We start from the raw sequence: 72,089 nt of genomic DNA on the forward strand, positions 1-72,089 counted from the left end.
TGGAAACTAGAAATTTTTTTCAGAGAAGATACCCCATTTAATGCCCCTACAAAAGATAAGGACATCAAAGAAGGGTCACCTACCCCAGGACGGTCAATTAATACCCTTGCTCTGGATAAATCACATAGTGAGGAAATCACTGATGAATCTGATCCTGATGATGACACTGTTAAATCCGGTGAAGAAACTGCTGACTGGTTCGAAGAAGACTATGAGGCAGACCTTTCAGCAATAGCCATGGTCAACCCTGTAGAAGAAGAAGAAGAGGAAGTAATCTCTGAAAGGGATGAACCAGCAACTTCAACTAATCCTGCTTATGCAGGATCCTTTGAAGTAAAAACACCCAACAAGTAGTTCACCTTTAATGATATCCCACCTGCAAGATACAGAGAAAGGTTAAATGAATTTAGTGCTTGGATTGAAACTACCATGGCCAATCCAAATCTTTCAAGCAGACAAGTTCTTGCAGATTTCATAAATCGAATGACTGACAATCTCAGAGAATGGGCTAACAACCTTTCTGAGTATGAGAGACTCCAGCATATTAATGGTACTCCTTCTCAGTTTTTGGGAATAATACATCAAGAATTCTTGGGAGATATTACAATTATCCAGAAAAGAAATTCTCAAGAATATTTTGAAATGAAGTGTTGTTCACTCAACAGAAAAGACTTGGGGAGACATTACAAGAAGATGGCTGCTAAATATTATCCTCTTGGAGGAAATAATAACCCGCCACTCAAACAAGTCTTCATGGCATCCTTGCCAGATGAACTTCAGCCAGAGTTACAGCGGATGATGATGACTCTTCATAAAGAAGTGGCTACCAGTACCATTGGAGAAATATACCAGTTGGCTCTAGCTACTCTAGACAAATTGTGTGAACAACAACAAATGTTCAAATAGCTCAACAAAAATTCAGGCAAATTCAAAGGAGCATGCAATAAATCCTACTTGAAGGTCAAATGCAAAGAGCCAAGCATCTGTGAATGTAAGCCAAAGAAGAAGACACATTGGCAACCACCAATTAGAACATTCCACCAGAAAGCATTCAGAAGGGGAAGGAAGAAGAAAAAATAACGTTATTTCAAAAGAAGAACACCCCATACTAAGTCAAATAAATGCTTCATTTGTGGAAAGCAAGGCCACTTTGCTAAATCATGTCCTCATAAGACAAAGAAGGAGATAAATATGCTTCAGTCTTTAATGGATGCAGCTTCCGTCGAAGATGAAGAAGAACTTGAATCAGTACTTGAGGAACAAGAAAGCAAAAATGGTGAAACTGAATATGTCTTCTAAGATTCTGATTCAGAAGAAGACCTCCCACAAAAGAGGTCAATATTTTCCATATCCTCCATTGCTTCTATCACCACAAGAATTCCTAAAGGATCAAGCTTCCCAGAAGAAGAACTTGGATACCTTGGATCCTTGGGAATAAAACAGATTGATGGTACTCCTCATCCTCATTTCGATTTAAAAGTCAAGACATCCGTCTATGACAAACCAATAAAGGCTGTTGCACTAATGGATACTGGATCTTGTGCCACTGTCCTAAAACCTCATGTCTTACCAAAAGAAATGCGGGCACCTTTTTCCAAGAGGTTCGCAGTAGCTAATAGTGAAATCTTCACCATCAATCTCATTTCTAAAAAACCATTGGATTAGAGATATTTGCAAGCCAGACCACTTGGCTTAGGGTACTGGGAAGTTATCTCCCAGACAAAGATGTTCTGTTCGATTTTGATGCATTCTTCCGAACTCATGGACTACATATCAAACCCACTGGCCTAAGTTACAAAGGGTAATTTTTGCCTTTTACAGGAATACAAAGCATCCTTGAAATCTAAGAAGCTCCAGAAGAATATAAGGAGATCTAGCAACTACTCCTCAGTGCCTGTTGTGACAGTCACGATCAATTCAACCACCCTGCACCTTTGTGGAAGAATTCAGAATTTTATGTTCGTCTCCCTTTTAGAAAGAATGAGGACATCAACCTGACAAAAGCCACACACTCAGGGATGAATCCTGAAGATCTCAAGTTGGCAAGAGCTGAATGTGCAGCCCTTCTTGTTCAAGGACTCATTGAACCAACCAACTCTAACTGGGCGTGTCAAGCATTCTATGTTGAAAAAAGGGCCGAACAAAATAGAGGAAAAAAAAAGCTTGTTATTAATTATAAGCCACTTAATGTCTTTTTACAAGATGATAAGTTTCCTCTACCAAGGATCTCAGTTATTACACAGAGGTTAAGTGGAGCAAAAATATTCAGCAAGTTTGACCTAAAGGCTGGCTTTTGGCAAATTGGACTCCATCCTGCAGATAAGTACAAAACAGCATTCTGTATCCCTGAATCCCAATATCAATGGACAGTAATGCCGTTTGGACTCAAAGTAGCCCCATCTCTTTTTCAAAAAGTCATGACCAAAATCTTTGAGCCCATACTATATTTTACACTTATTTACATTGATGATATATTACTGTTCTCAAAAGACAATAAAACCCACAAGGCATTTCTGGCCCAGTTCACTCAAATTGTCAAAAAACAGGGAATCATGCTATCATAAAAAAAGAGCTCTCTTGCTAAAACAAAAATTGAGTTCCTCGGGATGGTCTTCGAAGATGGATTTTTTCAACCAGGAGATCATATTGCCAAAGAATTAATCCACTTCCGTGATGAAAATATGACGGTCAAACAAGTCCAACAATTCTTGGGATTTGTAAACTACATCAGAGACTTTATCCCAGATGTGACCAGACACACCAGCCAGCTGTCAAGACTCCTCAAAAAGAAGCCCTCCCATGGGGACTTGAACAAACCACAGTTGTCAGAACCCTGAAGAAGATAGCACAAGACCCCCCTCCTTTAAAGATTCCCAGCACAGGGAAAAGGATACTACAGATAGATGCTAGTGATGAATTCTGGGGAGCTGTGCTACTTGAAAAAATTGATGGGATAAGACACTACTGTGCGCATGCTAGTGGACAATTCAAAGAATCTGAAAAACATTACCATGCCACTTACAAAAAGATTCTTGCTGTTAAAAAAGGGATAGAAAAATTCAATTTTCACCTCAGTTCTTATCATTTCACTGTGGAAATAGATAACACCTCTTTTCCATCAATGCTGGAAATCAAGAAAAAAATCCTGCCAGATTCTCAATTGCTACGATGGAAAGACTGGTTTTCTCGCTATAAATTCGAAGTGAGACACATAAAAGGACACCAAAACACACTTGTTGGTTTTCTCTCCAGACCTACCAAAGAACCAATTCCAAAACCAATCCATTATATCTGCACTATGAGTTCCTACAATCCTTCATACACCATTCTATTCCCTGATTGTCCGCTCCATAGAAGCCCATACAGAAGAAAGATTGGTCCTTTTTCACTCAAAGCAAAACCCCAGACAGAATTTCAAATAAATTGTCTAGCCAGACAAACCTTGTTTTACTCGTTACACCAGCTCCTTATCATAACCCAAATCCATCCAAACCCAAGGTACTTCAACATGGATACCCCTTTTTGCACTATACCAATAATTCAAGGACCTATACCAGAGGAAATGATGTGGTATATTTGGGCTCTGTCTTCCTTATATACATGTGCCATCATAGTGCCAATTTTCTCTGTATACCATATCCTGTGTAACCGCACTCAATCACAATCTCATCTAGTCCAGTTATTCTCTATGTATGCTCCACTTGATGCATGGAGAGGAATGTTATATAACATGCTTGACCGGCACCAACTGTGGGATAAATCCTCTCAGGAAAAATGAAAATTTTGTTGTTTTATCACTTTACAGAGGAATTATTTTACCGAGAGAGACTCACACACTATGAACAGGGTTGATATTGTTGGATACTCTACTATATGGCCCACATATAAAAAGACAGTCCTAAATGCCTTAGCCAAATACTCTTTTTATGCTCCAAGAGACCAGCCCAGCACGTCTAGACATGTCCCACAGAAATTCTGATGAAGATCTGAATTCTGAAGATCTAAATGGAAGAGTATATGCTTTACCACCAAGCCCAACCAGAGTTGATGCAGGGATACCTAATGACGCTGAAGGCCCATACTCAGATCTATATGACCCGTATCTACAGGATGCCCAAGATCCTAATGAAGGAAACACTGAAGACCCGTTTACCTATCTACAAGACCCGGACATGGATCTTAGAGCTGTCAATTTGGCTTCTGATGAGACATCATCCTTCTCAGATGGTGATGGGACCCTTCCAGAAGACTATTTCAAACCATCCCTTTATTAGGACAATGTCCCCACTATGTATAATTATTGAGTGCACTAAAATAAAGTGACCTCTGTCACATAACTTAGAAAGACCAGAACGAGATAAGGCTTATCCTTATCCTCAAGCTGGCATTGTATGATAGGTTTGTTTAGATTCTGTAAGATATTATTGCTATCTAGAGACCTCTATAAAATGAGGAGCTCACCTCAATTGTAGTCAGATCTCAATGAACATTGTAATATATCCACTTTTTCTATCTTACAAAATGTTCTAAATTTTCCTTCTCTCTCTGAAAGCTTAGCTAGTGTTATTTCCTTCTCCCTCAATCCAGTGCCATAAAGTATGCTCTGAGCTTGCCTCTGCAGAGGATCCAGATCATCAGAAAATGGCATGGATAGGATCCACAGAAATTTCTCATAGTGAAAAAGGGACTCAATGTTATAATACTAAGTTTTGCTCGGACCCTTTAATCTCACTCATAAAAATGGTTGTAAAGAGTGACTGGGATAAGCATACAATGTATTGTATCATTGTCCTCCTGAAGTACTGGAGATCCACCCCTGTTTATTTGCTCTTTTTATCCATTTTTAATCTCAATAATAATTAATAATTAAATTTTGGTTTATTTTCATGTATTTCAAGCACGAATGTTAGTTTTGTGATTCTACAAAATAAAATGAAACATTGTACTATTAAGTAAGGTAGTATTTGGTATGGAATATTAGGATTGAGATTGAAAAACTGAAATTTAGTATTGTGTTTTGGTTATTAGAGACTGAAATTAAAATTTTAGTCTCAAAACATAAAATTTTATTAATATTTTTTTAAATATTTTCGTTAAAAATTTCATATTTTAAGTCTATTATCTATCTTTAATTTCACCCCACTTCTCACCCTATCACTACACTTCTGTCATCATCGAATTCTACCACCACCAATAATAATAATAATAATAATAATAATAATAATAATAATAATAATAATAATAATAATAATAATAATATTATTATTATTATTATTATTATTATTAAAAATAACAACAATCTCATAAATATATGTCAAAATTAGATTCAACAATCTCATAACACAAGAAGAGGACTTCAAAATCAAAATAGAAAATAAAAAAAAGTAAAAAAGAAGACAGTACATAAAAAGATAGAAGAAAGGAAAAAAGGAAGAGGAAACAATGATGATAGAGAGAGAAGCAACCACCGTCGCTGCCAATAAGAGAGGAGACGGTGAGGATCTTTAGTTTTTTGGAGTTCCTCAAGAGGAGGGAGAGCACAGATCAAGAACTCGAATAGAGGTAGCGGCACAGCGCAGAATTGGAACAGAGGCGGGGCGGTAGTCCATTGGTGACACGACTAAACATAGGACGCAACAAACACAGTGCCGTTGTTGCTATGGAGGGACGAAAACTGTCGTCGCTGGTTTGCCAGAAAAAGAGAAAGACAGAGAGAAGAAGAAAGAGAGAAAGAGGATGACTGATGTAGGGTTTTGTTTTTATTCTTTTTAAATAGTTATAAATATTTTTGTAATTTTATTTATTTAAATTTTTATTTTTATTTTAAATTAAATAAGATATTGAGGCATAATTTAATTTTATACGAATTATAATATAAAAACTTAATTCAATTTCTATTTTTCAATTTATGTTTCTGTCTCATAAGTTTTATTTCTTCGGTCTCTCTACTAACTACTACAAAAAAGAATAATGTTTTTCTTTCCTCTCTGATAATTATTAGTAACAAACAACATAATCTTTTAAACTAGTAAACTAGGAAGAGCTCAAGCTGACATGAAATTTTTCTATAATTTAGATTTTTTGTAAAATTATTTTTAACAACATGCACAAGTTTCATCTCAGTTATATATCTATGTATGTAATTATGTATCTATTTGTAGTGTAGGACTTAGGTTTCAATCATTACCAATTGTATTTATAGGTTTTAGTAGGGTTGATAATTTTTTAGGCTTTTATGTATAGTCAATAGTAGGGGTATGACTTTTCATTATACTTGGCTCACACTTTATGTTTTTGTGCTTGTGTATACAGATAAAAAAGGTTAGAGGCCCTCATTTCAGAAAAGTATGGTTACAAGTTTTTGAAAAAGAGACTAAATTAAGTTTAAAAAAATCAAAATAAAAATAAAAACATTATAAAGGTGAAGTAATAAAAGTGAATATCTATACCAAAAGATAAAGTTGTATTGAAAAAGAGTGGATAGGGTAAATATTAGGAATGATAAGGGTTACATAGGTGTGTTCTTTGATGCAGAGATCTAAAGATTTAGAAGTTCAATTCATCGATTGTTTACTTATATTTTTCTCTTTGATATATTTTCGTTTATTCCATTAGAAGATTATTCATGGTTTTGTTTCTAGGATGTGATTTGTAGCATTTAGATATTTTTTTTTTGCATCATGTAGAAGTGGTTTTGGTGATTGGTGGTTGTTTGGTTTTCCCCCAAAATCTGGATTTGTATTCTGACAAGGGATAAGGTTTGTGATTGTAAATCTGATGTCATTGATTCTGTAGATTTCTTCTTTTGTTTTCTTTTTATTTTTAAATTCAAATTTTTTTGTTTATTTCATTAGAAGATTATTCATGGTTTTGTTTTTAGGATGTGGTTTGTAGCATTCAGATATTTGTGATGTATGACGTAGAAGTGGTTTTGGTAATTGGTGGTTGTTTGGTTTTCTCCCAAAATCTGGATTTGGATTCTGACAAGTGATAAGGTTTGTGATTGTAGATCTGATGTCATTGATTCTGTAGATTTCTTCTGTTGTTTTCTTTTTATTTTTAAATTCGCATTTTTTTTATTATACATCATGTAAATGCTTTATGCTTTTCGTTTCATCTTTATTTGCATGTGTCTACTCTATAGAATGAAGGCTTACTTGATTTGATGTTTGATAGAGATCTTTTATGGAGATGTGAGATGTGTGAATGTGGAGTAGTTGGTGGTTGTCAGTATAAACTTCCGTGGTATTAAAAATGGTAGTTTCCTTATCATATCATTTCTTTTCCTAAGAAAACCCTAAATTAGTGTATGAGAAACCTCAGTTCTTTCTGGATTTGCAAGGTGAACAATCTTTATTTCCCTCCATTTTGCTAAAAAAATTGAATTCAAATTTGAAGCTATTCATATGACGTTTTCTATAAAAGAGGGTTGAAGTGATAAGAGTAGTGCAGATCATTGGCTTTGTTCATCTTTCATGTATCTTCATATTGTTGTTGTTTTCTTTTCTACAAGTGTTTTAGTGCGTTCAAATGAGTCCATCTTTTGATGCTATTAGCAAGATTGTTCCTGCAAGAGAGGCTTGGAGGCTTAAGGTGAGGTTAATTAGAGCTTAGATTGTTCCAAGCTTTGGAAATCCAAATTCTCCAAATTCAATGGAGCTCATTTTGGTGGATGAAAATGTTAGTGATTTTATTGATAGTATATTTTGAGTTAGCATATTGATATTTCTTTTGTTGCTGACTAACATGTATTCTGGTTTTTTATTGTTTATAGTCAAACAAAATTCAGGCCACTATAAGGAGGCAACTTATCAACAAGTTTAAAGATAATATTCTTGAAGGAAATTGCTACAAGATGTGTTATTTCTCTGTTGTTCCAAATCATGGCTCTTATAGAGCTACAAAACATGAGTTTAAGCTTATATTTCTCTTCCGAACAACAGTAACAACTATACCAGATGATATCATACCTAGAGTCTGTTTTACTCTATATCCTTTTGAGGAGATATTGCAAATGAGCCAAGATCATGATTATTTAGTTGGTGAGTGGTTTTGTATTATTCTTTTCATTATTGAGATTATGTGTTGTTAATCCTATTATGTATTATTTCATTTTTTTACGTTTTTTAAATGTGCTTGCAGATATTATTGGGTTGCTGACTTTAGTTGGGGAGGAAAAGACTTATGATAAAGGTGGAAAAACAATCAAAATAGTTGTTGTGGAGCTTTCTTCCCAGAAGTCTGTTGCTTCATTACTTTCTTATTTTAGCATATGGTTTTCTTTTAGTTTTTTGTTTTCTTTATTTTCTATGTTACAATTTGTTGTGTTTTATTTGTAGGATGGTGCTTAGCTGCGCCCTATTTGGAGAATATGTGGATCAATTAAATCCTTTTCTTTCTTCTGGTTATGTTGAACAACCAGTAGTGATTCTTCAACTTGCCAAAGTTAAGCTTTTTCGAGGTACTGTTGTTGAATGTTGCGCTATCATGATTTTTTTAAACTCTTTCTTTACATTGTTGATATAAGATTTCTTCAAAAAGGTTGCTGATATTTTTTTTCTCCTTTTTAGGTTAACCTAGGTTGTAAAATGTCATGAAAGCAACAAAAATATATTTTAATCCTGACTTGGCAAAGGTTGTTGATTTCAGGAAGAGGTTTGTGTAGTACTATTTTCGATATATTTAGTTTTATTTATTTTTATGTATGTTTGAATATGTCGAAAAAAACATTAAGATTGTTCCCTCATTGTCATTTTGTTAGCATGGTAAAGCAAGGGATAAATGGGACTCAGCCGTTGTTCATTGCTAATGAAGGAAAAACTATCTCATTGGAGGATGACTTCATGAGGTTGACTAAGAAATCTACAATAGATGAGTTGCAAGAAAACAAAGAGGTTAAAAAAAACTCTTTTATCTGATTTGTAGCAATTTGTTTTCGTTCTTGATTATTAAATCCTCTAAAATTTTGATTCTTTAATTTTTATGGTTTTTTTTAATGGCTTTGGTTTTTATTTTTTATGCTTTGTAGGATGGGACCTTTGTCATTCTAAGTACTATTACTGATGTCGTAGAAGAGGGGTGTTAGTGGTATTCTACCTGTGTTTGTGGGAAGGAAGTACATCCTAAGTCTGGTGTTTACTTTTGTGATATGTGCATGCATCATTTGACAAATGTGATCCCAAGATTTCTGTCATGTGACATTCTTGCTTTTTTCATTTACTATGTGGTTTTTATTTATGAGTAATCTGGTCTTTTAATGTGTTGAATAAACTATTGAGATATGATGACTATTATTTTTATGATCGTATTTCTTTTTTTTATAGGTATAGGCTCAAGGTAGTTGTATTAGATGAAACTGGACAGGGTATATTTGTCCTCTTTGATCGTGAAACAACCTATTTGGTTAAAAAAACATGTGCTGACCTATTTAATGATGTACAGAAAGATTCAAAGGTGTGTCAGATTTGTTTTTCTCTGTTTTCATGAAAGAAAAACAGAAAGTGGTTTATTGGTTTTATTCAAAATGGTTGTAATATTGATGGTAGCATTTATTTCTTTCTTTGTAGGTCCTCTGTGGGGATGAATACCCTATCATTTTTAGAAATTTAGAGGGCAAAAAAGTCTTGCTAAAAGTGGATACTAAGTCTCTTGGTGTTGATAGATATTTTGGAACTTTTCGTGTGAAGAGGATTTGTGATGATGCTGCAATTCTTTCAATGTTTGAGCTTGCTCAGACTGAAATAACACCTTTGAAGGTACTTAATCTATTTATAGGTGGCATGTTTCATTTTTTTTGTCTTGGTCCTTTGATATCTATTTTTTCCTCTTTTATGTCTTTTGTTTTATTATTTAAAGGATGCACCTATTCCTGTATTTGGCCCTGAGCTGGGTGAAACTTCTAATACAAAATGTGTAGAGAATACTGTTATGTCATCTTTTCTTCAGAAAGGAGCAAATGTTGCTAGACTTGATGATATACACTTAGATATGGATGGTGTTAAGGAGGTTGATATTCAGGACCATTCTATTGATAGTGATGAGAATGTGGTGTTGTCGGATGATATTGCCTCACTTATTCGGTCTGATGTTGAGGAGACTCAGGTGATACTCGATTTATTGCTTGATTTTGAATAATTCTTATTCATCATTATAATCAGTTTTCTGTGGAGTTTCAGTAGGTTTTTATCTTACTAGGTGATCCTCTTTTTTTGGATGCTTTCCTTTTTCTATTTTGTTTTCTTGTGTAGGATTTGCTCTCACACCTTTTAGATGACTCAAGGAAAGTTAATGTGTCTAATGTTGTTCAGAAAGATGTAGTATGTTTAAAAGTGAAGAGAAATCATGAGGCTGACTTTGAGAAGGATCTTGAGGATACTGTTGCTCATTGCTCTAAGATAATCAAGATTGAATATATTTAAGATGGGTGTTTATGGATGAAAAGCTAGTTGCTGTCTTAGGTCTATGAAGTTAGATTCACGTAATATGTTTTATCTTTGTTATGGTGGATTACATGTGAGGTTTATTAATCTTCCTCTTTTTTGAGGTGTGTCCAGCTGCTAGGAGAGCCATCTTTGTTCCTCTTTCTTTTTTGGAAGAGCTTTTGCGTTTTGAAGTGCTAGGATATTCAAGCAAATTAGTGGTTCTTTTGTTCTAGGTGTTATCTTTATCTTTTTTGTTTCAAAGAGAATATGTGCTACATTCAAATATGCTTTGCTAGATATTGGACACAGTGTCATATAGTTGGAGGAGTGTAGGTCAAGTCATAGTGTAGATGTATATGTCCACTGTTGTGAATTTAAGTAATGAATGTAGTTCTTATGATATTAATTATAATATGCAGCAGGTTTATTAATTTGCATTGTATGATGATGATTATTTACTTTTAAAATCTATTTTACCGATAATTGGCATTAAATATCAAATATGATAATCATTACTTTAGAGTTCGCTAATGTTTAACTATACAATGATTTTCAATTAAATATTTTTTGCCAAATACAAATAGCAATGTGGCAATTATTTTAAATAATCAATTTTTTTTTTCAAATAAGAAACAAAGATATGAAGGAGACGTCTAGCTCTTATAGATATACAGATATATATCGATACATGCGTAGGGAGAGATATCGATACATGCGTAAGGAGAGACATATAGAGAGTTATTTTCATTGTTCATGAGTGCTTTTTTTTAGAGAAAAATAGAAAATATATAAATAAGTATATTAGATTGCTGCTGCTAAATAGTTATATCATCCTTTGGAACTTATTTTTTTCGTGGAGGTCACTATTGTATTTTTCCTATTCATCATGCCTATTGATTTTGCTTTGGCAAGGTTGAATAGGATAAATATTTTGAAGAGAAAAAAAGCATTCAAGTTACAGCAAACAAGTGGTGTGTTATTGCATGTTTTTTCTTTTTGATTTTTTATGTAGTATTATTAGTAATAAAAATTTTATATCGTTAATGTTGGGGTTCATAAATTTTTTCGTTCAATTTATTGTTGGTTTCTTATGCAGTTACTAAGGCAAGAATTGTAACTCAAGCAACTCAATTTAATTATTGTAAGTGTTTGTAATTTGATTAAATATATTGTTTTAAATGTGCATGATCCAACATTTTTTCTTTTTGTATATTTTCTCTAATTTATTTATAATCTTTTTCAATATTTCTAGCTAGCTGTCTTCCAACAAGTTCATCTATTACTATGTCAGGTAGGATTATAATGAAATTTAAAAAATAAAAACATATATTATATTTATTTATTTTCATTAAATATAGTAATTTATAATTGTCTTTCTGGTTAGGATTTTTTTTAAATTGTCATTTTATTAACAGATGTAATTGATCTTTCCATAAATATTAGACCTATAGAAGATGATATTGCTGATCATCCGTTATTTGTACAGAGTGAAATATAAGGTTATATTATTTATTTATTAAATTGAAGTTTTAAAATAATGTATTCATATTTTTTTCTTTTAGAATGTCTTGATATCGGTGATCCTGATTGTGCATGTGTTTGGTGTGGAGCTCTTTTTTAGTATTTAGAACGTGTTGAAAAAGATTCAAGACAAAATCAACCTATATTTTCTATGTGCTGTACTAAAGGGAAGGTTCAATTACCGTTTTTACAAAGAGCATCAGATTTATTGGTTAATTTAATTACGGAAAATTTTTGGTAACCAAAGAAAATTAGCCAAAAACAGCCATAACTTGTCTTATTTAGCATTTATTAATTGTTGCAAAGAAAATTAGCCAAAAACAGCCATAACTTGCCTTATTTAGCATTTATTAATTGTTGCGATAATTAATGAATGCTAAATAAGGCAAGTTCTGACTGTATTTTTTGTCTCCCTAGCATTACCCATTTAATTAATGGTACGGATGCAAAGAGCCAATATTTTCAAAAGAATATACGATCGTACAATAGTATGTTTGCATTCACATCATTTGGAGGTAAAGTTGTTAGTTCTATTAACAATAGTCAGGGTCCACCCCAATTTATTGTTAGTGGACAAAACTATCATAGAATTGGTAGTTTATTACCCTCAGATGGTGAAAGACCTAAATTTGCACAACTCTACATTTATGACACAGTGCATGAAGTTAATAATCGACAAAGTATTTTTAGGTATGTTTTTGTTTAAATATTAGCGCAATGAATATTATAATATTGTTATTATTATTCATTTATTCTATAAGTTTCTATAATTTTGTTTATTTTTTCAGCCATGGATCAGATGTGGATACAGAATTGATTGTTAGTCTAATACATATGATTGATGAACATAATATGGTAGCAAAGTCATTTCGAAGAGTTAGAGGATTCTATGAGAATCATCAATCAGAAATTTTTAATCTTAGAATATTCTCTCATAGATCTTTTGATCGAAGAACATATAATTCTCCCTCTTGTGATGAGATTGCTGCTTTGATTGTTGGTGATTTTGATAGTTCAGATCAAGGGCGAGATATTATTCTTCGATCTATAGATGGCCAATTGAAGCGAATTTATGAAACTCATCCTTTATACTGGCCATTATAATATCCTTTGCTTTTTTCCTATGGTGAAAATGGTTTTGAGAATAATATACCTTATAGAGGTGTTCAAACTATAAATGTGCGTGGAAGAAGAACTAAAGTTTCTTTGCGGGAGTTCATATTTTTTCGGTTACAAATTAGAGAGACAAAAGAAAGCATTATTCATAAAGCTAGAAGATTGTTTCAATAGTTTGTTGTTGATAGTTTTTCAATGGTTGAGTCACAACGACTTTATGAGATACGGAAGAAACAAAGTACTATACATGGAGAATTTTTTAGTGGAATTGAAGAAGTTATATAGCATGGAGATACAGAAGCTTCCTCAATTGGTACACGTATTATTTTACCTTCTTCTTTCACTGGTGGTAGAAGATATATGTTTAACAATTTGTCAAGATGCTATGACAATTTGTAAGCACTTTTGTTATCCAGATCTATTTTTGACAATAACGTGCTATCTAAATTGGCCTAAATTTCAAAGATATACGAGTGTTGATGGTATTCCAATTGCTAGCCGTCCAGATATTTCATGTCGAGTTTTTCATACGAAAATGCAATGTTTGTTAGAAGATTTGAAAAGTGGTGTTTTCTTTGGGCCACTTAATGCAGGTATGTGCACCTATCTCATTTCTTCATTGATTCTTTTTTTTTCTAAAACTAATATTTTTTCTTGTCTAATACTTTTTATCAGGAATGTATACAATTGAATTTCAAAAGAGAGGATTACCGCATGCACATATTTTGCTTTGCTTGATGGGAGGAGTAGATTGCAATCAAGTGAAATAATAGATGAATTGATATGTGCAAAGTACCTAATCCTGCAAAATATCCTCTACTTTATGATGTGGTAACGAAATTTATTATTTATGGTCCGTGTGGTCAACTTCGGTTTAATTCTCCTTGCATGCAAGATGGTAGATGTTCTAAGTTTTATCCTAAGCAGTTTGTTAATAAAACTTACTTTGATCAAGAAGGATATCCCATATATAAACGGCATGATCTTGGTGTGACTTATAAAACATATGGTGTTGAAGTTGATAATAGATTTGTTGTGCCATATAATCCGCTACTTTTGATGAAGTATCGTGCTCATATTAATTTGGAGTTTTGTAACAAATCCAATGTTTTTAAATTATTATTCAAATATGTTAATAAAGGTCCTGATCGTGTAATAACTACATTGGGTAATAGTAATATTGGGAATCAACACTCTCATGCAATTGATGAGATTAGAGAATACTTTGATTGTCGATACTTATCTCCATGTGAGTCTATTTGGAGGCTTTTTGCTTATGATATTCATTATCGGTGGCCATCTGTTCAAAGGTTAAGTTTTCATTTACCGAAAGAGCAATATGTTATTTTTTATAATCTTGACTCAATAAGCTCAGTTTTAGTCAGAAATAGAGATTTGGTTACTATATTTATTGCTTGGATGTTAGCTAACAGGACCTATTTGGAGGGAAGACATTTAACATATGTTGAGTTCCCACAACATTTTGTTTACATTGTTGACAATAGAGAATGGAGACCACGACAAAGGGGATTTTTAGTAGGTAGGTTAAGTTTTGTTCCGGCATCAGCTGGTGAATTATTTTATATGCGCCTATTACTAAATGTGCAAAGAGGTTGTACAAGCTTTAAGAGCCTTATAACAGTTTGTGGCGTGACGTATAATACATTCCAAGAAGCTTGTTCATCGTTGGGTTTGTTGACTGATGATAATGAGTTCATTCAAGCTATTAAAGAAGCTGCTGAGTTAGGTACAGGTGCTCAACTTAGGCGATTATTTGTAACTTTATTATTATCAGGTTCAATGAGTAGGCCTTTCTCTGTTTGGAATCAAACTTGGATGTATTTATCTGAAGATATCCTTTATCATAGAAGACTCCAGTTACAATATCCAGGTATGAAAAGAAATTTTTATTCATTGGAATAAAAATTTAAATAATTTTTTATATTTATTGTGTGATGTTATATTATAATTTAGATTTTTGTTTATAATAAGTAATAAAATATAAATTTCACTGTATGAGTTTTTTTATAGGACTAAGAATGACACCTGAAGAATTGTAGAATTTTTGTTTGGTTGAGATTGAAAACCTTCTTCGAAATAATGGTAAATCTTTGAAGGATTATGCTGGAATGCCAGTTCCAAATGTTAACTCAATATCTCACTTTTCCAATACTATGGTGGTGCGTGAATTGCAATATGATATCTCAGAAATGCAGAAGCAACATGATACATATTTTGATCAATTGACAATAGAACAGATGAACATATATCATAGGGTTATTAATTGTGTTTCAAATAAAGAGCATGGTTTCTTTTTTGTGCATGGTTTTAGTGGTACGGGAAAAATATTTTTGTATAAAAACATTGTCAGCTAGATTGTGATTTGAGAGAAATATTGTCATTAATGTTGCTTTGTTTCTTTATTATTACCAGGTGGTAAGACGGCGCATTCTATGTTTAGTATTCCTATTGAATTGAATGAGGAATCAGTTTGTAGAATTATAGTCAATTCACAAAAGGCAGATTTAATTCATTAAGCAGCTTTAATCATTTGGGATGAAGCTCTAATGACAAATAAGTTAGCATTTGAAGCTGTTGATAGAACTTTTCGAGATTTAATGAAGATTGTTTGTCCTTCCAATGAAAATTTAGTTTTGGGAGGGAAAGTCATTGTTCTAGGCGGAGATTTCAAACAGGTTTTACCAATTATACCTAAAAGTTCACGTGCTGAAATTGTTATGGCTTCAATCAATTCTTATCTATGGAAGCATTGTGAAGTGTTTAATTTGAGTAAGAATATGCAACTGGAGAGTGGTGTTGAGCATTCGGATGTTAACGAGTTGAAATTATTCTCAAGGTGGATTCTTCAAGTCGGGGAAGCTCAATATGGTATAATGATTAATGATAGACATTTTGTTCATATTCCTCCATATCTATTGATTCCTATTACTGATGATCCATATTTCTAAGATAGAGCTATTCTTGCTGCGACTATTGAGATTGTTGAGGAAATCAATGATCATATTGTGAATTTATTATCGGGGGAGATGACGGAATATTTGAGCTCAGATAGCATATGTGGAAGTGATGCAAATGTTGACATTGACATTGATTGGATCAATGTTGAATTCTTAAATCAGATCAAATGCTCTGGATTACCAAATCATTCATTGAAGTTGAAAAAATGTGTTCCTCGTATTTTATTGAGAAATATTGATCTTGCTGATGGATTATGCAATGGTACTCGACTTATTGTTCACAGTCTTGGAAGAAATGTGATTACTGCCGATATTGTTTCTGGTAGTAATGTTGGGGATCAGATAGAATGTTCATTTCCTGAGTAAATTTGATTCCAAGTGATTCTAGTTTACCTTTTAAATTTCAACGTAGTCAGTTTCCATTGGCATTGTGCTTCGCAATGACAATTAACAAAAGTCAGGGTCAAACGTTATCAACTGTCGGATTGTTTTTACGCTGCCCAATTTTTTTGTTACGTCGCTATATCACGTGTGAGGTACAAGAAGGGACTGAAAATTTTATTGTGCGATGAGAATAGACGGAAGGATGACTTGACAGAAAATATAATATACACAAAAGTTTTCAATAAGATTTTCGGTAAGTTTTTTATTTTTTCATTTGAATTTAATCATTAGTTTTCTATATTTTATATCTTATTTCATTGAGTTTTTTTGTTAAATCCTGCTAAATTGTCAAATGATATAATTGAATTTATATTTTTATATTGTTATTATAATGTTATTATAAAATAAATAATTGTAAAAAATTATTTAAATAAAGGTTACTGTATATTTTATTTACTTTTGTAACATTAAGAGTGTAGTTGGTTTAGTGTTTTGAGTTATAAACAAAATTTTAATTTTGTTGAAAGCTTTACCTAGAGATAAAATTTTTTATTTTTGCATTCATTTTTTATTATTAGACTATTAATCAAATAAATTTATTTTATATTTATCACTTTTCTCATCATGGTTCATAATTCATGCATAATTCTTATTTTTTTTGTTTATGAGTTTTCTTTTTTATTGTTCTTGTTATTTTATTTTTGTATGGAGTTTTTTTTATACTTTGTATTGTGATTATATTAATTTCATTCAAACCAAATTAAATAAAAAAATGTTTCTAAAAGTAATATTAGAATCATAAGTACTAAAAAATTATAGCTAAAAGAGTACTAAAGAGTACTGATAATACTAGAAAAAGAATATTAGGATTTATTTAAATGTCTAAAATATAATGATAAGATAGTATAAAATAATTATTTAAATTCATGTCCTTTTCAATAATTTTTTATCTAAAAGCAATTTTGAGTGATATAATCTAAATAACATTTATTTGACCAAAGTGGATCCAGAAATTTTTTGAGGAAGGAACCAAAAATTAAATATTTAATAATATTTATATAATTAAATATTGTGTTATATAATTGATGATATTATTTTTTATTATTTTTTTAATAAAAAATTATTAATAAGGGCTATATTGAAATAGAAAATTCTACTAAAAGGTAATAATTTTATATTTAATATCATTCATAATAACTAAAATTCTAATTTTTATTCTTTATTATTATAAATAATGTCACATGAACGATATAAATTGGTTATTCTGATATTTTTTATATATGCATTTAAAATAATTAGTGAACAAAATATGTAAAATATTTATACTAATATATAAGTAAATATATAATTATTTTAATATCATGAGAAAATAAATAAATATTGAAATAATTTAATTTTTATGTATATACTTTTTTACTATTTAATTAAAATTTATTATAAAAATCAAAGTCTTTTTTATATGATGATAGATTTAAAAGTTAAGGGAAAAAATTAAAAAGATAGAAGGCACAATAAGAAAAATAAATCATCAAAACAAATGGTTAATGAAAAAATAAAGAATAGAAAGAACAATTAAAAAAATTTATTAATCAAAATAGTTAGCCTAAAAAAATATAAAAAATATTTTAATTAGTCAATAGACTAACAACTTAATTTAAATTTAAATGTATCATCATATAATATATTGAAGTTTCAAAATTTTTTGGAGGCCATGACCCATGACTCCCACTGCCCCCTCTAAATCCGCCCCTGTATTTAATTGCTATCTATTTAGTATCAAAATTGCTAAACATAAAACAAATTAACAGCAACTCACTTTTAATAAAAAATAATTTTATAAAATCTATTTTATACAAACTCTCATTTATAAATTTCAATTCAAATATACAGTACATTTTTGTCAACAATTATCATGAAAGCTTATTATTCATAAAAGAAAATATCAATAATTTAAAAAAATAAACATCCTTTTATGTGTGTGTTCATGAGAAGATGTATGTAATTAATTTATGGTTTAATTATTCTGTTGGTCTCTATAGTTTCGTGAAATTTTCAATTAGGTCCCTATACTTTTTTTCTTTTTAATTGAGTCCCTACACTAATTTTTTTTTTCAATTAAGTCCTTCTTAGTAGTAATTGGTTTAATTTTATAGGGACCCAACTAAAAAAAAAGAATTGGTATAGAGACCTAAATAAAAGGAAAAAAAAGTGTAGGGACCCAATTAAAAAAAATTTGGTGCAAGGACTCAATTAAAAGAAAAAAAGTATAGGGACTTAATTGAAAATTTTGCAAAACTATAGGAACCAATAGAGTAATTAAACTTTAATTTATTTTTTTTCCTTTTTTTTTCTTTTTTTTTTCTAGATAAGTAGAAATGGTACTATCCAACCAATTTGTTCTTTCCCAATATTTGATGAAGTGCCTCAGATAGTAGAGAAGGCATGTGTACAGTGGCTAACCCAGTGTGATTTGGTGTAAACGCAAAGTTTTCCAAAAAAATTGTTGATATATCAAATAAAAAAATTGAACTCAAGTATTTGACTAAAGTGAATTATTTATTTGTTTATATAGACTCAGACTTGAAAGAATGGAGAGAAAAGCTCTCAGAAAAACTTCGTTCTTTGTTTCTTTTACAAAGAGTCTTTCATAGTTCATATCTTTACTATCAAAATGCAACTTCATAACAATATGGAAGAGATTGTTGATTCGATCAAGTGTATTACAGCATGGAAGGAATCATGGAGGTTAAGAGTGAAAATTGTTAGGCAGTGGTTTTATACATATCCATTAGTAGAAGATAAGGAAAAATTACTTCATATGATACTCATGGATCAAAATATGAATAGCTTTATTTTCATTTTTGTAAGAAGTTTACAAAATCTTTATATTCATATTGATATAAAAATCTTTTGTTTTCATATTTTTTGTAATATGAAATAATAACTTTTTTTTCTATCTTTTTTCTTGAGTTTAGCAGGATAAAATACAGGCTACTGTCAAAGAACCTTACATATCAATGTTCGTCGATGATTTATATGTTGGTGGTGCTTTTTTTATGACAAGTTTCTCTGTTGTGCCCAATATTGGGATCATAAAAGTGACTCATCATCATTTTAATCTACTTTTTCAAAAATGAACCACTAATATACCATAATCAAGTCTCCAAATTCGTGATTCTGGGTTCAGTTTTTGTTCAATGTTTGAAATACTTGAAAAAAAATCAGATTATGATTATCTAATAGGTATGTTATTATAATACTACTAATTTTATTTGTATTTTTTTTATTTTAATCATGTCGATATAAATGATTATAGTATATGTTCCATATTTTATTTATCTAATTTAAAGTTATACGATTATTTCTTTACTATTCAGATTTCATAGGAGTTATTACTTTGGTTCGTCAGCAAACGGAAGTTGAATACTATAGAAAGAAGATTAAGCTAATGATTTTGGAAATCTATGCTGATGGGTATTCTATTATGGAAAAATCATATTCAAATTTTAGATTAATATTGAACGTAAGGTTCCTCCCGAGTTGCATTGGGTAACTATTTGATTCAAAGGAAGATGGTTTTCATGATTGATCCTCGTCCTTTGGGGTATCAGTATAACACAAGTGTGTATATGGTTCATCGAATTTGTGATGATATATCATTGGTTAATCTTTTTGAAGTTGCTGATTCCATGCATGATAAAAAAGTGATTGGTGTAATATTTTTGGAATCTAAATCTTTGTATTATGTTTTAGTTATATTACTATTTTTATTTATATTTAATTTGGTTAAATATTTGATTTATTTTAAAATTTTAAAATTTTCAAGTGTGTTGATTTTCAGAAAAGTTTGATTTAGAATAAGTTCTCTAAAGGTATTACTAAAAATGGAAAAGTTGAGAGCTCATCTTTACGTTTGTTGATAATGAATGATTTTCAAGAATTATATCAAGTGATGGATAGCAAAGTATGATATGATTAAATTATTGATTCCTTTTAGAAGTTAATTTTTTTTAATTATTTTCATCTTCTAATTAGTAATTATAAGTTTCAAAATTATTTATTTTGTGGTGATAATACTCCATGGATATTGGCTGTTTATTAGAAATAACTGTTAACATGGAAAAAAATGTGTCTTAATTGTAATTCTTTTCTTACGATGTACAACTATTTTCCATAGTTTTATTTTAAGAATTGGGATTGGATTTTAAAAAATGGTTAGTATTAGTTTAACTTTATTATATATTTATACTTATTAGCATTTGATATTCATTTTTGTATAGATGGATGATTCTTTGTTGGATGAGGAAGTAGATTGTGCTAGCAGCACAGCTTTGCCAGATTCATCTTTTTATGGTGTAATTGAACATAAGTTTTAAAATGCATTTAAAATATGCATGCAATATCAATCTGATCCGACCTTAATGCGTTAAAATAAAAATATGTTTTCTATTGTATTTTGTTCTTTTGGATTTTGTCTTAGTTTCATGAATTTAGAGTAAAATTATCCAAGAATGAATTAATATGTATTTTTGTTATCTCTCATATAGTAAAGACTATTATAATTGTATTAAGATGTTGGTAAACTTTGTATGAAATATTTTATTTTGATTAATGTGTATTTTAGTTGATTAATGATTATATTTTAAATGAGTTATTATATAAATATCTTTAGAAATTGATTGTGTTAATGCCAAAATTTTAAATTAAACTGTTGAATGTGTTTAAAATTTTAATGTTATTATCTCCATAATTTAAATATTTCTATTACATTAAATTAAATATTTTTATGTTTGATATACATAACCGTTTAAAGTTATACATATAAAATTAAATTTGTCATAATTCAATTGTAATTCAAGGTATAATTCACCAAAAGGGACACATTTGATTTTGACTCCATAACATCAAATTATGTCTAACTTGTAATCGAAGATACTCAACTTAACCCGTACTAACATAGTCTCTTGTAAAGATGATTATAAAAAGTAACAACAATCTTACGGTGCCAAAATTTTAAGAGAATTTTTGGAAGTAAAAAATTTTTACATAAAAATTATATAATGATATTTATATAATATAGAATCGATAAATGTAAATATTTTTAAATTTATTACTATTATAATAATAAACCAATAATTTCACAAATTAAAATGATAAAATATTTTACAGTAGTACTATACGATAATTTTAACTTTTTAAATAATTAAATTAGAATTAAATTTTTCATAAAGTATTTTTTTTAATATAAATAATTAAACTACTCGTGAAAAAAAATTATCTATGTGATCATTGAGGATGTATCTGAGGTGATATGATGTGAAACACCTATATCTGAATACTAGGATAGATCTGACACAAGCTAAGATTGTCATATATATAGTAGGGTGATGGAAGCAAGGAAGGAGTGGATGGAGATAATGTAGTATTGTTAGGATTCAATTGCAAATTATTGGTAGATAGAGGAGGAGAGAAAGTAGTTGATGGAGGTGGTGAAGATGGTCACGCATCTAGTCCTCTCTCTTGTGCTCTATTAGGGCTCACCTAATCAGAAAATATAGAGTGTAGTGAGATGAGTCTATTTTTTACTTCCCAAATCATGAATACATCCATTTATTAACTCCCAAATCGTGAACAGTATCCGTTTACAAACTAAATCGTGAATAGTTTTTCTTTGTCTCACTTAAACCAAACATAACATCTTGAAAGCCTTTTGCAACTTGCAAAGGCACCAAGAACAGTGAAGGTAAGACACCTAGAAAACCTGATATAGAAGCATCATCGTCAATAAATAATATGAAAACAACTAGTAATCAACCAAGATCTGAAGAGAAAGAAGAAGCACTTGTGGTATATGATGAAGGAGACATATTGAGGAAGGACTACAAATATGCGAGTACAGCATTATTGGAAAGTTAATAACGGACAAACCCATCAACCAAAGCTGAGTCTAAAGTGCAATGTTGAACATACGGAGGAAACCAGAGGATTTTCAAATGAAAGAAATAAAAAGTAAGTTATTTCAGTTCTTCTTTAAAAAGGAAGCAGACATGAAAAAGGTGCTTAAAGGGAGTCCATGGATCTTTAGAAACTCATGGCTTATGCTGAAGAAATGGGAAAGGAACATAGATCCAACAAACATGGAGTTTAACATGGCAGAGGTTAAAGTTTAGATCTGGAATTTACCGGAGCACTGTATAACAGTCAAACTAGGGACGAAGTTGGCCGTTGTGGTTGGGGAAGTAATGGAGTGCAATCTTTTTGAAGGAGGAAATGGTCAAGAAAATTTTATCAAGGCAAAAGTAAGAATAAAAATTGACCAACCAGTTAAGATAGGAACAAACATAGGCTGCAAAACCAATGGAATAACTTGGGTGGACTTTAAGTATGAGAAGCTCCCAATCTTTTGTTATTTCTGTAGGATGATAGGGCATGATGAAGGAACCTGTGAAAAGACAGAGGAGCAAGAAAGTGGTAGCCAAAGCAAATCAAAAGAACTAGGAGCGTGGCTAAGAGCAGATGTGGTGGGAGTGAAGATCGAAGAAAAGGGGACAAAAGAAAACAACAAAGACGGGAGAATAAGTGATCCACAAAGAAGAAAAGGAGAGGGCAGGGGGAACACAAAGAAATTATTGGAAAAGCTAGAAAAACTAACAGTCTCGAAGATAAGAAGACTAGAAAAGGAGAAAGACGACAATCAACCTACAACAGAGGGAAGGAAAAAGGAAAACAAAAGGGGATGTGAAGAGAAGGTGGTAGAGATAGAGGGGGAAGACAACAATCCATATCAAATGGAAAATGCAAAGGAGCATAATAACCTGATCACAGTAATAAACACAAGGAATGGAGGAAATAAAAGAAGAACCAGAGACCGAGAAAGAAAAGACAGAAGGTGCAAAGGTAGACAATAGTCAAAAGAAATGGAAGAGGAGAGCTAGAGAAACAGAAACAAAAGAAGAAAGAACCAGGAAGGAGAAAATATTTCAAGGAAAAAGGAAGGCAGAGGAAGCAATAGCAATAGAGATTGAAGATGGAGGAGCTCTAACAAAGAAACAATACACCACACTAAAAGCGGCAGAGGCTGTCACACAGCCTTGCCAAAACCAATGAGGCTGATAAGTTAGAACTGTCGAGAGCTTGGGAACCCATGGGCAGTTAGAGCATTAAATAAGCTCTTGAGACAAAAAGTTTTTGACCTTATCTTTTTAATGGAGACAAGGAAAAAAGCTTATGAGTTTAGTAGATTGAGAAGAAGAGAAGGACTTGAAAATGTGATAGGAGTGGATTGTGAAGGAGAAGAAAGGAGCAGATCAGGCGGGCTTGCAGTGTTAACGGGAAATACAATATTAGCAGAGATTGCATCTATGTCACAAAACCACATAGATATGATAATCAACACAAAGGAGAACAATGACAAATGGAGGGCCACAGGTTTTTATGGTTGTCCAGAAGCTGCAAACAAACACAAATCCTGGGAGCTTTTTAACTCACTCAGTCATGCCTACAACATGCCATGGATGATTTTTGGAGACTTCAACCAAGTTTTACAACAAGGAGACAAGCATGGAGGATTACCAGTCACATACACACAAACTAGAGGTTTTCAAGAAGCACTACAAATTAATGAACTTTTAGATCTTGAGTTTGTAGGTCATGCTTTTACTTGGTCAAACAATCAAGGAGGGAATTCAAATGTACAAGAGAGGTTGGACAGAGCAATTGCAAACATAGACTGGAAGGAAGCTTTCCTACACGCAATTGTACAACACCTTCAACGGTATAGGTCTGATCACTGCCCCATTTTGGTGGACTTGCAAGGAAAGATAGAAAGAAAAAGGAGAGGGCACATTTTCATATTTGAAGAAGTTTGGTTGGGAAATGAAGGTTGCACAGAGGTTGTTAAGAGAACCTGGATCCTAGACAGCCAGTCAATGGAAGAGAAAATAACAAATTGCAGCAGAACTTTAGAGGAATGGGGCAAGGAGAACTTTGGACACATCCCAAGAATGATAAAATAAAAAAAAGAGTTAGAAGAGCTCCAACATCTCCCACAAACTGAAAAAGTCATCGAGGCAGCTAGCAAAATACAAGAGGAAATGGATAATTTATTGAAACAAGAGGAGGTTTAATGGGCCCAAAGATCCAGAGCAACGTGGCTGAAAGCTGGAGACCGCAACACAAAGTTTTTTCACTAAAAGGCATCTCAGAGAAAAAGAAGAAACAGAATAGACAAGATATCAGATGATGCAGGAGTGATTTATGAAGAGGATGAAAGAATTGAGAAAGTCATGACCAACTATTTTGAGAGGCTTTTTAGAACAGAAAATACTGAAGGAATTGAAGAAGTCACAAAGGTAGTGTGACAAACCCAAATTTTGTGGTTTATTTTGTGTTGAATTTAAGGGATTTTATCAACTTATCTCACACTTATTCACTAAAATAGCATGGTTTTGTAAACTCTCCCTAATTTGTGCTTAAGAGTGAAAACATGCTTTTTAGACCTTAAAATTATTAAATTTAATTCACTTTAATTCTATTCTATACCTTGATAAGTTTGTTTGAGTGATTTAAGGTTTTGAAGGCAAGAATGGCTTGAAAGAAATGGAAGAAAAGCATGCAAAGTGGGAGAACTCATGAAGAAATGAAGGAATTGCTAAGCTGTCAATCATCACCTCTTTGTACTAAATCGATCATAACTTGAGCTATAGAGGTCCAAATGAGGCGGTTTCAGTTGCGTTGGAAAGCTAACATCCGGGGCTTCAAAATGATATGCACTTTTCCATAGTTTCCTTGCAGTTAGGTGATGTGTACGCGTCGCCCATGTGTGCACGTCGCAGGATCAGCGTGACTCACTTAAAGGCAACACATGACCAGCGATTTTTGAAGCATTTTGGGCCCAATCCAACCCATTTCTGATGCTATTGAACCAAGGATTGAAGGGAGAATGAACCAAGTAGTCATAGTAGAGTTTTTATCATATTTTAGGTTAGAATTCTAGAGAGAGAAGCTCTCCCTTCTCTCTAGAACTTAGGGTAGTTTAAGTCATATTTTCTTAAATCCAATTTTTAATTATTGTTTTTAGTTCAACTATCTTTATATTTTGTTGTTCTATTGTCTTAATCTTCTTAGTTTTTCTTGTTGATTTCTTTATGTTGCTATTTTTACTTTCATGAACCCTTGTTAGATTTTTATTTTCTTTCAATGCAATTTTATGTTTCCATGTCTTTTTATGTTTATCTTAATTGCTATCGTTGGTTTGTTGTTTGTATTAGTTATGGGTTTCATTAATTCTTGCATTTTGTGATGTTTACTTTTATTGCATTCTAGGTGTTTGATAAAATATTTTCACTAGTTATAGAGTAGTTCCACACTCTTGGCTTAGGCTAAGGGAATTGAGTGACCTTGAGTCATTGGGTCTCATTGAATTGGTGATTTGAGAACTCTTAGTAGCCAATTTGATACCCATTAACACTAGCCTACTACTAAGTCAATTAGTAACTAGGTTGGGACTTATGGGTTGATGTTGATCAAGCTTATTTGACTTACTTCAAGCATAGAAGTAGACTTGATGGGTTGGTCCTCATAATTGTCAATGTATGGTTATTAGACAAGGATGATGATCTCAATTTCCATGCCTTAGCCAAGAGTTCTTTTCCTTTCCTTTATTAGTTAATTATCATTTACTTTCTTGTCATTTACTTTTCTTGTCAATTGCCAAATCGAACCCCCCTGTTCCTTCATAGCCAATAATTGAGCACTTCATTACAATTCCTTGTGAGACGATCCGAAGTTTAAATACTCTCGATTATTTTATTGGAGTTTGTACTTGTGACAAACAAATTAAAACTTTGATAGAGAATTATTAGTTGGTTTGGGACTATGCTTACAACAAAGTTCTTTTTCTATTGATGAAATTTTAGACCAACGATAATTCTCACATCAAGTTTTTGGCGCCGTTGCCGGAAAATTGCAATGGTGTTATATTATTGGCTATTGTGAATATGTGAATATTGTGAATATGTTTGCCTTTTTTCTTGTTTGTTAGTTTTTGTTAGGTTTAGAACTTTGTTGCTTATTTTTGTTAGCTTTTGTTTTTATTTGTCACTATGAATTCTCACCCTTTTGGCTCTGAGTGTGGTTACAACTATGTTGTAGGAGATGGAAACTACAATGACAACATGCATCAAGGATAGAACAATCAAAGATGGGAGGAGTCTCAAGGAATTGATCAACCTTCTTGGCAATAACCTTCCTAAATGTGCTATGAGCAAGAGCCATTCCACGATGCATACCAATCCAATGGCTATGGTGGACCTCCTTGTGATTATCAACAACCACCACCATATGCCGATGAACCCCCTCCTCAATATAGCCATCAACCATCATACTCACAAGCCCCATACCACCAAACACCACCATATGACCCTAACCCATATCTACCATACCAACCACCTTGTGATCCATATGAACCATACTTAGAACCACCACAATTCCAACCCCAATACCCTCAAGAACCACCACCTCTATACTATTCTTACCAAGATGAATCACCTCTCATGTATGAGAACTTTCAACCACAAGAGGAATACCCCTTTCCACCACAACCCTCCATGGAAGAATATCCATGTCCATCAATCCAAGAGCAATATAATCCTACCTATGTTAGTCAAGTGGAACAAGAGTCATGGGATCATCTCAAGGAAGCAATGGATCGGTTTCAAGCAGTCATCCGTCAAAAGGAGCAAGAGGAAGCCCAAAGGATGAACGAAGCTATCGAGGCTAACCTTGCCAAAGTTAAAGCCAACTTGGACTCATGGGATTCATACCGTAGACAAAGCATCTCCACAGATGAATGTGAGAAATCAACCGAAGAGTAGAGCATGAAGGAGATTTTAGAATCCCAACATGAGGACAAAGAGATGGGGTATGTCTTGCAACAAGTGGAGGAGGAAGAGATCGTTGAAGAAGAAGAAGTGGTTGAAGACCTAGGAGAAGTTGAACAAGAGGTGGATTTCAAGCTTGAGAATACTCCCACACCAAGTAATGTTGTTGATGATTTTGTGAAAGTTGTTGAACATTCTTCCATTGAGCATGAATTCGATGTGGAGGAGGATTTTACAACCTCCTAGGCATATTGTGGAAGATGGAAGATTAGAAGAGGTTGAGCAAGCGACAAGTTATACCATTGAAGATAATTCCACACCAACTAATGTGCTATTTGAGATTGTTGAACCTTCCTCATTGTGTTGTGAAATTGATGATGAGGAAGCTATACCACAACCTCCAACACATGACTTGAACAATGAGAAATGTATAGAAGAAGTTGGTGAGCAAGGAATTGAAATTGAAGAAGCTTGCCAAGAGGTGGAGGTAGTCAAAGAAGAGCACAAGGGAGTGGAACTTGCAAGATCATTGGGACCACCCCTTCATTAGAGCTCTTTGTGAATTGAAGAGTAAGGGAGAGTTGTGTAGTGGTTGGCAAAATGATGTTAGGCTCATTAAGGTTGAACCCTCAAGGCATAGGTACCATGGTTGGAGGAATGCTAAATTGTATGGATCTAGGAGGAGAATTTGGTACTCTAATGAGAATTCTATGTGCTTACCACCCGAATAGAACAATGATGACAATTAGAAGACGGGTGTGAAAATAAGATATAGGATCCCGGATCACAACATGAAGACCAATTTTGGGAGCTCATATCTTGGGAAGAACTTCACCCAAGTTTGGTGAATTCGGTTGGAAATTCTAACAACCGTTTGAGAAGCAAGCATCCTTAGAAGTTCAAGGACCAATACAAGCATAAACCACCTTGACAAGGAGCCTTCCAATTGTCCAACTTAAGGACAATAAATAAAAGTGCTAGGTGGGAGACACCCCACTAGGGTAAACTCTTTCCATTCTCTTGTAGATAAATTTAATGGATGAATTGAGTTGCCATTGTAGGTAGTTTTTTCCCCTTATTTTCTATACCCTTGTACATATTGCTTTGATTGATAGGTTTCTTGTTGGATTCATGTTTTGATTTAGAATAGTTGTTTTTGAATTGCATTTTTCTTGAAGTGCAAGTTTTGTTTGCGTTGTTTTTAAAAATTTTTCAAAAACTGAATAGATTTTTTGTTGAATTTAAATTTTGGTGGGATTAGAGTTATACATAGTGTAAGGAGTACTTTAAATTCTGTTTTTAAGCTTCTTTAAAAGGGGGGGGGGGGGGGCGTTCCACGCGTAAGCGTGGACGACGCGTATGCGTCACTGGTCTTTTTCACACACCCACGCGTGAGCGTGGATGACGCGCATGCGTCATATGTTGAAGTTGGAACTCCTGGTAGAAAAACCAGAGAGTTGCGCTGGTACTGTGCAGATTTCATGCACGGAGCACAATTGCTCTCCACGCGTAGGCGTGGACAACGATCACGCGTCAGTCGCTCTTTTTGCCATCCATGCGTGTGCGTCGCCAAGGCGTACGCGTCACTTGGCCTTCCTGCTTCTCGCTCGTACGCGTCGCCCACGCGCGCGCGTCACTTTTGCGCCCTGTTTCTCCCCTGTTTCTTCTCCTTTCTTCTTCTTTCTTCTTCCTTCTGTTCTCTTTTCTTCTTCTCTCTTCTTCCTTTCTTACTTTCTTCTTCTCTAAAATTTCACTTCTTATTTTTCTTATTTTTCATTTTCTTTTGTATGTTGCATTTGCTTATTTTCATCCATTGCATTTTAAATTTTTTTTGTAGCTTGTTCTTATTTTCTAAGTTTTTTATTTTAATATTGGTGTTGAATTTTCCTACTCAATTGTTGAGAATTTCTTGGATTATTTTGGTGCTTCTTGACTTGTTTGATATTGTTGGGTGACGAAACTTTTAAATCAATGCTTAATCTTTGATGACTCTTGCATCCTTTGTGCATTGATATGAACTCATATTGTCTTTCATGACCCACTCTTTCCTATTTGAAATTGATGATTCTGAGTGCTCTCTTCATATCATTTACTTATGCTTTGACTTTACTCTTACATCAAGTGTTAGTTGATATGCTCTTGCCTATATTGCTCTCTCACTTATATATTGTAGCTACCATATACTTGAGAACCCTACTCTTATTTGGAATTATCCACTGCCTATGTTCTATTTGTTTTGATATCTTTGCTCATAGGCTTATTCTTCTTCCTTTTTCTCTCCTTTTAGGCTGGCCACCGAGAGGAAAAGGGAAAAGCTTCTAAATGGGACAACAAATAAGTCCCTCCGTACAACCTTTTGAAGGAGCTCATCAGTTGTAGCAACCCATCCACCTTGCTCTTCTTTGCATGCACCGAGGACGGTGCAACCTTCAAGTGTGGGGAGGTCGAGGACCGACCTCCGTGGGTAACAATTTCCTTTTCCAACACCAATGCTTAATTTTCTTTGTTAAATAGTTGTTGCATTGCATGGTAAATTGCATGATAGTTAGAATTTGTACATATTTTACCACTTCTTTCTTATTAGGACTACTTGGTTAGAGTGATGATTTCCTTTCCAAAAAAACTGTTTTAGGGCACCCTACCAATTTGAATGAAATTTTTTTTTTGTTGAACTTGCTTGAAGGAATTAATTTTGGAACATGATTTTTTAGCTAAGAACACATAAGCATGTGAGTTTGGGCCCAATTGTGTGGTTACATCATATAACCACTTATTTCCATTCTTTTGTGTATTATTCTCTCTCTATGATTGTAATCCTTGATTTGTTTGATTCTTTATTTTTATTATTTCGTGTATGAATGCATTTATATGATTGAGGCCTTTATTTCATTTGAGCTCACTTACCCAAATGGCCTTACCTTTTATTTACCATTGTTATCCCACTTTGAGCCTATGCTAAACCCTTTTTTGTTCTTAATTTTAACACATCACTATCCCTAAGTGAAAAATAATAAATGTCCTTAATTTAGATCTTTGATTAGCTTAGGCTAGTGAGAGTATGTATCAATTAGATAAGGAAAATTTGGGAATATTGGTTGGGATAAAAGAGTGCTTTTGTATTTTTATTGAAAATATTGGGAATTGGGTACATACTCATGCATTGAATGTTTAAACCATATGTATTGATGCTCTTGTATATATTTTAGCTTGGAAAGAAAAAAATGATAAAGAAAAAGAAAAAAAATATAAAAAGAAAAAAATAAAATAGAAAAAGAAAAAAGAACCAATAAAAAAGGGAGAAAAATACCCCAAAATAAGGTAATAATAACAATGCATATGGAATGTGAATTGAAGAGAATGCATGAGTATGTGAAAAAGTGGGAATCATGGGTAGCTAGGTGGTATATTAGAATTGTATAGGTTGTTATATGTGTTTGGTGAGAGCCTATGTTAGTCAAAGATGCAAATTTTAAGCTCACTTAGCCATATATATATCCTTACCTTTATCCTAACCCCATTACAACCTATGAATAAGTTCTCATGATAAATGTATGCATGCATTGAATAATTGTTGATTGTTAGATGAAAAACAAATATTGAAAAGCATGATTAGAGGATAATTGAGTGAATTAACCCTATACATTTGAGCGACTAGAGCGGATACACTTCTGATAAGGGTTTGATGCTCAATTTCTTGTTCCCGGCTTTCATGAGCTTTCTTCTTGCAAGTCTACTTGTAATTTATTTTGAGATTTGAATTGGTGGAATTCATGAATCATCATGCTATGTGAGCCCAACATGCTTATATATGTTCTTGGAGATTGATTCATTTTTAACCAAGTAGGTAGAAGCATTTTGCATTTAGTTGCATTCATATAGATAGATTGCATTAAATAAATGTTCATATCCCTTTTTCTTGTCCTTTTTTATTCTTAGCATGAGGACATGCTTGGTATAAGTGTGAGAAAGTTTGATAAACCCCAATTTTGTGGTTTATCTTGTGTTGAATTTAGGAGATTTTATCAACTTATCTCACACTTATTCACTAAAATAGCATGGTTTTGTAAACTCTCCCTAATTTGTGCTTAAGAGTGAAAACATGCTTTTTAGGCCTTAAAATTGTTAAATTTAATTCATTTTAATTCTATTCGATGCCTTGATATGTTTGTTTGAGTGATTTAAGGTTTTGAAGGCAAGAATGGCTTGAATTAAATGGAAGAAAAGCATGCAAAGTGGGAGAACTCATGAAGAAATGAAGGAATTGCTAAGCTATCAATCCTGACCTCTTCGTACTAAATCGATCATAACTTGAGCTACAGAGGTTCAAATGAGGAGGTTCCAGTTGCATTGGAAAGCTAACATCCAGAGTTTCAAAATGATATGCAATTTGCCATAGTTGCCTTGCAGTTAGGTGACACGTACGCGTCACCCATGCATGCGCGTCGCAGATTTAGCGTGACTCACTTAAAGGCAACACGTGACCAGCGATTTTTGAAGCATTTTGGGCCCAATCCAACCTATTTCTGATGCTATTGAACCAGGGATTGAAGGAAAAATGAACCAAGTAGTCATATTAGAATTTTCATTATATTTTAGGTTAGAATTCTAAAGAGAGAAGGGACTTCTCTCTAGAATTTAGGGTAGTTTAGGTCAAATTTTCTTAGATTCAATTTTTCATTCTTGTTGATTTCTTTATGTTGCTATTTTTATTTTCATGAACCCTTGTTGGATTTTTATTTTCTTTCAATGCAATTTTATGTTTCTATGTCTTTTTATGTTGATCTTAATTGCTATTGTTGGTTTCTTGTTTGTGTTAGTTATGGGTTTCATTAATTCTTTCATTTTGTGATGTTTATTTTTATTGCACTCTAGGTGTTTGATAAAATATTTACACTAGTTATAGAGTAGTTCCACACTCTTGGCCTAGACTAAGGGAATTGGGTGACCTTGAGTCATTGGGTCTCATTGAATTGGTGATTTGAGAACCCTTAGTGGTCAATTTGATACCCATTAACACTAGCCTACTACTAAGTCAATTAGAAGCTAGGTTGGGACTTATGGGTTGATGTTGATCAAGCCTATTTGACTTACTTCAAGTATAGAAGTAGACTTGATGGGTTGGTCCCTCATAATTGTCAATGTATGGTTGTTAGACAAGGATGGTGATCTCAATTTCAGTGCCTTAGCCAAGAGTTCTTTTCCTTTCCTTTATTAGTTAATTATCATTTACTTTCTTGTCATTTACTTTTCTTGTCAATTGCAAAATCAAATCCCCCTTGTTCCTTTATAACCAATAATTGAGCACTTCATTGCAATTTCTTGTGAGACGACCCGAGGTTTAAATTGTACAGCCTTCAAATTGTGCAGCCTTCAAAGCATATGGTTGGGAAGAAACAAATTGATATTCGAAGGAGAAGACACCTCATCGGAATTGGCAGCGAGAAGGCGCAGGGAATCTTCGCTAAAGCTGAGGCTATGTTGGTGCCATCACACAAGCCAAATTGGGAAGTTCCACCGGATAACCAAAGCACGACATTCTGGATAGCTCCCCAACCAGGTAGGTACAAATTAAATGTGGACGCTGCTATTGTTAATGAATATAGAAGTAGTGCAGGAGCCATTATTAGAGATGAAGATGGAGTGTGTATAGGAGCAGCCACATTGGAGATTGATTCATCACTTTCAATTAGGGAGGCTGAGGCCATGACCTTGTTTTTGGGCCTAAAATTTGCTCTACAATGTTGTTTTTTTTTTTTGATAGAAATTGAAAGTGATAATATAGAAATTGTAAAGGGCTTTTTTGGTAGTCAGGCACAAGGAGATCATTTTGGTCTTATAACTTCTAATTGCAAAACTCTTTTAAATTGTTTTAGGTTTTACCAAATCTCACATGTTAAGAGAAATGGAAATTTATTAGCCCACACTTTAGCTAATCTAGCTCTTACCAAACCAAATATGGTATGGCTGGAAGAGATGCCTTTGGAAATATATAATATGGTCTATAAAGACATCTTAAGCCTTAACTGTTAATACAAAGTTTAATCCCATTCAAAAAAAAAGCGAAAGTAGTTGATGGAACACCTTGAGTCTAAGATAAAGGTGGTATTCGTGATTGAATTTATTGAAATAATGTCAAGCAATGTGACAAAAAAAAGCCACAAATTTGGCATTGAGGTCGAGATAAATTACCAAAGAAACATCCTCTTCTAGAGAATCGATCTCCTCTACCTTTTCTTCCACTATATCCTCTTCCAAAAATTGCAAATGAAGGGAAAGAACTCTGAGTGAGATTGGCTTGAATCATAAATTGATCAGTCTTGTGAAAACTTTCAATCATATTATCAAATATCAAATTTTGTGTTTCAACGTCACACAAACTAAACATCTCATGTTTGGAGTTAACTGTGTGAATGATCAATTGTTAATATTCATTAATGATTTTGATCTTATAAATGTAGTATGAGGTAGTGAGACACAGTTTTTTTTTTATTGTCTTTAGTTGTGTTTTGAACTATTTAACTCTATAAGTTGTTTATTTAGTAAAATATTTCTCTATTTTACTCCAAATTTGATAGCTATAAACATAATTTACCATTTTGTTTTTGAAGACAGAATCCATAGAAGCAAGTAGTCATGATTAAAGATTATAATTATCTTGAAGCCATTATTTATATTGTGAAGAATCAAAACCTGGTGATGTGAGGATTTATGCCGGTCTAGAATTTCTCAAAACAATTGAATCACTTCGTTGCAAGCATAGTCTAGACCAACAATGGATTCTCCATCAAAGTTTAGTTTGGTTGTCACAAATTCAACCTAATAAAAATGATCGAGAGTATTACTCCCGGGTCGTTCTCCCTAGGAATCACAATCGAGTGCTCAATTATTGGTTATGAGTTTCACAAAGATGGGTTGATAAAGAAGCAAGAAATTAAATAGCAAGAAATTAAAAAAAAAAACAACTAAAGATACTAAAGAGGCATTCATGTCAATGGAAACAAGATTAACTAACAACTCTAGATCACCAATATAAATTGGGTATCAATGACTCAAGAGTACCTAACTTCTCTTTCCAAGCCAAGAATGCTCAAAAACTTCTCTAAAACTAAGCCAAACATTTTATCAAACACTTGGTGTGCATAAAAAAGAAAAGCATATTAAATTGCAAGAAATATAAAATCTAAACTACCAAATGCAAGAAAATAACAATAATAACTCAAGCAAGCAAGAAAAGAACATAAAATATCAAATTGCATTAAATGAAATTAACAGTAACAAGAATGTTCATAAACTAAAAAGTGGTTCAAATGAGAAATTAACAAGATAAACTAAGGAAATTAAGGCAATAAAACATGGAAAGGTAAAAGAAACTAGATGAAAATAAGAATTAAAATCTAAATCTAAGATGAAATTAAACTAAGAACTCTAATTCTAGAGAGAAGAGGGATCTTCTCTCTCTAGAAAACTACCCTAAGATATGTTTCTACACTAATCTAATTGCTCCCCCTTTGTTCCCTCTTGAATTCTACATCAAATAGCTTCAGAAATGAGTTAGATTTAAGCCTGGATGAGCTCAAAAATCACCCCAGCGTGTTCCTTTAATGAGGTCACGTGACAAGTGTCACGCGTACGCGTGGGTGACACGTGCACGTTGGTGCACGAAATTGTGATCTCCAGGCTCGAACAAATCCTGGTAATGGCTCCAAAGCTTGGTGCTCTGATCTTAATTCATGATTGTCACAACTTCGATACAACTAACCAGCAAGTGCACTGGGTCGTCCAAGTAATACCTTACGTGAGTAAGGGTCGAATCCCACGGAGATTGTTGGTATGAAGCAAGCTATGGTCACCTTGTAAATCTCGGTCAGGCAGATATAAATTGATAATTGTGTTTTCGAATAATAATTAATAAAATAGAGGTAGAGATACTTATGTAATTCATTGGTAGGAATTTCAGATAAGCGAATGGAGATGCTTTTTGTTCCTCTGAACCTCTGCTTTCCTGCTATCTTCATCCAATCTGTCTTACTCCTTTCCATGGCTGGCTGTATGCAAGGGCATCACCGTTGTCAGTGGCTACATCCCCTCCTCCCAGTGAATAATATGCTCACGCACCCTGTCACGGCACGGCTATTCATCTGTCGGTTCTCGATCATGCTGGAATAGGATTCACCCTCCTTTTGCGTCTGTCACTAACGCCCAGCACTCGCGAGTTTGAAGCTCGTCACAGTCATTCAATCATTGAATCCTACTCAGAATACCACAGACAAGGTTTAGACTTTCTGGATTCTCTCGAATGCCGCCATCATTCTAGCTTACGCCACGAAGATTCCGGTTAGGAGATCTAAGAGATATTCATTCTAGCTTATTTCATGTAGAACGGAAGTGTTTGTCAGGCACGCGCTCATAAGGGAGAAGGATGATGAGCGTCACACATAATCATCACCTTCATCATGTTCTTGGGTGCGAATGGATATCTTAGAAGCGAAATAAGAAGAATTGAATAGAAAACAGTAGTACTTGCATTAATCTTTGAGGAACAGCAGAGCTCCACACCTTAATCTATGGAGTGTAGAAACTCTACCGTTAAAAATACATAAGTGAAAGGTCCAGGCATGGCCGAGATGGCCAGCCCCCTAAAACGTGATCAAAGGATCGTAAGGTAATCCAAAGATGATCAAAAGATGCCTAATACAATAGTAAAAGGTCCTATTTATAATAAACTAGCTACTAGGGTTTACATGAGTAAGTAATTGATGCATAAATCCACTTCCAGGGCCCACTTGGTGTGTGTTTGGGCTGAGCCTGAGTGTTGCACGTGCAGAGGCCATTTGTGGAGTTGAACGCCAGTATTTGTGCCAGTTTGGGCGTTCAACTCTGGTTTTGGATCCTTTTCTGGCGCTGGACGCTAGATTTGGGCAGAGAGCTGGCGTTGAACGCCAGTTTACGTCGTCTATTCTTGGCCAAAGTATGGACTATTATATATTGCTCGAAAGATCTGGATGTCTACTTTCCAACGCAATTAGAATCGCGCCATTTCGAGTTCTGTAGCTCCAGAAAATCCACTTTGAGTGTAGGGAGGTCAGAATCCAACAGCATCAGCAGTCCTTCTTCAACCTCTGAATCTGATTTCTGCTCAAGTCCCTCAATTTCAGCTAGAAAATACCTGAAATCACAGAAAAACACACAAACTTATAGTAAAGTCCAGAAATGTGAATTTAACATAAAAACTAAAGAAAACATCCCTAAAAGTAACTAGATCCTACTAAAAACATACTAAAAACAATGCCAAAAAGCGTATAAATTATCCGCTCATCACAACACCAAACTTAAATTGTTGCTTGTCCCCAAGCAACTGAAAATCAAATAGGATAAAAAGAAGAGAATATACTATAAATTCCAAACTATCAATGAAACATAGCTCCAATCATATGAGCGAGACTTATAGCTTTTTGCCTCTTGAATAGTTTTGGCATCTCACTTTATCCATTGAGGTTCAGAATGATTGGCATCTATAGGAACTTCAGATTTCGAATAGATTTATTGATTCTCCTAGTTCAGTATGATGATTCTTGAACACAGCTTCTTTATGAGTCTTGGCCGTGGCCCTAAGCACTTTGTTTTCCAGTATTACCACCGGATACATAAATGCCACAGACACATAATTGGGTGAACCTTTTCAGATTGTGACTCAGCTTTGCTAAAGTCCCCAATTAGAGGTGTCCAGGGTTCTTAAGCACACTCTTTTTTTTTTTTGCTTTGGACCTTGACTTTAACCGCTCAGTCTCAAGTTTTCACTTGACACCTACACGCCACAAGCACATGGTTAGGGACAGCTTGGTTTAGCCGCTTAGACCAGGATTTTATTCCTTTAGGCCCTCCTATCCACTGATGCTCAAAGCCTTGGGATCCTTTTTATTTGCCCTTGCCTTTTGGTTTTAAGGGTTATTGGCTTTTTCTGCTTGCTTTTTCTTTTTCTTTCTATTTTTTTTTATTTTTTTTGCCCCCTTTTTTTTTCTGCAAGCTTTGTTTTTTTTTGCTGCTTTTTCTTGCTTCAAGAATCATTTTTATGATTTTTCAGATTATCAAATAACATGTCTCCTAGTCATCATTCTTTCAAGAGCCAACATATTTAACATTCTTAAACAACAACTTCAAAAGACATATGCACTGTTCAAGCATTCATTCAGAAAACAAGAAGCATTGTCACCACATCAATATAATTAAGCTAAGTTCAAGGATAAATTCGAAACTCATGTACTTCTTGTTCTTTTGAATTAAAACATTTTTCATTTAAGAGAGGTGATGGATTCATAGGACATTCATAACTTTAAGACAAAGTTACTAACTACTAATGATCATGTAATGAAGACACAAACATCGATAAGCACATAATATAGAAAACGAAAAACAGAGAAAGCAAGAACAAGGAATGAATCCACCTTAGTGATGGTGGTGTTTCCTTCTTGAGGAACCAATGATGTCCTTGAGCTCTTCTATGTCTCTTCCTTGTCTTTGTTGCTCCTCCCTCATTGCTTTTTGATCTTCTCTTATTTCATGAAGCATGATGGAGTGCTCTTGATGTTCCACCCTTAGTTGTCCCATATTGGAACTCAATTCTCCTAGGGAGGTGTTGATTTGCTCCCAATAATTTTGTGGAGGAAAGTGCATTCGAGGCATCTCCGGGATCTCATGGAAATGAGCTTCTTGCGCCTCTTGAGCTCCATGACTGGGCTCTCTTGCTTGCTCCATCTTTTTCTTAGTGATGGGCTTTTCCTCTTTAATGAGGATATCTCCCTCTATGTCAATCCCAGCTGAATTGCATAGGTGGCAAATGAGGTGAGGAAAGGCTAACCTTGCCATGGTGGAGGACTTGTCAGCCACCTTGTAGAGTTCTTGAGGTATAATCTCATGAACTTCCACCTCTTCTCCAATCATGATGCTATGGATCATGATGGCCCGGTCTATAGTAACTTCAGACCGGTTGCTAGTGGGAATGATTGAGCATTGAATAAACTCCAACCATCCTCTAGCTATAGGCTTGAGGTCCAATCTTCTTAGTTGAACCGGCTTGCCTTTGGAGTCAATCTTCCATTGAGCTCCTTCTACACATATGTCCATAAGGACTTGGTCCAACCTTTGATCAAAGTTGACTCTCCTTGTGTAGGGGCGTGCGTTCTCTTCCATGTATGGCAAGTTGAACGCCAACCTCACATTCTCCGGACTAAAATCTAAGTATTTCCCCCGAACCATTGTAACATAGTTCTTTGGGTCCGGGTTCTTACTTTGATCATGGTTCTTGGTAATCCATGCATTGGCATAGAACTCTTGAACCATTAGGATGCCGACTTGTTGGATGGGATTTGTTATAACTTCCCAACCTCTTCTTTGAATTTCATGTCGGATCTCCGGATACTCATTTCTTTTGAGTTTAAAAGGGACCACAGGGATCACCTTCTTCTTGGCCACAACATCATAGAAGTGGTCTTGATGGGCTTTGGAGATGAACCTTTCCATCTCCTATGACTCGGATGTGGAAGCTTTTATCTTCCCTTTCCCTCTTCTAGAGGATTCTCTGGTCTTAGGTGCCATCAATGGTAATGGAAAAACAAAAAAGCTATGCTTTTACCACACCAAACTTAGAATATTGCTCGCCCTCGAGCAATAAACAAAAGAATAGAAGAAGAAAAAGAAGAAATATGGAGAGGGAGAGGGAGATGTGGTTTCGGCCAAGGAGAGTGTAGAGGGGTGTGTTGTGTGAATTTGAAGGTAGGTGGAGTTTATGAGGTAGGTTTATGGGGAAGAGGAGATGGATGTGAGTGGTGAAGGTTTAGTGGGAAAGAGAGATTGAGGTGATTGGTGAGGGGTTTTTGGGTAAGAGTGTTTATGGGATTGTGTGAAAGAGAGTGGTGAGAAGAAGTGAGTGGAGGTAGGTGGGGATCCTGTGGGGTCCACAGATCCTGAGTGGATCCTGTGGGGTCCACAGATCCTGAGGTGTTCAAGGAATTCCATCCCTGCACCCATTAGGCATGTAAAAATGCCTTTGTATCCAACTCTGGGCGTTCAGCGCCAGGTTGGTGGCCATTTTGGGCGTTCAACGCCCATTTGTGTGCCATTTCTGGCGTTGAACGCCAGAACCATGCCTGTTCTGGCGTTCAGCGCCCAGAAGCTGCCTATTTTGGGCGTTCAGCGCCAGAACCATGCTCTGTTCTGGCGCTGAACGCCAGACAGATGCTCCTCCAGGGTGTAATTTTTCTTTTGCTGTTTTTGATTCCGTTTTCAATTTTTCTATTTATTTTGTGACTCCACATGATCATGAACCTAAGAAAACATGAAAAACAATAAAAATAAGAATTAGATAAACATTGGGTTGCCTCCCAACAAGCGCTTCTTTAATGTCAATAGCTTGACAGTGGGCTCTCATGGAGCCTCACAGATGTGCAGAGCTTTGTTGGGACTCTCCAATACCAAACTTAGAGTTTGGATATGGGAGTTCAACACCAAACTTAGAGTTTGGTTGTGGCCTCCCAACACCAAACTTAGAGTTTGACTGTGGGGTCTTTGGTTGACTCTGCTTGGAGAGAAGCTTTTCCTGCTTCCTCTCCATGGTTGCAGAGGGAGATCCTTGAGTTTTGAATACAAGGGAGTTCTCATTCCATTGAAGGACTATTTCACCTCTGTCAACATCAATCACAGCTCTTGATGTGGCCAGGAAAGGTCTTCCTAGGATGATGGATTCATCCTCTTCCTTTCCAGTATCCAGGACTATGAAATCAGTAGGTATGTAAAGGCCCTCAACCTTTACTAATACATCTTCTACTTGTCCATAAGCCTGTCTTCTTGAGCTGTCTGCCATCTCTAGTGAGATTTTAGCAGCTTGCACCCCATAGATTCCCAGTTTCTCTATTACAGAGAGGGGCATGAGGTTTATTCCTGAACCAAGGTCACACAGAGCCTTAAAGAGCATGGTGCCTATGGTACAGGGTATTATGAACTTTCCAGGATCCTGTCTCTTCTGAGGCAATGTCAGTTGATCCAGATCACTTAGTTCATTGATGAACAAGGGAGGTTCAACTTCCCAAGCATCAATGCCAAACAATTTGGCATTCAGCTTCATGATTGCACCAAGAAACTTGGCAGTTTGCTCTTCAGTAACATCCTCATTCTCTTCAGAAGAGGGATACTCATCAGAGCTCATGAAGGGCATAAGGAGGTTCAATGGGATCTCTTATAGTCTCTAGATGAGCCTCAGAGTCCTTTGGTTCCTCAGAGGGAAGCTCCTTATTGATCACTGGACGTCCCAGGAGGTCCTCCTCCTTGGGATTCACATCCTCTCCTTTCCTCAGAGGTTCAGCCATGGCGCTTATGTCAATGGCCTTGCACTCTCCTTTTGGGTTCTCTTCTGTATTGCTTGGGAGAGTACTATGAGGGATTTCAGTGATCCTTTTACTCAGCTGGCCCACTTGTGCTTCCAGATTTCTAATGGAAGACCTTGTTTCATTCATGAAACTTACAGTGGCCTTAGATAGATCAGAGACTAGATTTGCTAAATTAGAAGCATTTTGTTCAGAGTTCTCTGTCTGTTGCTGAGTTGATGATGGAAAAGGCTTGCTATTGCTAAACCTGTTTCTTCCACCATTATTAAAGCCTTGTTGGGGCTTTTGATCCTTCCATGAGAAATTTGGATGATTTCTCCATGTTGAGTTATAGGTGTTTCCATGAGGTTCACCTAAGTAATTTACCTCTGCTATTGCAGGGTTCTCAGGATCATAAGCTTCTTCTTCAGAAGAAGCCTCTTGAGTACTGTTGGATGCAGCTTGCATTCCATGCAGACTCTGAGAAATCATATTGACTTGCTGAGTCAATATTTTGTTCTGAGCCAATATGGCATTCAGAGTATCAACTTCAAGAACTCCATTCTTCATAGGCGTCCCATTACTCACAGGATTCCTTTCAGAAGTGTACATGAACTGGTTATTAGCAACCATGTCAATGAGTTCTTGAGCTTCTGCAGGCGTTTTCTTTAGGTGAATGGATCCACCTGCAGAGGTGTCCAGTGACATCTTTGATAGCTCAGATAAACCATCATAGAATAAATCCAGGATGGTCCATTCTGAAAGCATGTCAGAAGGACACTTTTTGGTCAACTGTTTGTATCTTTCCCAAGCTTCATAGAGGGATTCACCTTCTTTCTGTCTGAAGGTTTGAACATCAGCTCTAAGCTTGCTCAGCTTTTGAGGAGGAAAGTACTTGGCTAAGAAAGCCGTGACCAACTTATCCCAAGAGTTCAGGCTGTCTTTGGGTTGAGAATCCAACCATAATCTAGCTCTGTCTCTTACAGCAAAGGGGAAAAGCATGAGCCTGTAGACTTCAGGATTTACTCCATTAGTCTTAACAGTATCACATATCTGCAAGAATTCAGTTAAGAACTGAAAAGGATCTTCAGATGGAAGTCCATGAAACTTGCAGTTCTGCTGCATCAGAGAAACTAATTGAGGTTTCAGCTCAAAGTTGTTTGCTCCAATGGCAGGAATGGAGATGCTTCTTCCATGTAAATTGGAATTAGGTGCAGTAAAGTCACCAAGCATCCTCCTTGCATTATTATTATTTTCGGCTGCCATCTCCTCTGCCTGTTCGAAAATTTCTGAAAGGTTATCTCTGGATTGTTGTATTTTAGCTTCTCTTAATTTTCTCTTCAGAGTCCTTTCAGGTTCTGGATCTGCTTCCACAAGAATGTTCTTATCCTTGCTCCTGCTCATATGACAAGGAAGAATGGACAGAAAAATGATAATAATAATAGAGATCCTTTATACCACAGTATAGGGATCCCTTTGTGAGTGGAAGAGAAGGGGGAGACAAAGAATGTGATGTAAGGGAAGAAATGCAACTGTATGAATGGAAGAGATGTGAGATGAGATGTTAGGATATGAATGAATAAATAGAATAGAATGAGAGAGAAGGAGGGAATTTTCGAAAATTATTTTTGAAAAGGAGTTAGTGATTTTTGAAAATGGTTTTTGAAAAATTGTTAGTAATTTTCGAAAATTAAGTTTTAAAAATTAAAATAATTAATAAATTAAAAAGAAATTTTGAAAAAGGGGAGAGATATTTTCGAAAATTAGAAAGGGAGAATTAGTTAGGTGGTTTTGAAAAAGTTAAGAAACAAACAAAAAGTTAGTTAGTTAGTTGAAACAAATTTTGAGAACCAATTTTTGAAAAGATAAGTAGTTAGGAGGTTAGGAAAGATATTTTGAAAAGATATTTGAAAAAGATAAGATGAGAAGATATTTTTGAAAAGATATGATAGAAATTAGTTTTGAAAAAGATTTGATTTTTAAAATCACAATTAATGACTTGATTCATAAGAAATCACAAGATATGATTCTAGAACTTAAAGTTTAAATCTTTCTTAACAAGCAAGTAACAAACTTTAAATTTTTGAATCAAAACATTAATTGATTATGTTATTTTCGAAAATTATGATATAAAATAAGAAAAAGATTTTTGAAAAATATTTTTGGAATTTTCGAAAATAACTAAGAATTTTGAAAAAGATTTGATTTTTGAAAAAGATTTTGAAAAAGATAAGATTGTCAAATTGAAAATTTGATTTGACTCATTGGCAACAACTTGATTTTTAAAAATTTTTGAAAAAGTCAACTCAAATTTTCGAATTTGATGAGAGAAAAAGGGAAAGATATTTTTTTGATTTTTGAATTTTTATGATGAGAGAGAAAAACACAAAAAAAATGCAATGCATGAAATTTTTAGATCAAAACATGTGATGCATGCAAGAATGCTATGAATGTCAAGATGAACACCAAGAACACTTTGAATGTCATGATGAACATCAAGAACATATTTTTGAAAAATTTTTAATGCAAAGAAAACATGCAAGACACCAAACTTAGAATTCTTTAATGCTTACGCACTAAGAATTCAAGAATGCATATGATAAACATGAAAAGACACAAAACAAAAAATCATCAAGATCAAACAAGAAGACTTACCAAGAACAACTTGAAGATCATGAAGAACACTATGAATGCATGAAATTTTCGAAATATGCAAGATGCACATGCAATTGACACCAAACTTATGATTTGACTCAAGACTCAAACAAGAAACACAAAATATTTTTGATTTTTATGATTTTCTAATTTTTTTTGTATTTTTATTTTATATTTTTCGAAAATAGTTTTGAAAAAAGAAAAATAAGGATTCCAAAATTTTTAATATGAATTCCAGGAATCTTGCATTCTTAGTCTAAAGCTTCAGTCCAGGAATTAGACATGGCTCACTAGCCAGCCAAGCTTTCAAAGAAAGTTCCAGTCCAAAACACTAGACATGGCCAATGGCCAGCCAAGCTTCAGCATTTAACACCAGAGTATATTGATCTTGATAACAAATTGCTGCTCATCATTTACCAAGCATGTAACTTACCTCTGATAGTTTGGAAGCCTCAGTCCAAAAGATTTTAGACATGGCTTTACAGCCAGCCAGGCTTCACATGCTTCATGAAACACTAGAATTCATTCTTAAAAATCTTGAATAAAATTTTTGAAAACATTTTTAATAATAATATATTTTTTTTTCGAAAACAGATGAGAGATTTTTGAAATATTTTTGAAAAATTTTTGAAAAGAAAACAAAAAGAAAATTACCTAATCTGAGCAACAAGATGAACCGTCAGTTGTCCAAACTCGAACAATCCCCGGCAACGGCGCCAAAAACTTGGTGCACAAAATTGTGATCTCCAGGCTCGAACAAATCCTGGTAATGGCTCCAAAGCTTGGTGCTCTGATCTTAATTCATGATTGTCACAACTTCGATACAACTAACCAGCAAGTGCACTGGGTCGTCCAAGTAATACCTTACGTGAGTAAGGGTCGAATCCCACGGAGATTGTTGGTATGAAGCAAGCTATGGTCACCTTGTAAATCTCAGTCAGGCAGATATAAATTGATAATTGTGTTTTCGAATAATAATTAATAAAATAGAGGTAGAGATACTTATGTAATTCATTGGTAGGAATTTCAGATAAGCGAATGGAGATGCTTTTTGTTCCTCTGAACCTCTGCTTTCCTGCTATCTTCATCCAATCTGTCTTACTCCTTTCCATGGCTGGCTGTATGCAAGGGCATCACCGTTGTCAGTGGCTACATCCCCTCCTCCCAGTGAATAATATGCTCACGCACCCTGTCACGGCACGGCTATTCATCTGTCGGTTCTCGATCATGCTGGAATAGGATTCACCCTCCTTTTGCGTCTGTCACTAACGCCCAGCACTCGCGAGTTTGAAGCTCGTCACAGTCATTCAATCATTGAATCCTACTCAGAATACCACAGACAAGGTTTAGACTTTCCGGATTCTCTCGAATGCCGCCATCATTCTAGCTTACGCCACGAAGATTCCGGTTAGGAGATCTAAGAGATATTCATTCTAGCTTATTTCATGTAGAACGGAAGTGTTTGTCAGGCACGCGCTCATAAGGGAGAAGGATGATGAGCGTCACACATAATTATCACCTTCATCATATTCTTGGGTGCGAATGGATATCTTAGAAGCGAAATAAGAAGAATTGAATAGAAAACAGTAGTACTTGCATTAATCTTTGAGGAACATCAGAGCTCCACACCTTAATCTATGGAGTGTAGAAACTCTACCGTTAAAAATACATAAGTGAAAGGTCCAGGCATGGCCGAGATGGCCAGCCCCCTAAAACGTGATCAAAGGATCGTAAGGTAATCCAAAGATGATCAAAAGATGCCTAATACAATAGTAAAAGGTCCTATTTATAATAAACTAGCTACTAGGGTTTACATGAGTAAGTAATTGATGCATAAATCCACTTCCGGGGCCCACTTGGTGTGTGTTTGGGCTGAGCCTGAGTGTTGCACGTGCAGAGGCCATTTGTGGAGTTGAACGCCAGTATTTGTGCCAGTTTGGGCGTTCAACTCTGGTTTTGGATCCTTTTCTGGCGCTGGATGCCAGATTTTGGCAGAGAGCTGGCGTTGAACGCCAGTTTACGTCGTCTATTCTTGGCCAAAGTATGGACTATTATATATTGCTGGAAAGCCCTGGATGTCTACTTTCCAACGAAATTGGAAGCGCGCCATTTCGAGTTCTATAGCTCCAGAAAATCCACTTTGAGTGCAGGGAGGTCAGAATCCAACAGCATCAGCAGTCCTTCTTCAACCTCTGAATCTGATTTCTGCTCAAGTCCCTCAATTTCAGCCAGAAAATACCTGAAATCACAGAAAAACACACAAACTCATAGTAAAGTCCAGAAATGTGAATTTAACATAAAAACTAAAGAAAACATCCCTAAAAGTAACTAGATCCTACTAAAAACATACTAAAAACAATGCCAAAAAGCGTATAAATTATCCGCTCATCACAAGTCGATTGGCAAAATTTCTTGGTCACACGTGCGCGTCGCTATGATTTTCACAAATCCTCATTTTTTCATGAATTCTCCACTTTGCATGCTTTTTTTGCACTTCTTCAATCCAATCCCTGCCTTATAAACCCGGAATCACTCAACAAACATATCAAGGTATCAAATGGAATTAAAGTGAATTAAATTTAGCAATTTTAAGGCCTAAAAAGCATGTTTTCACTCTTAAGTACAATTTAGGAGAAATTCACAAAATCATGCTATTTCATTGAATAAATGTGAGAAAAATTGATAAAATCCACTAAATTCAACACAAGATAAACCACAAAATTAAGGTTTATCAACCTCCCCACACTTAAACCAAGCATGTCCTCATGCTAAACCAAGAAAGAGACAAGGAAGGGGTATCAACATTTATTCAATGTAAACTATCTAAATATAACCTATCTAAATGCATGCAACTACTTGGTCAAAATAAATCAATTTCCAAGAATACATATATGAACATAAGGGCTAAAGTAATAACAATCAAATCAAATCCACAATTGAATTGAATTATTGAAAAGAATTTACAAACTTGCATGATAAGAGATGATCATAGGTGAAAACATGTAATTGAGCAATCGAACCCCTCACCGGATGTGTATCCGCTCTAATTGTTCTAGTGTATAGGGTTAATCCACTCAATTCTCTTCTAATCATACTTTCTAAGGTAAGGATGCATATGGTCAAGTGAGCATGAAATTTGAATCTTTGATTAACCTAAACTCTCACCAAACATATATAACAACCTATACAATTTAAACATAATACCTAGCTACCCATGATTCTCACTTTTTCACGGACTCATGCATTCTCTTCAATCACAACACATATGCATTGTTATTATTACTTTACTTTGGGGCATTTTGTCCTCTTTTTATTTTTTTTCTTTTTCTTTTCCTTCTTTTTATTTTTCTTTTTTCATTTTTTTTGCAATGAAATATATACAAAAGTATCAATGCATATGGTTTAAACATTTAATGCATGAGTATGTACCCTATTCCCAAGATTTTCAACAAAAATACACTTTTATCTCAACCAATGTTCCCAAACTTCCCGCACTTAAATGATACACACTCTCACAAGTCTAAGCTAATCAAAGATCCAAACAAGGGACATTTATTATTTTTCACTTAGGGGTAGTGATGTGCTAAAATTAAGAACAAAAGAGAATTAAAATAGGCTCAAAATTGGCTACAATGATAGATAAAAGGGTAGGCTATTTAGGTAAGTGAGCTATTTAAAATGAAGGCCTCAATTATATAAATGCATTCATACACAAAATAATGGACATAAAAAATCAAACAAATCAAAGATTACAATCATAAAAAGAGAATAATACACACAATAATGAAAATAGTAGTTATATAATGTAACCACACAATTGGGCTCAAAAACTCACAAGCTTATGCGTTCTTAGCTCAAAAACATGTTCCACAATATATAATTCAAGCAAGTTGCAATGAAAATTTTTTTAATCAAATCAATTGGGGTGCCCTATAGATAAATTCTTTGGAACATTTTATTATTTTGACTAAGCTTATTATATATATATGCAACCTAAAAAATGCAACTAAAAATTTTAAAGACCTAGTAATAGAAGAAGAAGAAAAAAAAATGAAATGTGAAAGTGTTAGGATTAGAATTTTTCACCCAAAAACGGTCGATTGGCCGGACGACCTCCCCACACTTAAAAGTTTGCACCGTCCTCGGTGCACATAAGATCAAACGGGGTAGAAGGAGTCGTCATCACCCTACCTTCAGTTGGTGGGTCCTCGGTTGCTGCGTGTTCTTTCTTCTGCTTCTCTTTTTACTTATGGTGAATCATTCTGAAAGATAGAAAATAGGATAGCAAGACAAATAAACGCAAAAGCAAGAAAGCATGAATTGTTGGAATTGTAGAACCTATGCACAATTACTCAAGAGGGGGGGGTGAATTGAGTATTGCAACAACAATGAATCTTTTTGTGGAAGTTAAAGACAATATACAAAAGTGTTATTGTACTAGTATTTTTCCAAGAGCTTAACTCAATTGCTAAGCATTTATAAGGAGCTTTTACTTTCCAATAGACACCAACTCAAATAAATTGATCAAGCTTTTCACCAATCGGACTTAAGCTATTCCTTAAGTACTTACGAAGCTACTTTTCGATCACAATTTATTTGCTCAAAGGTAAAAGACAATAATATTGAAGAGATGAGTTTGGAGAGATGCAAACGCTATTTAGAGTGGTTCGGCACAATCCTTGTCCTACGTCCACTTTCTTTCTCAATCGCTATTGAGAAGTTCCACTATTGCCAAGCTTCAAGGTGCTCGCGCAAAACCTTTTACAATCCGAGTCCTTAGTTTCTAACACCTCACGGTATATGATCACCACTCGTATACTAACCCACTCCACTTAGAGATTCCTTCTCTAAGATTTGCCTTGAGTACTTAGTATACTTCTTTGGTATCCTCACCGACTATAGTGTTTATAACTCTTGACTCAACCTTGGAGATCACACTCCAATTTACAAAGTGTTACAAGAAAACAATTCTCAAAGAATTGTTGAGATGAAATGAGTACTCTCTAGAAGAGTGTATGATTACAAGTTTAGCACTATTGAACCAATTGATATTGCTCTCTCAAATTGTGTATTATAACACCTTAAAAATGTGTAGAATGAAAGAATATGAACAAGATAGTTTGCAAATACTCACGTGTATGAAATAAGGCTTCAATCCATCAATTTATAGACTTCCCAAACCTTAGAAACGTTGGGGAGTTAATGGGATGGAGCCGTTTTGTTAAAACTAGCCGTTTTTTATGTTTTTGAATCATTTGCATCGATGCATAACACTTTGCATCGATGCAAATGTGTCTTTGAAGCTGAAATTTGAATTTTCAGCTAGGTTGCATCGATGCAAACATCTTTGCATCGATGCAACAAGTCGTTGCATGCTTTGCATCGATGCAAGATGAGTGTGCATCGATGCAAACCTTAAAGAATGGCTTAAAATCACTTCAAAATGCTTAGGATTGATCTCAAACTTGTTGGAGTCAATTCCTATGCTTTTGTACCTTTGAAAACAAGTTTTTAAACCATTTGGCTAGCATCGAATTGCAAGATGTGCATCAAAATATTTTGAGTGTGTGTTGAGAGATTTAGCAATTGGTTCTTAACAAGAAGTTACCTAAGTCCTAAGACACTATACTTGTCTTCAAATGTTGTGGACTTGAGTTTCTTGTTGTTGTTGTGTTGCTTTCAACTCTTCATTCCTCAACGTTGAATGTTGGTTGATCTTTCAATATGCTTGTTCATTCAAGTTGTTTGTTGGTTTGTCTTTCATGTCGTTTGTTGGTTTGTCATTCATCAAAACCTACGAATACAAACTTCGCATACAAGCAACATGATTTACAGGAATGAGGTGAGGATCACTAAAATAAAGTGAAGTAATAAGTGTGTGACATAAAGGAAAATAGTACGTGAATTCTAAGTTGCGTGCGGGATAGAATTCACACACTAGCATTGAAAGCTATGTCACACTTACACAAAAGAGGCATACACTTCACTCATTTTAGTGGACTTGAGAAACTCTAAAGAAAACTTGTAAGTTAAGACAAACAAATAAGTAATAAGAAAGCATGAAAGCACTCAAGCAAATAATCAAGCAATTGTGAAATGGATGATGAATGGACATCGATAATTGTGCAAGGAAACTTAATGAACAAAAAAAACCTATGAAAATCACGCATCAATCAATGACACACCTTAAATTTTGGTTCGCATCACCTAATTAACATAAAGTGGGACACATGGTTGCTATGCAACTTAGAAAAATGGAGATATAAGGTAAAATCAATCACATAACAAGCATGGTCCATATAGCTTGAGAATTTCAAAAAGGATGCTCCTATGTGAGCTTACAATCCAATTTCACAAATGAAGCATTATGCCAAAATGAATAGTTTCAACCAAGATTCTGAAAACCGGACTGGACCGGCCGGTTCAACCAGGAACCGGCAAGGAAAACGGTCCGGTCCTCTCTCTAAAACCGTTAAACACAAAACCATTCTAAAACCGTTGAACCGGCCGGGAACCGAACAGTTGGACCGGACCGGAAACCGACCGGTTCTTAGAAACGACGCCGTTTTGCCATTTAGAACAGAAAAAAAAAAACACACTCACACTTCACCCCCCCAAACCTATTCGTGCTAGCCCTAGCCCCAGTCACACTTCACACGATGTCTCCCTCTCTCTCCCCAGCCACCGCCCTAGCTCCTAACCCAAAAGCCTAGCCTCTTCCACGGATCCGCCACCGCCATCCGTCGGAGGCGCCTCTTCCTTCCCCCTGTCCGAGACCGAAACCCCTAGCTTGGCACGTAGTCGCGTCGTCTTCTTGCTCGAGTTCGAGTTGCAAGCCGTGGTCTCGCCGTCTCCATCCTTCTCGTCTCGCCGTCGCCGTCCTTCTCTCATTCAAGGTTAGTGGTCTGAACTCTGAAATTTCAAATTACTCAAATATGCAATTTCTGAAATTAGGGATTTGTAAATCTGAACTATGAAGTTAGTGATTGATTTCTGATATGTTACTGATTCTGTTCTAATATGTGCTTTTGTTATTGATTTGTTACTGATTCTGAAATTGAGTAATGGATTTGTTTCTGAAATTGAGTAATGGATTTGTTACTGATTATGTTCTATGGTCTTATGGATGATTATTTGATTTCTAGCCATTCTGTTGCTATTTTTAATTTGGATTATGATTTATTGATTTTAGTTATGGATGGAAGTATTAATCAAGAAGCAGTTGTTGATAATGCCTGTTTGAGTAATAATTAGTCCGCCAATCCTCCTAATTCAAATGATTCTGCTAATCCTAATCCACCTAGTTCGAATAATAGTCAGTCACAAGGTTCTTCTAATTTATGAATGTATTTTTTGATGGATCTGTAATTAACTAATTACCCGGGTTAGTGTTTTAGTGTTTTCTCTGTTTTCAAATTTATTGTTACTCTGTTTAGTGTTTTCTAATTGCTCGTTGGCTAGTGTTTTACACTTTTACTGGTTTACTGGTTGCTGATGGCTCCTAATTTTTTTGTTGACATTTGCTAATGGCTTTGATTTATAGTTGCTGGTTTGGCTTTGATTTGTAGTTGCTGGCTCCTAATTATTGTTGGTTTTGCTGGCTTTGTTTGTTGCTGAATGTTGGTGGCAGAATTTAGATATGGTTATGTTGATAATTTTTTGATTTTTCAATGTGTTGTGGCTGGTCTTTACTTTTGTATTTGGCTATGGATACTTCTTTGTTTTGTAGTTGCTGGTTTTGCTTTGATTTGTAGTTGCTGGCTGATGAGCGGATAATTTATACGCTTTTTGGCATTGTTTTTAGTATGTTTTTAGTAGGATCTAGTTACTTTTAGGGATATTTTCATTAGTTTTTATGTTAAATTCACATTTCTGGACTTTACTATGAGTTTGTGTGTTTTCTGTGATTTCAGGTATTTTCTGGCTGAAATTGAGGGACTTGAGCAAAAATCAGATTCAGAGGTTGAAGAAGGACTGCTGATGCTGTTGGATTCTGACCTCCCTGCACTCAAAGTGGATTTTCTGGAGCTACAGAACTCAAAATGGCGCGCTTCCAATTGCGTTGGAAAGTAGACATCCAGGGCTTTCCATAAATATATAATAGTTCATACTTTGTTTGAGATTAGATGACGCAAAAGGGCGTTGAACGCCAGTTATACGCTGCAGTCTGGAGTTAAACGCCAGAAACACGTCACGAACCAGAGTTGAACGCCAGAAACACGTCACAACCTGGCGTTCAACTCCAAAAGAAGCCTCTACACGTGGAAAGCTAAAGCTCAGCCCAAGCACACACCAAGTGGGCCCCGGAAGTGGATTTATGCATCAATTACTTACTTCTGTAAACCCTAGTAACTAGTTTAGTATAAATAGGACTTTTTACTATTGTATTAGACATCCTGGATTGTATTTTTGATCCTGTGATCACGTTTTGGGGGCTGGCCTCTTGGCCATGCCTGAACCTTTCACTTATGTATTTTTAACGGTAGAGTTTCTACACTCCATAGATTAAGGTGTGGAGCTCTGCTGTTCCTCATGAATTAATGCAAAGTACTACTGTTTTTCTATTCAATTCAACTTATTCCGCTTCTAAGATATTCATTCGCACTTCAACATGAATGTGATGAACGTGACAATCATCATCATTCTCCCACGAACGCGTACCTGACAACCACTTCCGTTCCACCCTAGATTGGATGATTATCTCTTGGATCTCTTAATCAGAATCTTCGTGGTATAAGCTAGATTGATGGCGGCATTCATGAGAATCCGAAAAGTCTAAACCTTGTCTGTGATATTCCGAGTAGGATTCTGGGATTGAATGACTGTGACGAACTTCAAACTCGCGAGTGCTGGGCGTAGTGACAGACGCAAAAGGAGGGTGAATCCTATTCCAGTATGATCGAGAACCTCAGATGATTAGCTGTGCCGTGACAGAGCATTTGGACCATTTTCACAAGAGGATGGGATGTAGCCATTGACCACGGTGATGCCTCCAGATGATTAGCCATGCAGTGACAGCGCATCGGACCATTTTCACAGAGAGGATGAAAAATAGCCATTGACAATGGTGATGTCCTTACATAAAGCCAGCCATGGAAAGGAGTAGGACTGATTGAATGAAGACAGCAGGAAAGCAGAAGTTCAGAGGGACGAAAGAATCTCTATACGCTTATCTGAAATTCTCACCAATGATATACATAAGTATTTCTATCTTTATTTTCTATTTATCTATTATTTTATTTTCGAAAACTCCATAGCCATTTGATATCCGCCTGACTGAGATCTACAAGATAACCATAGCTTGCTTCAAGCCGATAATCTCCGTGGGATCGACCCTTACTCACGTAAGGTTTTATTACTTGGACGACCCAGTGCACTTGCTGGTTAGTTGTATCGAAGTTGTGAATGAAAAACAATCTATTAAGACGTGCGTACAAGTTTTTGGCGCTGTTGCCTGAGATCACAATTTCGTGCACTAAGTTTTTGGCGCCGTTGCCGGGGATTGTTCTAGTTTGGACAACTGACGGTTCATTTTGTTGCTCAGATTAGGTAACTTTCTTTTTGTTTTATTTTCATAAAAATTTTCAAAAATCTTTCAAAAATTTCTCATCTGTTTTCGAAAATTATTTCAGAATTTTTAAGAATGAATTCTAGAGTTTCATGAAAAATGTTTGAGCCTGGCTGGCTGTAAAGCCATGTCTAAATTCATTTGGACTGGGGCTTCCAACCCAACATTATCAAGAGCAAGCTAGTTGTTGCTAATCCACCTGCTGCTGTTCCTGATCCACTTGATTTACATGCTAAAGCTTGACTGACTATTAAGCCATGACTAACCCTCAGATTGGAGCTTTAGACTAAGAGTGCAAGATTCTTGGAATTCATATTAAAAATTTTGGAATCCTTATTTTTCTTTTCCACAAACAATTTTCGAAAAATACAAAAAAAAAATTATAAAATCATAAAAACCAAAAATATATTGTGTTTCTTGTTTGAGTCTTGAGTCAATTTTCAAGTTTGGTGTCAATTGCATTTTTTCTAAAAATTTATGCATTTTTCAAAAATTCATGCATTCATAGTGTTCTTCATGATCTTCAAGTTGTTCTTGGCCAGTCTTCTTGTTTGATCTTCATTTTTTCTTGTTTTGTGTCTTTTCTTGTTTTTCATGTGCATTTTTGCATTCATAGTTTCTGAACATGAAAGATTTCTAAGTTTGGTGTCTTGCATGTTTTCTTTGCATTGAAACCTTTTCAAAAATATGTTCTTAATGTTCATCATGATCTTCAAAGTGTTCTTGGTGTTCATCTTGACATTCATAACATTCTTGCATGCATTCATTGTTTTGATCCAAAATTTTCATGCATTGCATAATTTTCATGTTTTTCTTTCTCATCATTAAAAATTCAAAAATAAAAAAATATCTTCCCCTTTTTCTCTCTTAAAATTTCGAAAATGAGATTTGACTTTTTCAAAAATTTTAAAATCTAGTTTTTATGAGTCAAATCAATTTTTCAATTTAAAAATCTTATCTTTTTCAAAATCTTTTTCAAAAATCAAATCTTTTTCATTTTTCTTAGTTATTTTCGAAAATTCTAAAAATATTTTTCAAAAATATTTTTCTTATCTTTATCACATAATTTTCGAAAATAACATCATCAATTAATGTTGTGATTCAAAAATTTCAAGTTTGTTACTTGCTTTTTAAGAAAGATTCAAACTTTAAGTTCTAGAATCATATCTTGTGATTTTTTGTGAATCAAGTCATTAATTGTGATTTTAAAAATTAAATCTTTTTCAAAACTAATTTCAATCATCTCTTTTCAAAAATATCTTTTTATCTTATCTTTTTCAAAATCATATCTTTTTCAAAAATTTGATTTTAAAATATCTTTTCTAACTTCTTATCTTCTTATCTTTTCAAAATTGATTTTCAAATTTGTTTCAACTAACTAACTAACTTTTTGTTTGTTTCTTATCTTTTTTCAAAACTACCTAACTAACCCTCTCTCTCTAATTTTCGAAAATATCTCCCTCTTTTTCAAAAATTCTTTTTAATTAACTAATTGTTTCAATTTTTAATTTTAATTTGATTTTATTCCTAATTTTCGAAAATCACTAACCCTTTTTCAAAAATAATTTTCGAAAATCCTTCTCTCTCATCTCCTTCTATTTATTTATTCATCTACTAACATCTATGCTCTCCTCACCCTTGTGTTTCTTTCCTTACATTACATTCTTTTCTTCTTCTTTTCTTCTACCCACACAGGGACCTCTATACTGTGGTAAAAAGGATCCCTATTATTATTTTTCTGTTCCCTCTTTTTCATATGAGCAGGAGCAAGGACAAGAATATTCTTGTTGAAGCAGATCCAGAACCTGAAAGGACTCTGAAGAGGAAACTAAGAGAAGCTAAATTACAACAATCCAGCAAGCACCTTTCAGAAATTTTCGAACAAGAAGAGGAGATGGCAGCCGAAAATAATAATAATGCAAGGAGGATGCTTGGTGACTTTACTGCACCTAATTCCAATTTACATGGAAGAAGCATCTCCATCCCTACCATTGGAGCAAACAACTTTGAGCTGAAACCTCAATTAGTTTCTCTAATGCAGTAGAACTGCAAGTTCCATGGACTTCCATCTGAAGATCCTTTTCAGTTTTTAACTGAATTTTTGGAGATCTGTGATACTGTTAAGACTAATGGAGTAGATCCTGAAGTCTACAGGCTCATGCTTTTCCCTTTTACTGTAAGATACAGAGCTAGAGTGTGGTTGGACTCTCAACCCAAAGATAGCCTGAACTCTTGGGATAAGCTGGTCACGGCTTTCTTAGCCAAGTTCTTTCCTCCTCAAAAGCTGAGCAAGCTTAGAGTGGATGTTCAAACCTTCAGACAGAAAGAAGGTGAATCCCTCTATGAAGCTTGGGAGAGATACAAGCAACTGACCAAAAAGTGTCCTTCTGACATGCTTTCAGAATGGACCATCCTGGATATATTCTATGATGGTCTGTCTGAATTAGCTAAGATTTCATTGGATACTTCTGCAGGCGGATCCATTCACCTAAAGAAAATGCCTGCAGAAGCTCAAGAACTCATTGACATGGTTGCTAATAACCAGTTCATGTACACTTCTGAGAGGAATCCTGTGAGTAATGGGATGCCTCAGAAGAAGGGAGTTCTTGAAATTGATACTCTGAATGCCATATTGGCTCAGAACAAAATATTGACTCAACAAGTCAATATAATTTCTCAGAGTCTGACTGGAATGCAAGCTGCATCCAACAGTACTCAAGAGGCATCTTCTGAAGAAGAAGCTTATGATCCTGAGAACCCTGCAATAGCAGAGGTAAATTACATGGGTGAACCATATGGGAACACCTATAATCCCTCATGGAAAAATCACCCAAATCTCTCATGGAAGGATCAAAAGCCTCAACAAGGCTTTAATAATGGTGAAAGAAATAGGTTTAACAATAGTAAACCTTTTCCATCATCCACTCAGCAACAGATAGAGAACTCTGAACAAAATACCTCTAATTTAGCAAACTTAGTCTCTGATCTATCTAAGGCCATTGTAAGTTTCATGAATGAAACAAGGTCCTCCATTAGAAATTTGGAGGCACAAGTGGACCAGCTGAGTAAAAGGATCACTGAAATCCCTCCTAGTACTTTCCCAAGCAATACAGAAGAAAATCCAAAAGGAGAGTGCAAGGCCATTGATATAACCATCATGGCCGAACCCAAGGAAGAAGGGGAGGACGTGAATCCCAAGGAGGAAGACCTCCTGGGACGTCCAGTGATCAATAAGGAGTTTCCCTATGAGGAACCAAAGGAATCTGAGACTCATCTAGAGACCATAGAGATTCCATTGAACCTCCTTACGCCATTCATGAGCTCTGATGAGTATTCATCTTCTGAAGAGAATGAGGATGTTACTGAAGAGCAAGTTGCCAAGTTCCTTGGTGCAATCATGAAGCTGAATGCCAATTTATTTGATAAAGAAACTTGGGGAGATGAACCTCCCCTTTTCACCAATGAACTAAATGCATTGGATCAACTGAGATTGCCTCAGAAGAAACAGGATCCTGGAAAGTTCCTAATACCTTGTACCATAGGCACCATGACCTTTGAGAAAGCTCTATGTGACCTGGGGTCAAGAATAAACCTCATGCCACTCTCTGTAATGGAGAAACTGGGAATCTTTGAGGTACAAGCTGCCAGAATCTCATTAGAGATGGCAGACAATTCCAGAAAACAGGCTTATGGACAAGTAGAGGACATATTAGTAAAGGTTGAAGGCCTTTACATCCCTGCTGATTTCATAATCCTAGATACTGGGAAGGATGAGGATGAATCCATCATCCTTGGAAGACCCTTCCTAGCCACAGCAAGAGCTGTGATTGATGTTGACAGAGGTGAATTAGTCCTTCAATTGAATGAGGACTCCCTTGTATTTACAACTCAAGGTTATCCTTCTGTAAACATGGAAAAGAGGCACAGTAAGCTTCTCTTAAAACAAAGTCAACCAGAGCCCCCACAGTCAAACTCTAAGTTTGGTGTTGGGAGGCCACAACCAAATTCTAAGTTTGGTGTTGAACTCCCATATCCAAACTCTAAGTTTGGTGTTGGGGAATCTCAACAATGCTCTGAACATCTGTGAGGCTCCATGAGAGCCCACTATCAAGCTATTGACATTAAAGAAGCGCTTGTTGGGAGGCAACCCAATTTTTATTTATCTAATTTTAATTTATTTTTTTTCATGTTTTATTAGGTTCATGATTATGTGGAGTCACAAAATAAATCAAAAAATTAAAAACAGAATCAAAAACAGCAGAAGAAAAATCACACCCTGGAGGAGGATCTTACTGGCGTTTAAACGCCAGTAAGGAGCATCTGTCTGGCGTTCAACGCCAGAACAGAGCATGTTTCTGGCGTTGAACGTCAGAAACAAGCAGCATTCTGGCGTTCAGACGCCAAAAATGCACAGTGAGGAAAGCTGGCGCTGAACGCCAGAAACAAGCATCTGGCTGGCGTTCAACGCCAGAAATATGCTGCATCTGGGCGCTGAACGCCCAGAACAAGCATCAATTCGGCGTTTGAACACCAGAATTGCATGCAAAGGCATTTTACATGCCTAATTGGTGCAAGGATGCAATTCCTTGACACCTCAGGATCTGTGGACCCCACATGATCATCTCAGCATCTGTGGATCCCACAGGATCCCCACCTACCACCACTCACTCTCTTCCCTCTTCTCAATGTTCATCCTCTCTTCCCAATAAACACTCTTCCCCAAAACTCTTCACCAATCACCTCAATCTCTCTTCCCTATCACCACTTCACCACTCACATCCATCCACTCTTCCCCATAAACCTACCTCATAAACTCCACCTACCTTCAAAATTCAAAATCAATTTCCCACCCAAAACCCACCCTTATGGCCGAACCTTACCCCCCTCCCTTCCCTATATAAAGCCCTCCATTCTTCCTCATTTTCACACAACACAACCCTCTCTTCTCTTCTTGGCCGAATACACCTCTCCCTCCTCTCCTCCATATTTTCTTCTTCTTCATCTATTCTTTCTTCTCTTGCTCGAGGGTGAGCAATATTCTAAGTTTGGTGTGGTAAAAGCATAAGCTTTTTTGTTTTTCCATTACCATTGATGGCACCCAAGACTGGAGAATCCTCTAAGAAAGGGAAAGGGAAGACAAAAGCTTCCACCTGCGAGTCATGGGAGATGGAAAGATTCATCTCCAAAGCTCATCAAGACCACTTCTATGATGTTGTGGCCAAGAATAAGGTGATCCCTGAGGTCCCTTTCAAGCTCAAGAGAAATGAGTATCCGGAGATCCGACATGAAATCCAAAGAAGAGGTTGGGAAGTTCTAACAAACCCCATCCAACAAGTCGGCATCCTAATGGTTCAAGAGTTCTATGCCAATGCATGGATCACTAGGAACCAAGATCAAAGTAAGAACCCAAACCCAAAAAATTATCTCACCATGGTTCGGGGGAAATACTTAGATTTTAGTCCGGAAAATGTGAGGTTGGCGTTTGACTTGCCTATGATGTAAGGAGATGCACGCCCCTACACTAGAAGGGTCAACTTTGATCAAAGGTTGGACCAAGTCCTCATGGACATATGTGTGGAAGGAGCTCAATGGAAGATTGACTCAAAAGGCAAACCGGTTCAGCTTAGAAGACTGGACCTTAAGCCTGTGGCTAGAGGATGGTTGGAGTTCATCCAACGCTCCATCATCCCCACTAGCAACCGATCTGAAGTTACTGTGGATCGGGCCATCATGATTCATAGCATCATGATTGGTGAGGAAGTAGAAGTTCATGAAGTCATCTCCCTTGAACTCTACAAAATAGCCGAAAAGTCCTCCCCCATGGCAAGGCTAGCTTTTCCTCATCTTATTTGCCATCTATGTTACTCAGTTGAAGCTTTCATAGAAGGAGACATTCCCATTGAGGAAGAAAAGCCCATCACTAAGAAAAGGATGGAGCAATCAAGAGAGCCCATTCATGGATCTCAAGAGACGCTGAAGCTCATCACCATGAAATCCCGGAGATGCCTCAAATGCATCTTCCTCCACAAAACTATTGGGAGCAAATCAACACCTCCCTAGGAGAATTAAGTTCCAACATGGGACAATTAAGGGTGGAACATCAAGAGCACTCCATCATACTCCATGAAATTAAAGAAGATCAAAAAGCTATGAGGGAGGAGCAACAAAGACAAGGAAGAGACATAGAAGAGCTCAAGGACATCATTGGTTCCTCAAGAAGGAAACGCCAGCATCACTAAGGTGGACTCATTCCTTGTTCTTAAATTCTTTGTTTTTCGTTTTTTTTTATGTTAAGTGCTTATCCATGTTTGTGTCTTATTACATGATCATTAGTATTTAGTAACTTTGTCTTAAAGTTATGAATGTCCTATGAATCCATCACCTCTCTTAAATGGAAAATGTTTTAATTCAAAAGAACAAGAAGTACATGAGTTTCGAATTTATCCTTGAACTTAGTTTAATTATATTAATGTGGTGACAATGCTTCTTATTTTCTGAATGAATGCTTGAACAGTGCATATGTCTTTTGAAGTTGTTGTTTAAGAATGTTAAATATGTTGGCTCTTGAAAGAATGATGACAAAGAGACATGTTATTTGATAATCTGAAAAATCATAAAAATGATTCTTGAAGCAAGAAAAAGCAGCAAAGAACAAAGCTTGCAGAAAAAAAATGGCGAAAAAAAAATAGAAAAAAAAAAGAGAAAAAGCAAGCAGAAAAAGCCAAAGCTCTTAAAACTAAGAGGCAAGAGCAAAAAGTCAATAACCCTTAAAACCAAAAGGCAAGGGTAAATAAAAAGGATCCCAAGGCTTTGAGCATCAGTGGATAGGAGGGCCTAAAGGAATAAAATCCTGGCCTAAGCGGCTAAACCAAGCTGTCCCTAACCATGTGCTTGTGGCGTGAAGGTGTCAAGTGAAAACTTGAGACTGAGCGGTTAAAGTCAAGGTCCAAAGCAAAAAAAGAGTGTGCTTAAGAACCCTGGACACCTCTAATTGGGGACTTTAGCAAAGCTGAGTCACAATCTGAAAAGGTTCACCCAATTATGTGTCTGTGGCATTTATGTATCCGGTGGTAATACTGGAAAACAAAGTGCTTAGGGCCACGGCCAAGACTCATAAAGTAGCTGTGTTCAAGAATCAACATACTGAACTAGGAGAATCAATAACACTATTTGAACTCTGAGTTCCTATAGATGCCAATCATTCTGAACCTCAATGGATAAAGTGAGATGCCAAAACTATTCAAGAGGCAAAAAGCTACAAGTCCCGCTCATCTGATTGGAGCTATGTTTCATTGATAGTTTGGAATTTATAGTTATTCTCTTCTTTTTTATCCTATTTGATTTTCAGTTGCTTGGGGACAAGCAACAATTTAAGTTTGGTGTTGTGATGAGCGGATAATTTATACGCTTTTTGGCATTGTTTTTAATATGTTTTTAGTAGGATCTAGTTACTTTTAGGGATGTTTTCATTAGTTTTTATGTTAAATTCACATTTCTGGACTTTACTATGAGTTTGTGTGTTTTTCTGTGATTTCAGGTATTTTCTGGCTGAAATTGAGGGACTTGAGCAAAAATCAGATTCAGAGGTTGAAGAAGGACTGCTGATGCTGTTGGATTCTGACCTCCCTGCACTCAAAGTGGATTTTCTGGAGCTATAGAACTCAAAATGGCGCGCTTTCAATTGCGTTGGAAAGTAGACATCCAGGGCTTTCCAGAAATATATAATAGTCCATACTTTGTTTGAGATTAGACGACGCAAAAGGGCGTTGAACGTCAGTTATACGCTGCAGTCTGGAGTTAAACGCCAGAAACACGTCACGAACCAGAGTTGAACGCCAGAAACACGTCACAACCTGGCGTTCAACTCCAAAAGAAGCCTCTACACGTGGAAAGCTAAAGCTCAGCCCAAGCACACACCAAGTAGGCCCCGGAAGTGGATTTATGCATCAATTACTTACTTCTGTAAACCCTAGTAACTAGTTTAGTATAAATAGGACTTTTTACTATTGTATTAGACATCCTGGATTGTATTTTTGATCCTGTGATCACGTTTTGGGGGCTGGCCTCTCGGCCATGCCTGAACCTTTCACTTATGTATTTTTAACGGTAGAGTTTCTACACTCCATAGATTAAGGTGTGGAGCTCTGCTGTTCCTCATGAATTAATGCAAAGTACTACTGTTTTTCTATTCAATTCAACTTATTCCGCTTCTAAGATATTCATTCGCACTTCGACATGAATGTGATGAACGTGACAATCATCATCATTCTCCCACGAACACGTGCCTGACAACCACTTCCGTTCCACCCTAGATTGGATGATTATCTCTTGGATCTCTTAATCAGAATCTTCGTGGTATAAGCTAGATTAATGGCGGCATTCATGAGAATCCGGAAAGTCTAAACCTTGTCTGTGGTATTCCGAGTAGGATTCTGGGATTGAATGACTTTGACGAACTTCAAACTCGCGAGTGCTGGGCGTAGTGACAGACGCAAAAGGAGGGTGAATCCTATTCCAGTATGATCGAGAACCTCAGATGATTAGCCGTGTCGTGACAGAGCATTTGGACCATTTTCACAAGAGGATGGGATGCAGCCATTGACCACGGTGATGCCTCCAGATAATTAGCCATGCAGTGACAGCGCATCGGACCATTTTCACAGAGAGGGTGAAAAGTAGCCATTGACAATGGTGATGTCCTTACATAAAGCCAGCCATGGAAAGGAGTAGGACTGATTGGATGAAGACAGCAGGAAAGCAGAAGTTCAAAGGGACGAAAGCATCTCTATACGCTTATCTGAAATTCTCACCAATGATATACATAAGTATTTCTATCTTTATTTTCTGTTTATCTATTATTTTATTTTCGAAAACTCCATAGCCATTTGATATCCGCCTGACTGAGATCTACAAGATAACCATAGCTTGCTTCAAGTCGACAATCTCCGTGGGATCGACCCTTACTCACGTAAGGTTTTATTACTTGGACGACCCAGTGCACTTGCTGGTTAGTTGTATCGAAGTTGTGAATGAAAAACAATCTATTAAGACGTGCGTACAAGTTTTTGGCGCCGTTGCCTGAGATCACAATTTCGTGCACTACTGGCTCCTAATTATTGCTGGTTTTGCTGCCTTTGTTTGTTACTGATTGATGCTTCTAATCCTAATCCTAATCCACCAAAGCAAATTTGCAACAAGTTCTTGCGAATTTTGATGATTGATAAATCATGATATTAGAATTTAATATTTAAATATGTTTTTTACTATTTAATTTTTGAGTTTGTATTTTGATAAGATCATATGAATTTGGTTGATGATATTTTATGTAGTGTTTTAAATTTTGAAAATATTTTAAGATTTACATTAGACTATAATTATATTTTAGGATGTTTATTTATAATTTATTTATTATTTTATTCTAAAATGGTTTTTTCAGTTGAACCACCGGTTAGACCGGTTGGACCAATAAACCAGTGAACCAGTGACTAGAGCGGTTCGATGACCGGTCCGATTTTCTGAACCTTGGTTTCAACTATGTGTAGAGTACATAGTTAGACAATTAAGGATTAACATGTCATTAAGGCATAAGCATAACATATGGGTGCATATGATCGAGCAACACAATGCATTAGGATAAATGCACATCATCCAATATCAAAAATTGTCTAGTCATGGTTAAAGAATTTAAATCACATGGTGACCAAATCATACAATTTAAAAGATTTAGAAAGCTTTGAAGGCATTATCATAAGTACTTGGTATGTAAAAATATCAAAGAAGCAAAATTCAATACCAAGGAACAAACTATAACCTCAACAAAGAAATCCAACAATAAATATTAACAACAATGATGCTAAAATAGCATCCTATCAGTAATCAGCAGTAATAAACAGCAAACAAGATTAATAATCCAACACTTACCACCTAGAACAGAAAATTGAACTAACTAACTAACTAACTAATTAAGTAAAGAGATGATGGTGGATCATGAATAGTAGTAGTGAATGATGGTTGAAGGAAGGAAAGAAAAGAAGAGAAGAGAAAAGAAGAAGAGAAATGGAGAGAAGAGAAGAAAAGAAGAGTGTGTGAAACAGGGTAGGGGTCACGCGTATGCGGAAGGTCACGCGCACGCGTGAGTGGCAGAAATGGGATGCGACGCATACGCGTCTGGCACGCGTAGGCGTGAGAAGGGGGAAATATAGAGTGACGTGTACGCGTGGGGAGAAATTGTGCTAGACGCACAGTTTCCACACACCTTTCACACAACTCACTGTCAGGACCGTGCGATGGCACACTCCACGCACAATCCTGACACGGCCATTATTTGGGGGGTCACGCGTACGCATGGGTCAAGCGTACACGTGACAAGCCTTTTTTTTTTTTAAGAAGTATAAAAACAGAACAAAACTATCCCAACCACTATATACATTCTTAAAACCAACCAAAATTTAAATCTAACAAAAATCCTTATCTTTTTTGAAAAATTTTTCAACTACTATATTATGCAATTCAAAACAAGATGCAATTCAAAACAACTAACCTACAAGTTAAAGCATAAATATAACCAAATAAACTAACATCCAAGAGCAATATATACAAGAGTGACCTAAAGAAGGAAGCATCTAACAATGGAAACTCAATTTATCCATCAACTATATACAAAAGAGAAAGTGAAAAGAGTTTACCATAGTGGGGTGTCTCCCACCTAGTACTTTTATTTATTGTCCTTAAGTTGGACTTATGGGAAAGCTCCTTGTCATGGTGGCTTGTGCTTATACTCATCCTTGAACTTCCACCAATGCTTGGATTTCAAGTACGCTCCAACACTCCAATTGATATCCACCAAGCCTTGATGAAGTTCACAACAAGTTAGGAGCTCCCAAAATTGATCCTCATGTGGTAATCCAGGATTCCAAATCTTATTTTCACACCATCTTCAATTTGATCATATCATAATTTCATCCGGGTGGTAGGCAAGCAGAATTCTCCTTTGAACACCAAGACATCCTCCTAGACCCAATCAATTGAGAATTATACCAACCCTTGAACTTCCAACCATAATGAACCTTAATTTACAATTCCAACCACTAATCATCTCTCTTCTACTCTTCAACTCACAAAGCATCCTAAGTTGACTATCCGTTTCTAGCAAACCATGTTCAAGTGGAATAAGAAAGATAAGAGATACAAATTTTACCCACTTGAATGATGTAATGCATGATGGTGACCTAGGGAGAGATGCTTCCAACGGTCTTGACTAGGCAATTTCCACTCTCTTGTGCTCTTCTTTGATTATCTCCACCTATTGACAAGCCTTTCAACTTTCCTCTCTTGATTGACAACTTCTTCCACTTCTTCATTACTCAAAATGTGTCTTGGAGGTTGTGCACATTCCTCCTCAACTTTGCTTTCATGCTCAACGAAAGAAGGTTCAACAAGATCAGGTGACTAGTTAGTGTGGACAAAAACTCATCAATGATTGAGTCCATATATTGATTGACCTCTCCTAATTCTTTAACCGCTCCTTCCGGATCAATTATATCAACTTCCTCCTTTGGTTGCGATTCTTGCTTTAACTCCTCTTCTTCACCTTGAAGCTCCAAGTTCTTCTCCTCACTACGCTCTTTAGTTGATCCTCCACATTCGTCAATAGGAATGCTTTGATCGCATGAGCGTAGGTGGGAGGCTATGCGGTTAACGGCTTCCATCATGGTAGCCACCATGGTTTCCAACCCCTTTTAGCTCCTTTTGATCTTCTTCTTTCTTTTGGAGAAGAGAGTAAAGACCTCTTTGTTCTTGCATGAAAAGTTGGAAAGCTTCATTCACTGAAGGTAATAGTGAGAAGGAGGGTTCATTGTTTGGGAGAAATGATTCATATTTGGAAGATGGTTCATCTTGGTAAGGGCATGGAGATGGTGTATATGGAGGTAGTGGTTCTTGGGAGTATTGATGTTGGAATTGGGGTGGTTCTATGTATGGTTCATATGGCTCATGTGATTGTTGGTATGGTGGATATGGGTTAGGATCATATGGAGGTGAATAGTGGTATGGGGCTTGTGAGTATAGTGGTTGAAAGTTATGTTGAGGAGAGGGGTTATAGGTATATGGTGGTTGTGGTTGACAACCACAATAAGGTTCACCACATCCATTAAATTGGTATGCATTAGGAGTTGGATTATACCCATAAGAAACCGAAGGAGATTGTTTCCAAGAAGAGTATCCATATGCTTGAGGCTCCTCCCACCTTTGATTTCCAATTCATTGATGCAAACCCTCATTGAAGCTTTCATTTTCTACAACATAGTTTGAACCAAACTCATAGCCAAAAGGGTGAGAAAATTCATAGTAGAAAAGGAAAAACAAAAACAAAAGCTAATAAGAAATAAAGAAAACGACTCCTAAAACTAGCAAGAACTAACAAAGAAACAAAAAGCAAACATATTCACATATGAATAATAACCAAGAACAAGCACACATTGCAATTATTCGGCAACGGCGCCAAAAACTTGATGTGAGGATTTATGCCGGTCTAGAATTTTCACAAAATAATTCCGTTGAAGTATAGATCCAAACCGACAAACAACCTCAATCAAAGTTTAATTTTTTTGTCACAAGTGCAAACCAATAAAAATACCGAGAGTATTAGATCTCGGGTCATCTCTCAAAGGAATTACAGTGAGGTATGCGTGTTATCGGGTATGAGGTTCAAGGGGGCGGTTTGCATATAAGAAGACAAGAATATAAATGACAAGAAAATAAATCAAACAACTAAAGATAACAAACAATAAAGAAGAATTCATGGCAAGGATTGAGAATCAAGGTTTTCTTTCCTAGTCATTAATAATAATGCAATAATTAACAAGAGTTAAGCTTATTATGTTATCTTCACATTAGAAGAAAGTCAAATAAGTAATGTCAATGGAAACAAGATTAACTAACAACCCTAGATCACCAATATAAATTAGGTATTAATGACTCAAGATTACCTAATTTCTCTTTCCAAGCCAAGAATGCACAAAATCTATTCTAAAACTAAGCCAGGCATTTTATCGAACACTTGGTGTGCATAAAAGGGAAAACATATGAAATTGCATGAATAATAAAATCTACTACTACCAAATACAAGAAAATAACAACAATAACTCAAATAAACAATAAGAAACATAAAAAGACATCAATTGCATTAAAGGAAATAAAAATCAACAAGAGTGTTCATAAAACTAAAGATGACATAAATGAGAAATTAACAAGAGAAACTAAGAGAATTAAGGCAGTAGAGCATAAAAATATAAATAAAACTATACTAAAACAAGAATTGAAATCTAAAATTAAAGAGAAAAGTAAACTAAGAACCCTAATTCTAGAGAGAAGAGGGAGCTTCTCTCTCTAGAAAACTATCCTAAGACATGTTTCTACACTAATCTAATTGCTCTCCCCTTGTTTCCTCTTGAATTCTACATCAAATAGTTTCAGAAATGAGTTGGTTTTAGGCCTGGATGAGCTCAGAAATCGTCCCCAATGTGTTCTTTTAATGAGGTCACGTGACAAGTGTTACGCGTACGCGTGGGTGACATGTGCGCATCGATTGGCAAAATTTCTTGGTCACACGTGCGCGTTGCTATGATTTTCACAAATCCTTATTTTTTTTCATGAATTCTCCACTTTGCATGCTTTTTCTGCACTTCTTCATCCAATCCTTGCCTTATAAACCTAGAATCACTCAACAAACATATCAAGGCATCGAATGGTTAAAGTGAATTAAATTTAGTAATTTTAAGGCATAAAAAGTATGTTTTCACTTTTAAGTACAATTTAGGAGAAATTCACAAAACCATGCTATTTCATTGAATAAATGTGAGAAAAATTGATAAAATCCACTAAATTTAACACAAGATAAACCACAAAATTGGAGTTTATCACCTGGTTGATAGGAAAGAATTGTGAGATATAGTGGAGGAATTCATTCTATGTAGATTGTAGAGATGATCCTCCAAATCCTGTCCTTGAATTACTGCAAGGGCCTATTATTGCCAAGTGCGATAATTCCTTTCTCCTAATTTGTTATTGATGGGGTTGAAGGGACGAGAATTGAACAATTATGGAGGAAGAGAAAAGTTGAGTGTAGAATTTTGAGGATTATGGTTATTGTGTTGATGTTGTGCATTTATTGGAGTGGAATTTGGTGTGTCTGAATTTTCGAGAGAGGCATCCATGGATCAATTACAACCGAACTCGTGATACCATGAAGAGAGAATGAAAAGTGAGTTGCTTTAAAGAACAAGGAATGAGAAAATATGAACAGCAATAGCAAAGATATACACTACAAACTGAGATTAAAGAATTGATGATGAAAATGAAGATAGAAACTGTATTATTTTATTGAATGAATGTGTAATTACAAAAGACTGCAAACATATATATATATATATATATATATATATATGTTTGCTAATAGAATCTGAAGCCTAAAAACAAAAGCTTAATTACCTAACTACCATTCTTGTTTTCTTGTTGACTTTTCTCACTTTCTTGATAGCCAAGCTTTGACTCCTTTTCTATTTGTACTCTTAATACAAAGTATTCTTTCACTGTCGAAGAGTGATCCGAATCAACCAACTGAAATATTTTTCAAATTCCTTACTTTTTATGATACTTGATGTGATCTGACTTTAACACTATATATTCAACTCCATGATAGATGCTATAAGTCTTGACACTAAACACAACTTTTCCTATACTCTAAATTGTTGTCTAACTTGGAATTTAATTGGAGCTGATGTATCATGCGAATCTCTACCTCCAAATCCAGATTCTATGTCTGAAAATTTCTATTGTTCCATGGCCTCCAAGTTTAAAGTCAAAAAGTACAACGGATATTGCTGCATTCCAGAACTCGAGGAGCCACCCTAGCCAACAAGAATACAACTCCCTGAATCCTCATTGCTATCCTCAGTTATCATAGCAGGCTCTATATCCTCATCATCCCGCAATTGCATCTTTCATGGGATCGGTTGTCTACCCCCCCAATTGAAGCTCGTATCATTCCAGGAAAAGTTGGCATCACAATCGCAAGCTCACTAAAAGAAATTATCACTAATTTTGTCATGATTAACGTAGTTTAAACCAACTACAAAGGACAAAAATGTCACCAACACTGCTTTTGGTACAACTACAACCATAGATGTAGAAGCAACTATAAGCATTGAGTTAGAGGTTTCTGGTAGTGTTACAAATTGAGAATTTTGATTTGATCTTCTTGAACTAGTGACCGCATCTCCAAACTTGGCCAACAATTCATGGGTTCTTACTTCGAAAAACTGACAACGACAATGAAACAAAACTTGTAAAATTTTCTATCACAAAAGAGTCGTACTTCACAAAATCTCACACAAATAAATAGAAATTATATAAAATAATTTCTCCGCATGATTGATGTTATTGACTCCCAGTTTTTGTATTATAATACTTTGTAGTTCAGCAAAACTAGTGAACTGCCTGATAAAGGCACTTATTAGATATTTATCAATAAATTTTATTCTCTTTTGTAATTTTTTTTAGTCGTCCTTCTATAGTATACAATAACTAAAATATTATCATCATTAGTCATTGTGAATGCCATTCTAAACAAAAACAAACGTTCAGGATCTACCATTTACTAAATAGAATTACCATATTTCATAATATGTTAAGCAATAAATCGATTTGATTTAATTTAATTTATCATATACTTTTTTTTTTTGTGTAAATCGAATTGGCCTGTTTTTTACTTGTCATGGGGCAAAATTTAGATTCCTAAAAATGAAGCATACTCTCCCTTATATTAGGATATCGAATAAACTTAATTTAATTTACATAAATATAAATACAAGCTTTTGTGCATAAATCGAATATGTTTTATTTGATTTATGTGTATATTTTTAAATCAAATTTATCTTATTCAATTTATATAGATTTAATTAAGACAAACAAAATTGTATGTCTGCATCATTTTAGTCTTCAATTATTTTATTAAAATAAATTCTCTTTTTAAAAAGATACCAGAATAATTATCTAAAAATTTATTTGATCTTATATATGATGCTGAGTTGACTCCATTGGATTAGTTGATGGGTGACTTTTGGCGGTGCTCAAAATATATGTGGTCATCCATTCAAAGATTGCAGCTTATAATTAGAGGTTTGAAAAGTTCAAACAAAAAACCATGAATGGGGTCACAAAGATGACTTGTCAAGAAATAATTGGTATAGTAAGAAAGTTATTCACTCTTAAGCTACATGATTTTGTTATACACAATTTTTTTTTATTATTTCGTGTTTGGTAATAACGATTTAAGGAAGTAAGAAGGAAATATATATATATATATATATATATAGTGGTAGATCACAAAATTTTCATTCCTCTATCTTTATCTCCTAATAATCAACAAAAAAAAATACTATTTACATATTAAAATAATCACTAAAATTAACGGCTATATATTTGTAATTTTCCTTAACTACATATTTGAAGACGTATTTTCATGTGCATTTTCTTCTTATATAATAATAATAATAATAATAATAATAATAAATTTACTTAAATCATTGTATGAAAAGAAACGAGATGAGGTGTGGAAGAAGTACGCATGGTGCACAGGTACAATTATTTGGTAATAAACAAACTTAACTATTCTTGTCATGCTGGCACATAAGTCGTCACAAGTGTGCAATATTTTATTAGAGAATTATTGTGGGCACAGCCAGACATACATGTTAAATGTCTAAAATGATGTAATGCATGTAAGATATGGCAAAGATAACGGCACCTAGTAATAAGTTTGAACCATGTAACAAACAACCCAAACTTGCATAAATAAGACTTTTCAACTAAAACATATATCAATTAAAGAAGTTTTATATAAAATATAAAATTAAAATTTTTTATTAACAATAATTTAAATAAATGTCTTAAAGTATCCGTTAGCTACACTTATTTTATTTCGTTCCGTCCTATCTTATGTCATTGACCATACAATTAATTAATAACAATCCTGTTAGATAATTAATAAGAAGTCTAGTCAATAATAAATTAATAAGTATTTTTGAATTATAATTCATACTAATTAATTATTATTAATTAATAATAATTTAAAATTTTTTTAAATATAAGATTAATGAGTATTAATTATAATTATTTAAAATTGATTCGTCAGGAGTTATTTATTTATATTTTTTAATTAATAAATAATGCCCACTTTCATCATCATTGAGAATTTGAGGGACAAGTTGTTAGAGAGCGCAAAAGGCTGGGAAGCAGTTTCATTTGTCAACGCATATATGGTTAAGAAATAATTATTAAGTATCCACAAAATATCATTATGTTATTGAAAAATAGTTATATATTTAAATTGGTGTTTTAATTAATCATTAAAATATACATTTTAAATTTGTTTATATTTTTCATCTTAAAATTCAATAAATATTCCATTAAACTTTATAGATTATACAAATACTACGATAATTTTTAAATGATCTCTTACTATGATTTCTATAAAAAAAAATAGGTCTAATTTTCATCAACTCATATTTCCACGACTTCCATCCAATTGATATAAGGTGAAAACTCACGTGCAGTCGACTTCACATGAGTTGAGAGTTGTTAGATGGTTTGACTGATTTGACTAAATTTTCATGTAAGATGTAACGGTTCTCAACTATCAACTTCACGTGAAGTCGACTGCATTTGAGTTTTCATGATGATATAAACATCAAAAAAATTTTTTCCATACAATTGATATAAACATAAAATACTAACAAAAATATCAAGTAATATTGATAGACCAATGAGTTATAATTCAAATGACATAATCTTCCCATATTTAATTAAGATACTCAATTAAGAGGTTGCGGATTCGAGTTTTCTATTTTTGGTAAAAAAAATATATTGATAGACCAATTCCACATTTTTCCAAAAGTCTAAAATAAACCAAAAGCATGTCCTAATTATTCTCCTCTGTTTTCATCATTGTTTCACCAAATCATTACAACATGAAACCTTCCATAATATTTTCCTCTCTTCTAATCATCTTCCTCATCTTCACTGCCACTGCCACCATCTCAGGCTACACCTTCAAGGCAATCACTCCAAATTTCAGTGCCACATACCTCGAATTCATTGATGACTCTGGAACCTTCTTAATATCTCCAAACGGAACATTCAAGGCTGCAATATTCAACCCGGGTTCCCAGCAAACCAGCTTCTATCTCTGCATAATCCATGTTGCATCAAGAACCATCACTTGGTCCGCCAACCGCGGCCGCGCCGTCTCGAGCTCCGGCCAAATGAATCTAACTGTTAAAGGGATAACAATTTCTGATGAAAGTGGAAGGAATAATCCTGTATGGTCAACTCCACCATTGAGATCACAAGTTGGTAGGCTTGTCCTCACTGACATGGGTAACCTCCTACTCCTTGATCCTTCCAATGTTTCTCTTTGGGAAAGTTTTCGCTATCCAACCGACACAATTATCATCGGCCAGAGCTTACCTGTTGGATCATCTTTGTCAAGTTCTTCATCAGATTCAGACTTGTCCATTGGAAGCTACAACCTCACAATCACTTCCTCTGATGCAATCCTCCAATGGTATCAACTTATCAATAAACTTTCTTACATTTTTTTGGATAACCATTCACACTGTAATTATATGACATAAATATATTTGTAACATAGGCTTGGACAGACATATTGGAAACTTTCAATGGACACAAAGGCGTATAGGAATTCATTAAGCATGGTGGAGTACATGGCTGTGAACAGAACAGGTTTCTACCTATTTGGAAGTAATGGAACGGTTGCTGTGTTTCTGGTAGGGTTACCGGAGTCGAATTTTCGAGTAGCTACATTGGATAACTCTGGCCATTTTGTGATCAAAAGTTTTTCTTCCGGAACCGGTTGGAAGCAGGAATTTCAAGGGCCAGATGATGGTTGTGGAACTCCCTTAGTTTGTGGCAGAGTTGGTTTATGCAATGATGATGATACCTCTTCTTCTTCTTCTTCTTCTTCATCATCATCATTACCTGTTTGTTCTTGTCCCCAGAATTTTCATGTAGGTTCAGGTAATTCTGGTGGTTGTGTTCCAAGCAACGGTTCTTATTCCTTTCCATATTCTTGTGATGGTTCTAATAATGATAGTTACCACAACAACAACCAATCAAATTCTTCTTCTTCAGTT

The 72,089-nt window shown here is 35.0% G+C and overlaps 4 protein-coding genes and 2 non-coding genes across 6 annotated transcripts in view; 5 read left to right on the forward strand and 1 right to left on the reverse strand.

The window, feature by feature from the left end:
• Window positions 1-7,530: 7,530 nt before the first annotated feature.
• LOC110264398 (uncharacterized) lies at window positions 7,531-10,418 on the forward strand. Its single transcript, XM_088495080.1, has 10 exons — window positions 7,531-7,593; window positions 7,775-8,042; window positions 8,143-8,239; window positions 8,340-8,461; window positions 8,601-8,655; window positions 8,762-8,848; window positions 9,324-9,453; window positions 9,567-9,755; window positions 9,856-10,101; window positions 10,248-10,418. Exons 1-10 carry the CDS (start codon window positions 7,531-7,533, stop codon window positions 10,416-10,418), a joined length of 1,428 nt encoding a protein of 475 aa, XP_088351206.1.
• A 3,175-nt stretch (window positions 10,419-13,593) lies between these two features.
• LOC148554294 (uncharacterized) lies at window positions 13,594-16,402 on the forward strand. The gene is made up of 7 exons (XM_088495081.1): window positions 13,594-13,651; window positions 14,200-14,368; window positions 14,492-14,811; window positions 14,854-14,949; window positions 15,492-15,547; window positions 15,683-15,947; window positions 16,029-16,402. Exons 1-7 carry the CDS (start codon window positions 13,594-13,596, stop codon window positions 16,400-16,402), a joined length of 1,338 nt encoding a protein of 445 aa, XP_088351207.1.
• A 7,223-nt stretch (window positions 16,403-23,625) lies between these two features.
• Window positions 23,626-24,435, forward strand: LOC148554295 (uncharacterized). The gene has a single exon (XM_088495082.1). The coding sequence runs from the start codon at window positions 23,626-23,628 to the stop codon at window positions 24,433-24,435; it is 810 nt and encodes a 269-aa protein (XP_088351208.1).
• A 16,982-nt stretch (window positions 24,436-41,417) lies between these two features.
• LOC148554296 (small nucleolar RNA R71) lies at window positions 41,418-41,525 on the forward strand. The gene has a single exon (XR_015893244.1). It is a non-coding gene; the product is annotated as a small nucleolar RNA R71 (small nucleolar RNA).
• Window positions 41,526-55,168: 13,643 nt separating this feature from the next.
• Window positions 55,169-55,276, reverse strand: LOC148554297 (small nucleolar RNA R71). Its single transcript, XR_015893145.1, has one exon. It is a non-coding gene; the product is annotated as a small nucleolar RNA R71 (small nucleolar RNA).
• A 15,606-nt stretch (window positions 55,277-70,882) lies between these two features.
• The window catches only part of LOC107606081 (S-locus lectin protein kinase family protein), a 3,124-nt gene continuing 1,917 nt past the window's right edge, over window positions 70,883-72,089 (forward strand). The window contains exons 1-2 of the mRNA XM_021106392.2: window positions 70,883-71,500; window positions 71,588-72,089. The exon at window positions 71,588-72,089 is cut by the window's right edge and continues 1,917 nt beyond it. Of these exons, the coding sequence (XP_020962051.1) occupies window positions 70,905-71,500; window positions 71,588-72,089 (1,098 nt within the window). The 5' untranslated portion in view covers window positions 70,883-70,904. The remainder of the gene's footprint in view (window positions 71,501-71,587) is intronic.

The sequence above is a fragment of the Arachis ipaensis genome, chromosome B7, assembly GCF_059453495.1.
Source record: "Arachis ipaensis isolate K30076 ecotype BB chromosome B7, ASM5945349v1, whole genome shotgun sequence".
Taxonomy (NCBI): domain Eukaryota; kingdom Viridiplantae; phylum Streptophyta; class Magnoliopsida; order Fabales; family Fabaceae; genus Arachis; species Arachis ipaensis.

What these genes read in the sequence shown, in the direction of transcription:
- LOC148554295 (XM_088495082.1), top strand. Translation starts at nt 23,626, where the DNA reads ATGGAGACAAGGAAAAAAGCTTATGAGTTTAGTAGATTGAGAAGAAGA.
- LOC148554294 (XM_088495081.1), top strand. Translation starts at nt 13,594, where the DNA reads ATGCAATGTTTGTTAGAAGATTTGAAAAGTGGTGTTTTCTTTGGGCCA. An exon ending in CTTTGGGCCACTTAATGCAG is followed by an intron (nt 13,652 to 14,199) that starts GTATGTGCACCT and finishes ATGTTAATAAAG; the next exon opens with GTCCTGATCGTGTAATAACT. An exon ending in AGCTGCTGAGTTAGGTACAG is followed by an intron (nt 14,812 to 14,853) that starts GTGCTCAACTTA and finishes TATTATTATCAG; the next exon opens with GTTCAATGAGTAGGCCTTTC.
- LOC110264398 (XM_088495080.1), top strand. Translation starts at nt 7,531, where the DNA reads ATGAGTCCATCTTTTGATGCTATTAGCAAGATTGTTCCTGCAAGAGAG. An exon ending in AGATCATGATTATTTAGTTG is followed by an intron (nt 8,043 to 8,142) that starts GTGAGTGGTTTT and finishes ATGTGCTTGCAG; the next exon opens with ATATTATTGGGTTGCTGACT. An exon ending in TTGGAGGATGACTTCATGAG is followed by an intron (nt 8,849 to 9,323) that starts GTTGACTAAGAA and finishes TTTTTTTTATAG; the next exon opens with GTATAGGCTCAAGGTAGTTG.